The sequence below is a fragment of the Caloenas nicobarica genome, chromosome 3, assembly GCF_036013445.1.
Source record: "Caloenas nicobarica isolate bCalNic1 chromosome 3, bCalNic1.hap1, whole genome shotgun sequence".
Taxonomy (NCBI): domain Eukaryota; kingdom Metazoa; phylum Chordata; class Aves; order Columbiformes; family Columbidae; genus Caloenas; species Caloenas nicobarica.
The window spans coordinates 38,646,915-38,719,003 of NC_088247.1; the positions used below are offsets into that span (position 1 = coordinate 38,646,915).

Consider the following 72,089-nt stretch of genomic DNA (forward strand, 5'->3'; position numbering starts at 1 on the left):
TCTATCGTCTCCATAGTACTGAAAACACAAATATAAAATATATAATCTACCTTCTCCTTCAAACATATCAACGTACAATTAAAACCCACAAAGCCTGACAACCTGTTGTCAAGTTGTTTAAGCAGTTGTTTCAGAATCTGACAGACAAACTTATAAACAAAACGTAGAGCACCAGATTGTGGGATGAGGCAGCATCATCACGTGGCTTCCTCGGTTATCTCAAAATTCAGAAAACAAAAAAAGTAGAGGAATACTTTTTCTCCTTGAATAAATAACAGTTTAATTACATTCTAGAAATAAAATATGATATGGTAGGAATACACTGGAAATCTTACAGAAATACTATTCTGCTACTGGTAGGTAAATGGTCAAAGCTACTTTTCATGACAATCTGAACAGTACTGTGTACAAACTATTATACAGGTTGCTAATGAAAAATATTGCAGCAGTTGCAAGGATGTTACCAGCTCAAACAAACATCTAATGATACAATATTCTTCTAAGAGGAAGTAATAATGTTAGATTTACAGACAATAAAGAGTTATGTTCTTCACTTTGAAACACTGGAAATAAAAAGCTCAGGTAATCCAATTTCTTTACCTTGTATTATCACAAGGAAAGATTTTCCTTTCACTATGAAACAGCATCCCAAGAGACCCTGTAAACAGTTTATTCAAAGGTAGTATTTGAGATGTCACAGCAACTTCAATAATTGTCCTAGTCTACCATTACAGACTTTTTAGGCCACTGCTTGTACAGATGACTTTTTTTATTTTTCACTTATTTACATACATTCAGCCCAATAACAGCAGGTAAAATGCGTTGTCTATCTCACCAATAGACACACTAAAATTCTCATTGAAAGGCCAGTGTAAGATGTGGGTAGTGACTGCACAGCATTGAGGAGATTATATTATACAAATATACAATTAGACTGTTGAGAATCTAACTCTGCACGCATGTGACATAGATGGTCTTCTTGGTAGATACGCGACACTTGGAGTCGGTACATACACGTAACTGCAACTATTGTTGTTTGGTTGAAGATGACGGTGTGGGTGGCCATGGGACACAGTATCGTTTGTCTGTGCTATCCCTAAGTGAAGGCAGGCAACTGCAAATTAGGAATACCTAAAGATGAAGTTAAAGTACAGTTTACCCTGGACGGCAGATTTTTCTAATGAAAGAGTAGTTCTATTTAGTGCACAATGCGTAGGGAAGTTGTTGCCGCCTCTTTAATAAATGGTTCTAAGTGAACCAACACAGTTCCCAGAGCTTTAGAAACTCATTATGCAAATGAAGATACTGATGATAGACGGTAACGTTTCACAGGATGCTATTTCTTATTATATCAGTAAGCACCAAGTTAAGTGCCAAGACAGCCCCATTGTCCCATGATTTATCATGTAAAATTTATACCTTGAATGCACAACAAAAGTCCGTGAAATTTGCATTTAATTCACAACAAGACAGTTTCAAAAATGGCTCTTAAAATACCTTTACATTTCAAATGGGCTTTGCCTCCCCTTCTCCTCCAAGAGGACTGCTCTAGGATGGACTAGACCTAGATATGAGAAAGATCTTTCAGGTGGAGAACTTGCACGTCCTCCAGGGATCCCCTGCAACCCGCCGGTTTCGGCTGACTGCCGAGGCCCCCTCAGGAGCGTGGTGCCCTGTCCTGCCACCAGATAAGCTGCAGGGGATGGGATGGAGGAGGAAAGTCGCCCTGTGCCTTCCAGCTGCCTCTCAGCACCTCCCCTGATGAGATCTTTACAATGTGCTGCCCCTCACCAAGCCTGGACTCGGAGCCACTTGGGCCCCACAGAGACACTGGCTGGTATCGGCTGGGCTGTTAGTGCTGCCGGCTGCTCTGGGCTGCACCGGGCTACCAAAAATACCATGGGGACACCATGACGGCCAGAGACCCAGGGCTGCCACCCTGCTCTTTCCCTATGTAACCCCAAGGATGGATGGTGGGGCAGCACGGACCTGGCTCTGCACACCCAGTGCCATGGAGGGAGTCGCCCCTCTCGCGGCAAAGAGTCGGGCGGCGAGTGGGCTCAGCCGCCTTTGCAGCTGTGTCGGGAGAAATCAGCCAGAAGGGTGAGGGAACAGTCCAAAAAAGCAAGGCAGCAGAGAAGAGGACCCGAGACCTTCTGATTCAGAATGCAATTACAGAATATCCATGGCTCAAAGACTATCCCGTAACATGCTCCTTGTGAAAGTCCCAGGCTGCAGAAAGAATCCCACCATGGAACAGAGTCACCATTTTTCCTTCAATAACTTCTTCCTCAAAGCTGATAGTGTCAAACCTTCTCATCTGTATCCTGGTTTCACAGTGAGACTCACCTCATTTAAAGCAATCAGATTTGAATACTGACAGCCTCCAAACAAATTAACATTTATTTCTGGCTTTCTCAGTTTCCAGGAACACCATCGACAGCCACTGCAGTTGTCAGTGCGGGCTCATGCCATGCTCTGCCTCCTGTTTCCCCTTAATCTCATGTACAACTGAAAGGTTGCTTTCTCTAGCACATGGATACACCTCTCAGAGTTGATTGGGTTGGTCTCGATATGGTACTTTCATCAGTAACCAGTTGGAAGAACTCAATTTTAGAAAACAGAATTTGTGTGCAAAGCGTGCAACAAGAAATACAGTTTACATTTGGTCATAGTGTCCTATCTTAGTTATGCTACCATGACTCACACTGATTAGGATACTTACGCACGCACACACACATACACACACATAGATATTTATTTATATACGCGCTCACACAATAAGAAAATGTCTAAGTCTGACAATATTTCCTCCTCTTTTAGCGAAGACGGGAGTTTGGCATCTCAGGCTCTGAATCTGCTTAAACCTGGGATATAGGAATGCGACACACTTCAAGTATACATCGACTGCACAGTGATAACATCGCACATTGAGTCTGACACGTGCTGTCTTCAGTGGTCCAGCACCAGCACGTGGCTTAAAACCAGTTGCCCATTAAAGGAGCAAATATCCAGGACCTTTGCTTTTCAGTGTTCGTATTCACGCAATGCCCAAGAGCAAGGCGATAGTCTGTACAACCACAAATGTCCTTCTGTATAAACGCAGTGGTATTTAAAAGTCTGAACCAGTGCATCCCTCTCTTACATTCCTCCTCTATTCCTTTGTTGCTGTTACTCTTGTATGCATGTGAAAGTAAAAGGTAGTGGGGAAATAATTTGAGTAGAAGAACACAAAGCCTCTCCTCTAAGTCCACAGAAGACCACTAAAAGTGTAAAATTTCCAAAATAGCTCGTAGGAATTCTTCAAATACAGTAAGTGTTTTCAATGGGGGTTTACATATCACATTTCACATTATTTCCACAGGAGTCTACCTTATCACTTTGTTTAATCAGACAAATATCAATAACACATAATAAAACAGCATACAATTCACGGGACACGACACGTTTTACAAAACCTCTAAAACTGCACTGCCGCTTTTGGAAAAAAGTGAAGACTTCTATTACTTACAGACATGAAATACACTTCACATTGAAATGAACAGCATGATTACAAGGCTTTTTTTCTTACTTGATGGCATGGGTTTAGGATGCATTCGTTTTCAATTAGGTTTCACAATTTTTCTTCACACCCCCAAAAGGCACCATTGCTAACCTGGTATTTTCTCTGTGCTCTTTCAGGAAACTTACTATCATTCAGTAAACACTTTTCGAGAAAAAAACTTTTTAAAATTTAGCTTGACTCCCTAATTGTAAAACCTGAAGAACTGGCTGATGGTAATGGTCTTAACACAATCATTGCTCAGCTTACAATGACAAACCAAAAAACTGTTACAGGAGGGTACAAACACGTTAAGCCACGGGTTTGGTTTTCTCTGTTGTTGATTTTTTTTTAAATTTTTTTCTCATTTTTTTTTAAACCAACTCCTTTTCTCACAACGCTGAGAAGTCTCTGACTTTACAACGCTTCAGCAGTCGTGTCTGTGGAGACAGACATGGTAACTTTGGCAATCTTAACTGTGCTCTTAATGCAGCTCTCGGCAGCCCTGTGCACGTTCCCCGCGTTGTTGGCGTGTTTGTGCTGGCAGTCAGACTCCATGCTGTTATCCAGGGGCTGCGCCGTCCCTTCGCAGGTGGGGAACATGCTGCGGAAGGCGTGTCGCAAGTCCTTGCTCCTCAGAGCGTAGATGATGGGATTCACTGTGGAATTCAGCAAACAGAGCATGCTACAGAAGGCAAAGACAGTCTTGATGAGCTTGTTCATTTTCCCAAAGACATCGTACACCATGATGGCGAGGAGAGGGCCCCAGCATATGATTAAAACGACTAGGATAAGGACTAAGGTTTTGGCTAACCTGATGTCCATACGAGTTTGATCAGGCCTAGTGATCTGTACCTTACCATCCTCCGTCGACTGAATGATGATGCTTTTCTGCGTGCCCCGCTGAATCATGCGAACAGCGTGGCTGTGAGCCTTCCACAGTATGTACATGTAGGCATAGACAATGAACAGCAAGAGGACGCTGGTGACCCCGATCCAGAACATCAGGTACGTCTCGTCGATGAGAGGGAATATGTCCGAACAAACAGAGTTGAGCTTTTTGCAGTTCCAGCCGAGCAGAGGAAGAACGGCTATTACAATGGCAATGGTCCACATCACACAAAACGCTACGACAGCCTTTGGTCGGGTAACAATCCTTTTGTAAGCTAGCGGCCTGTGTATAGATATGTACCGGTCTATTGCCGTGAGGAAAAGGCTACCTACGGAGGCGGTGAAGGAGGCTGTAACTCCACCCAGTTTGAACAAGAAGACGTTGGGGCTGTCCTTCCGGTGGAAAACATGGAAATCCACAAAACTGTAGACAAAAATCACGCTGCCCAAGAGGTCAGCCACAGCCAGGCTGCCGATGAAATGGTAGGAGGGTCTACACCGGAGGCTTCGGGAGTGGAGGATGACACACAGGACGAGGAGGTTCTCTAGGACCGTGAAGGTGCCCAGGGTGAGCGACAGCACGGCGATGGCCAGCTGCTGGCTGGGGTTCAGGATCATAAAGCACTCCATATCCATGAAGTTCTCCCCACACTGTATGTTCTCATCATTATCCTTAAACGTGGACAGGGACTTGTTGTAAAACTCTGTGATGTTGACCTGATCTGAGGGAATAATGCTCAACAGGGGATCATCTCCTGCAGTCATTTTTTCTTGGAAAGGATCACCCCTGAAGGAAGAGAGAGGAAACTTCTGGGGGTAGTACCCCAGCTTGGATGCCAGGTCACCCTTCATGTCTTCGTACTGGATATCGTTGGAGCCCACGTAAAGGAGATCTGTGGTGATTGTTCGAAAAGTTGTATCTGCGAGGCCATCTAGGATTGACTTCATAACCTCAGTCTCGTTGGCTTCAGAGAGATTGGGGGGAAGGAAAAATGCATCGGAGGAAATCCTAGAAGGGGAAAAGACCAAACTTCATTAAGATAAAAAGGGAGACAAACTCCACAAACAACTTAGTCAAACTGTGCCAAACAAAATGGACCTTTCTCTTGTATTCAGTGCAGGTCCAGCCTTTGCCACCTGCAGGAATCAGGTTGAGCTGAGCACTTAGAAAGAAATCACCCGGATTTCACTAAAACTGAATTACACTAAGAAGTGATGTGAAAAACGGAGGAGCAGGGAATTGAGTATTCCACAGGAAAGTAATTTTCATTTCTCATCAACACCTTCTGAGTCACTCCACCAGAAAGGTATTTTTCTCTATATCTGAACTTGGCTTCTGATTGCAAAGTACCTTGCAGACCAATATTCCTTGAACTTGCTTCATTTAGATAATACCAACTGCCACTGCAGGAGCAGCATTAAACTGAATCATCGCCTTCATTGTTTTTCTTTCAAAAGGCACCAAGGGTTTTGAAAACCTGACAACAGAGAAGGAACGGTGAAAGAGCCATGCATTCTAAGTTTCACAGTTCACCCAGTATGTCTGTATATTCACATCACACTTCTACAGCAACCTGAGGTCTACTAACAACCTGAATTTTTTATCGCAAATTTATTAGCAAGGTGTTTCATCTACAAATACAGGGATCTGGATGTATCTGCATTACTCTATTCCTTCCTTCTGCTAAGCATACCAAGGCAACTGGGATGTTTGGACTCTATGGGGGAGGTGGGTTGTTACCCAGCCCTGTCCATACTTTCAGGAAAGGTGACCAGCACTGCTGTCAGTGAACGCGTCAGCGACCCATTCTGTGTGGATCAGAAGCCTCAATCAGAGCAATTCACGCTTGCCTAGAAAAACATTGCACCAGGTTTGGGTCAGAGTGCAGCTCTGGCCCAAACTCCAAGCAAAAAGGGGACCAGGAGCCACTGTTCCTGTGAGAAGCATGGAAATGTAACCCTCCTCATTGGCGACACCCTGAAAAACATTCTGCCCCCTCAGAAACAAGGAGCCCAGCAGAAGGTCCCCAGGTCTCTGAACCCCGTCATGCCCAGCCTTTGCTTGTGGATGGTGATTAACCACAGCGTGTAACTCCTGGTCAGGGGACCCTTGGGAGAGCACCCTCATCGGCATCTGAGCATCCTACCTGCACCAATGTGTAAGACAGGTCTTACAGCTCTTCTTAGGCTGTGCTCCTTTATATAACTTTGCCCATATAACAAGCTTTGAACATGCATCGAACACCTGCTTTAGGGCCCCCTTGCACCACCAGAGTGGCTGAATGGTCTGAATGTAAATAAGAGCCAGAATCATTGATTCGGTGTGCTACAGCTATTCTGTGTCTGCTATGGGACACCTCAATGCTTACATCAGCAACAGGAGCAACATCAAGCTTTTTCATGCTTTTAGAATGGAGGAAATTGTTTGTGACACCCAGGAAATCACAGATGACATATACAGGCTTGTACTGACTTAACCTGTTCACTTTATACAACTGACAATAAACATCCAGAAAGGCCACGAGAGATTGTCTGCCAAAACCCAGAGTACTGATCACCTCAGCTCCTGAAGAGAATTGCACACTAGGTACTACAGCTCATTTTTCCCATGAAGACTAAAAGAAAGAAGAAAACGATGCATCTCTACATCAAAACCAATACTTAAAACCAGAAGAAACCATGAGCATTTCCAAAAGAAGCAGAGATCATTTGGCTGATGGGATATTTACGCTGCACTTACATATGACGTCTGCACACTCGAGACTTTCTCCATAGTTCATTAAAGTTTTCCGTTTGATTCAGCACGCCTAGACATGGGGTGTTGAAGGAAATGTAGGAACCTAGACCCCCAGAACACACTGCAACTCCTGTGCTGCAAACAAGGACGAGCATAACAAGCCCTTACAGGATGGTCTAACACACAACGCAGACTCTTGCCATGTCAGCTTTTGCAGACATCAGTGCTCAGCAAATAACAGCATAATTGTTAGACAGACAAACAATATTACAGAACGTGATTTTGAGGGTTTGAGCAGAGAGGGAGGGAAATGTCACTGAAGCGCACATTAAAAATGAACAGCAATAATCTAATACGTAATGTACTTTTCATCCAGAAGGTGCTTTCCAGCTGCTCCTAGTAGAATTTGCAGATGTTACATGTTGCAAAGATGATCCTGCTGACAACTGACAAATCTGCTTTGGGTGAAGTCTGGCAACTTTAAATTTGGCATTATAACACCAGTTTAAAACCAGAAGTGAAGAATGTGATATTCATTTGAAAACTACCCAAAAATATTAAATAAATGTAGTAGTTCTCTAAACATGTAAAGATGGCTGTGGCATTCTCTGTTATTCCAGCTTATTTCTGACAGAAAAAAGACAACCATCTTAATGATTAAAGCCACAGCCCCATGGCGAGAAGATTATCTTTGAGTAAAGCTTCAAAAATTGTATGCAACTGAGCACTTCTGCTAGACAGACAAACAAATTGTTACGAGGTAGCTGGTCCCTGCTGGAGTCATGTTAAGTACAGACTTGCTCAGAATAAGGTGCAAGCTGCCATGCAACCCCTACCTTTGTTTGAAATAGAAATGAAAGAACACGAATTCCTGTGTGCTCTTTTGAAGGTGGCAGTGAGTTATGTGACAATATCACTATGCATGCATATGCTATGCTAACAACATAGTTAATGGGATCAGGAGAGGCAAGTCTTACTCTGAATTTCAATGATTTTTTTTTCCTTCTGTATTTTTACATTGAGATTATTACAGTAATTTCCACCTTATTGTTTCTGCAAAGAGAGTTTTCTTTGAGAGTACTTGGGAGTTCATTAGTGGTGTAGTTTAGGCTTTGGGGGATGCAGCTGACATTAATTTTGTTTTTGTTTGCTGCTGGGAATATCATAATTGGAAATTTCTAGCAGTATGTGTGCATGCACCTATTCAAGTAGCAGTTGATTTTTATTAAAGTTGCAGTAAAACAGCCATTCGCCTGATCTGGAATTGCACTTTACTGGAATTTCGTTTATTTTAATTTAGATACTAGCTTGCCCCACTATAAGCTACATTGCTGAAATGCGCTGAAGCGATCAGCGAGGTTTTCCATGGCTGCCCCAGGAAAACAAGACTGGTCCTTTGGCTTTGGGGTATCAGGAGAGCCCAGGTCATGGTTTGAGGTGTTGCATGATTTGACATAGGCTGAAAAGCTGATGGTGGGAGCCGTGCTCTGGTTCCTGGTCTTTTTGTTTGGTTAGGTGGGATGTGCCAGTGTCACAGAAATTTTGGCTCTGAGCTCTTCTGACCAAACCTGGAGCAGCAAGGAGGCACTGCTCACAAGAACGGGACACCGCACTCCACGTGGCCACACCGCTCTTTGCAATTGGCCTCAACGCAACCCAAATCTGTATTACCCAGGACCCATCAACATCTCTACATGAAATACTCTGGGAACCTTTTCACGGCCTCCCTCGTGGCCAAGGGTCGCCTGCACAGATCCCTCCTCTCTGGATGGGGCTGGGGTGACGGCTGTGTGCCGCAGCAAGGTCCCCTCGTGGGCAGGGTGGCAGCAAGGGAGAGCCTCCTGCCCAGCTGAGGGAACATGTCTCTGCCCGGCCAAAACCCGCTCTTCCAACACAGCCTTTGAACCTCCAAAGCTCTCAGGCTCCTTCCTTCCTTCCTTAAATGAGCTCTACTAACTCACTCATTTTAAAATGGCTTTAAAAAGCACAGAAGCATTGATTAAAGATGAGGGAGATCCCATGCTGATGGCGGCACTCAAAATTTTTTGTGTATTTCCATGACAGCATGCAGCATTTCACAGTAAGTAATGAATTACGACTACAGATAAGGATTAAAGAATAGATAAAAAATTCAAGCATCTTCTGTCTTGAAGGCCAAAACCAGAAACCCCAAAGCTGAACACCATTTTAGACTTTTCTCCCATCAGCCCACAGCTGTCGATGGGCACTGCCAGACGAGCTGTGCAAAGGCACTGCCACTAGATGGGGTGGCTTTTACAAACACACCGCTTAGCTCATGCAGGGACTTGCATTTAACTTCTTCTAGCCCTTTTCTCCCAGCCTCCTTTTCCGGGGTTTAAACATATGAGGTGTTAAAGACCAGCTGAAGGTTGAAGACACAACTTCGCAAGGCTTTGCGCTCGAAACAAAAGAAATAGTGAAGAGTTGAGAGGGCAAGAAGCTTAAAAGAAGCTTGGATGATATCAGAATATAAAGAACCCTTAGGTAAAATATAAAATATATATATGTAAAAGGCTGGTAACTCATCTTGGACAACAGGAACAATTATACCTCCCCTGGACTTCTTGTTGGTCCACAGGACCAGGTCACTTGGGGAACAAGAACACGACTGTATTAAAATGCTATTACCTTTCTTCTCCTGCTGTTCTGGGACAGAGGGAGAGCTGGAAAGTTTTTATTGTTGACTAAAAAAAAGGGCTGAATTTATTATAATTTTCAAACCAGGATGATTGATAGAGCAATTTTAATAGCCTGAATAGAAACAGTGAATATTTGCGTTCTTCCTCGGAAAGTAATTATGAGCAATACAATGATGCTACTGATAACTGCAAAAATGTTGATGTGGTAAGAAAAGGAATCAAAACAAGAAAGGGAAATCCACAATCAAACCTTTCTAGCTTCTATTTTAGAAAATATTTTCATCTCCGTGTCTATACATTTCTTCTATGATATCCACAGTTAATTAAAAACAGGCTAAAGGACAAGTAGGTATAATTGAAACATAGTTTTTGAATGCACAAAAATATGTAAATGTATTCTCCTTGCTTACATGTCATAAGGCTTCTAAGTCCTTCAAAGGGCTTTATCTTCCAATAAGTTTGCATAGGGCCCAGTACACTGGGACTCCTACCAAACTGGGTGCACAAACCACTACTGCAGAAGAAACAGCACTAATTCATATTCACGTGTAGTCAGCTGAAAAAGCATGAGAGAAATGAGATCTACCATAGTAACTGCTGGCTGCCAGGAATTACAACTGTCCTATAAAATGAAAATTTATATGGCTAATAATTACCTTATCCCATATGGCGATGAACAATACTGCTTCGAGGACAGAACAAGGTTTCTAAGCCTTGGAGAAAGAAATGTGCAGTCTGAGAAATGGCACTCTAAGACTCAGTAACACCAAGCAAGAAAAAAACCCATGCTGACAAGAACGTGAAAGCAATGTTACCTCTATCCTATTTACTGTTTTACTACTCCGTCTCCAACACTGTGCTACTGCTAGGCTATAAATGGCAAATATGCTGTCACTCCTAATACAGGAAAACTTAAATTCACTTCAGTGAATTTTCTTTGTGTGAGGGATTGGGAAGGAGCACAGAGATCAGGTGAAGAGCAAATGAGGGATGCTATCTTCTTAGCTGCAGCAAGGCACTATTGGCTACGGGTTAAACTGGGGTGTGCAAGTACTGAACCAAATTTTGTTCTTACGTAGCACGATGATATCTTTGACAAGTTGAACCTTAATCAGCAAGAAACCACAGCTACATGGTTGTGTTAATTAACATACCGCTTGCACACTAGCAGGATAAGGGCTGGATTGTTCTAATTTGGGGGCAAACTGCCCCTACGTGACACCACTCAGCATCCAGCAGCTGACAATCCGAACAACAAAACCAAAACAATGGGTAAAACAGAGCATTAATCAGTGACCAACAATGCTTCTAAAAGAAATAACATTATTTCTTCCCTCCAAAGTTTTGTTGGTGAGATGTGTGTACCAGTTTTAGCACAGCTGACTTGCAGGCAGAGAAAAAGAGGCTGTGTCTTATCTCTCAGACAACCAGGGTATAGGCGTGGGTCCACGATCAGAGAAGTTCAAAAGCGAGGCTGAAGTCCTGTGCCGTTTGATGCAGGCAAGGGTCCCAAACTTTGCTTTCCTGCAAGCAGTGCTGCCAACCTCCCTGTTCTGCTGCCCGTCACTAAACTGTTCCAGTTGTTCCACGTTGGATCAAGAGTCAAACATCAGGAACTAAAACCACCTGGGTGCACATCTGGCAGGTGAGAGGCTTAGCTTGAAGCCTTTTCTCTGAATTAAGGGAACGAAGGAAGCATCTCCCACATCCCACCCCGCCGCAGGGGGAAGCGCAGGGACAGCTGCCCCCTCTGCCCGTGAAAAACCTCCAAAGCTCCTGAGTTCACTCAAAATCCCTCGGTTTGTGAAATACAACTCCCTACACACACGTTTCCTACCAGGTTTGAGACAAGACAAAGTACTGAAGACACAAACCAGCAAGGGGACCATGAGGGTCACATTAATGGGAAACTACGGCTGCCTGGTCTGCCCAGCTTTTGGGAGAAAGGAGGAAAGGCAGAGGTGGCTTTCTTAAAACAACAAGAAGATGATATGAACGTGGAATTTTAACATCTTTCATAGTTTGCTTTATATATCTTAATTTCATTTAAAGACATAGTTTTGGGAGAGGATGAAGAGGCTTGCTCAAGTATGAAATGTTCAGATGAAAGGGAAACAGTGAAGCAAAAGTAAACTGGTATTTGCTTAAAATCAGCTCCAGTTTAGGGACCCATTCCCCAATAAAGCAGAATGAGCAGATAATACAGCTAGAGTTTGATACAATGCTATGGTACTTACATTTCATTGAGCTGATCAATTTTGAACTCTCAAACTTTTTCTTTTTCACAAAAGGGTTTATCTTGGATTTCAGTATTCCAACAGAAATTGCTTCATTTCCAGCCTCTTTTCTAGCCGTTCTCTAATCCCAAAAGGTGAAGGCACTTATTACTGCTAAGCAGAATTGACATAAATGTTAAATGGAGACAGAGAAGCCCAACCAGGTGCAAAAGAGATGGGGGCTGAACACTCAGTCTCCTGGAAGTATGCAGAAGAGACAGCAACTTAGCACACAACATATAGTTGAGGGAGAAAAGTCATTTGAAAGAGAAGAGAAGAGAAGGACATGAAAGATGTGGGTTCCACTGGATGCTAAATGCAAAAGAAGAATGTAACATCTAGAGGATGAAACTGGGGGAAAACCACATTTATTAGGGGAAAAAAACCCCAAACAACAGAAATAACCACTCCAAGGAAACAGCTTTTGTGAAATGGCCAAAGCAGAACAAAAAAGTCAAGAATTTGTTGCTGTAGAAAATGATAGTGAACTTTATTAAAAGAGTAAGGCTTAGAGACAGGTAGCAAAAACACCAGGCTCCAGGGAGAGCTCTCCTAAACTGCAGAGAGTGCAAGTCTGCTGCCTCTTCCCCTCACAACAAGCCATGGCCATAACAAGTTTTAATCAGAGACTTTGAGAGAGATCAGGGGAGATGCTGAGAGCACAGGTAATGCAGGTTAAGTGATTGGTGTGAAGGGGACTGAGAGAACTACTGTCCTCATACAGGGAATGGGACGTCTCCAGGTGAGACGGGAGCAAACAGGGGAATGGTAAGAGGGGAAGATCGAGGTGGGGGGAGCTCCACGAAGGCAGAGGATGCAGGTTTTAGGGAAAGAGAAGAATTGCCTTTGTGATTGGCTTGGGGAAGGAAAGCAGATCAGGTGAAGGAGAAAACTCACGAGACAAAACCTCCTTCCTCTTCTGAGATTTGTGAACTTCAGAGACATCTCCATAAGCCAAAGGATATGGCTAGTGGGATTTTCAGATCTCACCGTAAAGAAAGAACAGACCCACTGCTCTGCAGGCAATGACTTGCTCTTTTGAAAGTCCATTTCTGATCTGTATTCAAACAGCAAAAGAGGATGCAAAGGGCTCCGAGAAGCCATCCTCAGTAAGGTCACAGAAAAGGACAGTGCTGTCCCCACTGACACAAGGGACCGAGCTGGCAACACCCAGGAGAGATCAGTTGAGCAAATCAGGTCAGGGACATTAATGAAAATCAAAATGCTTAAGGAAACTGAAGTACAGAATACAGGGCTCAGAGGTGGAAAGGAAGACAGAGAGCTCAAATGAAGCCACTGGGTGACCCATCCAGCGGGTAAACACACCAAGAGGGGAAAAGGAAAGAGGGGTTCACAGGCAATGACAGAAGTTTGTGCACAGAAGGTCAGCAACACATTGCAAAGCAACTTTCCTTCCACCTCAGTCCTCAGGAGTCTACTTCTCCCGAAAATTGTTATTGGACCACCAAGTACCAGCAGCACTCAGAAGCCAGGACAGAAAGGCTTTCGGTAAATGCGATGTCCCACGCCATTAGCATTAGCGAACGATGAAGATATGCACTCCAATTAAAAAATGTAAAACATTCTTTCATTTCTGGAGCTGTCTGGCCTTTCATAAAATTTAAATAAGCTCAGATAACTCTCTTCATAGCTACATTCAGAATATAATGATATTCAAATATACTGCCTTCACACACACAAACAACTTGTGAAATTATTTGCCAGCATATTAAGCCACTACACCAGATTGCTTGGCAATGGTGCATGTCTTTGAAATATGCAGATGCTTTTCTTTTTTAAAAAAAGGACAGAGGGAGAGAAGAGGAGAAGTGAGAAAGAATTACAGTAGAATCTGATATCCAAGTAGCCAGAACAACAAATTGCGGAGAGACTCCAACCAACATTACATCAGATTTGGAGAAATAGTTAAAAGATACTGAGAGATGAGTTACGACTTTTTACTTGTGTGTGTGTATACATATATTTCTGTGCATAAACTTACAGACATACACAAACACATACACATGCCTAGAAGAACAACTATGCAAAGTCTCACAAACACTGCAGTAGCATTTGTCATGCGTAAACACAAATTCCCAGAGCCAGAGGACAAGCAGACAAGCTAGAAGTGTAGGCATAAAAAATAAGGCAAGATGAGTGCTGAGTATCTTTTTGAATTCCCACACACGCAGCCTTCTTGGGAAAAGGCAAGAATCTAAAATGGGTACATTATCACAGAGATCATGTAAAAATTATTTTGCATGTATATATACATATGGGTGCCTATATACACACTCCAAACTTCTTCCACCTATTTTTCCAGGCACACACATAGTCTGGACTCCAGTATTATATTGTTTTAAACAGAGGCAGAATTGGCTAAAAACAATTAGAGCACTTTTCACACATTCACGACAACGGGAAAGTGGGAGTCCCCAAGCCCCTAAGCACAAACTTCGACAGGTTTCCTAAAATGCAGAAATTTGAAAATGACTCGGGCGAGGGCTGAAGAGGAATTGACAGTATTCCCTACAGAACTGCTCCTGCTCAGTACCATGTAGTGAATAAACATGCCTTTCTTAAGAAGAATATAAAACTGCCATAAAACAGGTTAACACAGGATGAGGTACAATTTGATACCATCTAGCCTTAATCTACACAAAGAAGACAACGTCCGAAACATATGAAACATCCAGTTTCACCAACAGTCCAGCCAAAGTATAATGAGTGACATTATATTAACACATGCATAATAGTGAAATACCTATTTTATCTGTAATTTGGATATTGGTAGCTTGATCAATAAAGGATGTTCCAGCCGAAGAGAGGCAGAACCAGGCTTGGTGTGTGCATCACCATAATGCCCTTGCATGAGGCACAAATGGCAGAATAAAATGTGCTCCAACCTTATGTTGCAAACCAAATCATTTTTCATGGGCAACAAGGGTACCTTTGGGAAAAAGAAAAAAAAAAAAAAAGTTCTTTCTAATGAGAAATTGATTTATAAGTCATTATAACCATTTCAAAAGGACGGGTCGTGGCTGGTTTCAGCGATCATTAACAAAGCCACACACTTTCAAAGAGCCTGAGTTCTGGGGAGGTGAAATTCTTATCCCACCAACAGCAATCGCATGTGCGCTTCTTGCAGCAGTACAGCGTCAGTCTAGAAATGGAGACGTAAAGAGCAATACTGAGAAGACAGTTTGTCACATTTTTAACTTTGCATTAATAGCAAATGCTGTTGCTGTCTATTCTGACACATTTGCAAGCTCGCTTTTAAGTATGAGGGGCTGGCATGTATTTCCACTATAGATAGGAAAACAAGAGCAGCCTTGTTGTGATTAAAAGGGTCTACTTCCCTCTGCCTTCTGTCTTCTGTGTCCATCTGCACAGCTGCTTTGAACTTGGCCAAATCCCAGCGATAGGGTCGCCCGCAGTACATATTTTAAATCAGCAGCAGACTGTGCAAATTTGCTGCTACAGAAGAGAAAAATCTCCAAAATCTCACTTAAATGGTTGATGAGTGGTTGTGTAGAACATTCATCATTTTACATAGCCTAAACTAGTTGGGAAATTGAAGCAAAACATATCTAAAATCATTTACTGTTTCAGAAGGAGACTCAGATAAAGCCAATATAGACATCTGCAAAGAAATGCAGAGCAATTACCACTGAGAAAAATTAATTCTGTGGATTCCTACATAGCCAACTGCAAGCCTAGAGAGAGGTCACAAAGTTTGCATTGAAGAAGTTACAGTAATTTCTCTTAAAAAGTGCAGAAGTAGAGAAACTAGGTGAGCGGAAAATAGTGCACAAGACCTGCAGAACCACGAATGGCAATGTATTTGTAAAAATCTTGGGCAGTACTAAATGAATACAGGGGTTTGGGTTCTCCCTTACCTCTTAATCTCCTCACCTACCTCTACTTAATAGAAAGCCATCCCAGCTCCCCTTCCCCAGCACAGAACACTTTCAGCACCAAAATTCCCAGTGGGGTGACAGTCTGCAATCATTTTGGGACAGCCACATTAAAGGCTAAAAGTCAGAAATGACTAAAAAAACAAAGTGATTTCATTTCTAAACTTCTGTTGTCCAGTCGGAAACCTGTGAACAGAGAAAAGGAAAGGCTTGCATTGGCCAAGACCTGCCATTCCTTCAGCAGGGCATGAAAGCCCTTAACGGGCTCCTTTATGCAACTGAGCAAACATAATTCACCAAAGAACAACAGCCAGGATCAAAAGGCGCCCACCGGCTCATTCTCACGATACTATAACCTGCTTCCACCTTCACCTTGAGTTTTGTAGGTATTTTGGTTTGCTTACTGTGGATTTAGGTGTTATCAAATGGTTGATAAGGTGAATTCACAGCAAATAGTCAATTTCCTTACCTAGCGGACTTTTCCCCCCCATCCCCGCCCCGCCCCGGCAATAGATGCCTGCTGGCTCAGTCAAACAATTATTGCTTTTATCAATTCTGCTTTAAAATGTTTTTATTCAAATGGTTCTGCCTCTCATTCCAAACACCAATGGATAATAAAGCAAAGCTGTTCCTGGTTGCTACAAAACTAATTTTAACCTCAAGCAAATCAGGAATAACACATTCATCTTCTAAACTGTTTAAAGATGTTACGTTCATTTCTTTTACAGCTGATTTAATAAACACTGCCTGCATAATAAATATTCCTACCATGGTCACAGGGGTTTTTTGCTTTCTTGAAAAGGGAAAACCCATGCTGGCAGTCCACACGAGGTGTAATCAAAAAAGAATTAAGCACGACCAAGTAATTTTTACGATGTTGCACATTTTGTTATTAAATATCGTATTAAGTATCACTTTGATCCTTCACATGCTCTTGGTACATGTGAACAGCAATGCCACCCCCAGCAGAGAATGTTATACTCCTTTAAGAAAAGGTGAACAATAACAATGAAAACAAGATGATACATCTAGGGGGGGGAAGAAACATAGCTACACCTTTAACAGGTTAAAAAAGCCACACTATGTTGTTTTGTTTCCTTTTTTTTTTAAACTTGTAGATACTCAAGGAGTATTTTGCTATCTGGCTCTATGTTATATATGTCCCTTTACCTTCTGACAGAAGAAAACGTACACCAAAACTGTTAATATGATCATTTGCTGCTATACAGAAAATAACACTGATGATAATCTTAAAAAAGAAGGAAAACTATGGACTTCATCTTCTGACACCATTTTACTTAATCAAGCTGAAATCACAGTAACGAGCTCGCTCCTGCCAAAGGCTTGGTACATACCTCATCCAGGGGTGCTCTCAGTGGAGATTTGCAGACGTCTTTGAGACAAAAAGATGCCCATTTAAAATAAGCCCATCTGGTTACTCGGAATTATTTCTCAACAGCTGAAGATTTCACATGACAAACACTGCGTGAAGTTTAAAAAGCTCACTCTTTTTCTGCTGTTTTCCCCCCAGACCTCCGAATTTCAGACAAAAACAAGCTAACCAACCAAAAACCCTACTGGGATATTCTGAAGATGCTGGATGCCTATGTAACATCTCCTAACGGAACATCATTGCGCACGAAATCACGAACCGCCTTTTATTTCGGTTACAGCTTCAATGGCAGAGTTTGGGGTGAGAAAGTGCCCAGGGAAACCGGACTGAACGCCACCCGCTCTAAATCACCGGTGGGTTTGGACGAGAGGACAAACCCCCTATGTCGGAAAAGGTCCTGTGGGGACCCGGGAGGCTGCCGGCTCCGCGCACAGAAGAATAGACGCGTGTCAAGCACAACGCCACCCGCCCCCGGCACCTACGCCCGCTGCCGCGATCCGGCCGGGAGCACGACAGCGAACCGCGGCACCTCGGGACGCCGGCTTTTCCCGGGGCAGCCGCCAACTCTCCCCAGCCGCCCGCGGCAGCGGAGCGGGGCCGTGCCCGGGGCGAGACCCGCGCTCCCCACGGCCCCCTCCGCGGGTCGGGTCGCGGCGCTGCGGGACGCGGCGGCGAGTGCCGGGGAGGGACGCTCCCGCAGGCAGCCGCCTCCCCTCCCGTCGCTCCGCCGTCGGGGTAGCGGTGTCACCTCCCGGACCCCCGTCACCCACGCCGCCAACAAACTTTAAGGGGGACGACCGCCGCCCGGCCCCCGGCAGGGGACGCGACCCCACGCACCCTCCCGCCTCGCCGCCCCGCACCGTCCTTACCCTCCGCACGGCACCGGCCGCGTCCCCCGCCTGCTCCGGCCGCGCCGACCCCCGGCAGGGAGCGGGAGCGCCGCCCCGCCAGGGCACCCCGGCACTGGGGAGCGCCGAGGAGGCGGTGCCGGCGAGGCGAAGGAGGAGGTGGGAGACTTCTGCCTCCCCTTCTTCCCTGCCCTCCTCCCTCTCCGACCACCGCCGCCCTCGCTCGCCCGGCTCAGGCGGCGTGTCGGGCTCCGCCGCCCCGCCGCCGCCGCTCCATGTGCCGCCCGCCCCCCCCAGGCCACCGCCCCCGGCCCTCCTCCGCCGCCTCCGCCCGCCGCCGCCTCGGCGCGGGGAGGCAGCGCGGGAGCCGCCGGGCGCCCGGCGCGGCTCCGGCACACGCCGCCACCGCGTGTCCCCCCCCGCCTTCCGCCCCGCTCCGGTCCCATTTATGAAGCCCGGCTCCCATCACGTGTCAGTGTGCCTTTTGTCCCGGCCCTGGCAGCGGCCGCGGCGCCCCGCACGCGCGGGCAGCGCCGGGGGACACGGGCGGCGGCGGCCAAACTTCGCCCCGGGGGAGGGACGCGGGGACACCGGGGGACACCGGCGGCGGGGGGGAAGCGGGGGGCGGCGGGGAGCTGGCCCCGGCCGCCCCGTCCGGCTCGGGCCCTGCCCCGCGCCCCCCGCTGGCCGCCTGCCGCTCTCCCCGCCGCGGGTCCGGGGATGATTGATCGCGATGAGCCCCGTCGTGCCGGCGCCCCGCCGGGCGCGGGGGAGCCGGGCCGGGGGAGGCGACGCGCGGGGCCCGCAGCCAATGTTGGAAGGCAGCGCCTCCTCCGGCCCGCGGGGGCGGACGGCGCGTCCCCGCCGAGGGGGGCAGCGCTGCCCCGCCGCGGGGCCCGGCCCGGCCTCCCGCCCTCTCCTTCGCGCCGGGGGCAGAGCCGGGCGGCCCCGGCCTCCCGCCGGTGTGGGGCGCGGACCGCGGGGACGGGCCCCGCGCTCGCCCCGGGGCCTCGGGGCTGGTGCGCCCAGCGGGCTGGGTGCGTTGGCGGCCGCTGGGCCATCGGCCGTGGCAGCGCTCGTAGGGCGTCCCTGAAGGCCGAGCCCCTTCCTTGTGCCAGTATGTCCTGTGAAACGCCAGTGTTACCATCGTTTGTTTCCCTTTTCCTTGCTATCCTTGAGCCCTGCTTTGGGTATTTTGGGGCTTACGCGACAGCGGTCACAGCAGCCCTCAGACGTGCTGGGGAATCTCTCATCTCTGGGACACAAAATGGCTCCAAAGGCGCACGGGCAATGGGTAAAACCAGGAAGCTGGGCTTTATTCAACAGCCAGTTCCTAAAGACACTCATATCCAGCTGGCTTTGCTCCGCATGCTTCTGCCTCTGCAGTGTCATAAATATGTATTTGCCTTCACACATATTAATACAGAAAAATGATAAATATTTATCGTTTGACATAGTGTCTGTAGACATTAACTGGTCCATCTACTAATCCACATGTGGAGGAGGAGTATGCCATACTCCTCATTTCTCAGGAAAAAAGGCACTCAGCTCTTCACAAGTGAGGGTTAAAGATTTTGGATGGCATTATTTTTCAGGGGTGCCCAACCCGAGGTGTTCCTGCCACCTGACAGGAAGTTTTGCTCTTGAAGGTCTCTCGAGCTGGTCCGCCAAGGCACCCAAAATCTCAAGGCTCCATCCGGGGCAGCACATCTGCTGAGGAGTGCAGACCCAGTCTCACAGTCCAGCGTTTTCCTTGCATCTGGTCCCACAGTGAGTCCGCAAGATCGTAATTACTGCCTATATTTTTTCCACCGCTGGCTCTTTCCGATGGTAATTGTTAAATTAACAAGAAAGGAGATAATTTCAAGTGGCATTCCTATGAGAAAAGTGGAAAAGAAAAAAAAGGCTAACTCATTGGTGCCCAGATCGAGTTTCTGATATTAGTCAGTCTGTCTGTTTGGTCATGCAGAAGTGGTAATGTGTAAAAAGAACTTTATTTAACACTGCAGTAAATCAGAACAGATTTCTTTTTGGCTGTGCATTTCAGAAAGCATGGACTTCTCCTCCGAGGGCTAAGACTTGTTTTTTAATTTATTGAAAGAGTTTGGTACTTTTCCTTTTAATGTGAACCTACCAGGTTAAGCTTCTTTTCCTCATTCTTGGAGGGACACATCCCCTCGGCAAAGGCAAATCACATCCAGTGGACATCGCTGGACTGATATCAGCCCACAGAAAGAATTTAAGGGCGAGTGTTACTGCTCATCTCATCTCCGCATTCAGGGCTTGCTAAAGATCCCCATCCTGAACTGGGAGTCACTCCAATCTCAGGGTAATCCTTCTTTCTGTCACTTCTAAACTAGGATGGTAGAGAGGGAAATTGCAGTGTTGAACATGTAGCCATGCCTACACACTGAGGGTTTTTTTTTCCCCCTAAAATCCTCCACAGTTGCTACTGCCAGTCCAGCCCACAGACATGGCAGTTCCACAGGAGACAAGACGTATGGGTAGCCAGAGGTAGTTCAAGCACCAGGTTCTCAACCATCTCATGGTGGGACCCCGTATGCCTTGTACACCCCAGCTGCTTTTCCAGGATCTTGCATTCAATTTAGCAATTTGGCAAAGGGAAGATTGTTGCCATCCTGTGACACCTGTTCCCAGCAGAGCTGGTTGGAAAACCTCTGAAAGAACAGCTTTCCACTGGAAAATGCAACCCTGTCAAAATCGAAACGCTTTGCAAACTTGTGTCGGTTGCACTGAAAATGTCATTTAAAAAAAAGTAAGTGGTGGAGGGATGTTCCAACAGTGTGGGAACATCTCATTTTGACATTTCCAAGCTAAATGCTTCAATTTCTTCCTTCAAAATGAGTTCTGGTTTAAAAATATTTCATTTTATATTATATATATCAAAATAACACAAAATTTGAAAAGCTGAATCACATATTTCCATTGACCTGAAATTAATGTTCTCCACAACTTTCTCAAGGTAAAGAATTCAGCTATTCTGATTTGGAGTGAAATTTTAAATCCCAAACACTCAGGGAAACTAAAATATTTGAATTTTATTAGGCTCTCAACCACATGGTGGAATTCCAGAACACATCGACAGTCGCCTTTTTAAAGTGTATGGTTACCAAATACTTTAAATAGTGAAGGGCTAGTTGCAGTCTTGTCTTTACTCCTACTTTAAGCCTGGCTGCCACTGAAGAAAAAAACATTCAGTAACAAAGATGAGGTCTGAGGGAAAAGATGGGGGTGGACATAGGCCCTGAGAGTTGAAGTTCTCACTTTTCTTTTGGTTGCTCCCAGTTATCATATTTCAAAGCAGCATATTTCAGGCAGGTATCTGCTGGCCATCTCCAGTACAACTGCAAATGGAATTTCCTTCAGTTCTCATTTCACGAAGAAGAGGGAAGCGGGTAACAGATGAGAGAATCCAGCTGATGCCATGCTTTTTCAAAATCATTAATTCCACCAATTCTTTGCCCTCTCAGAATTTTTTTCCAAATAGTTGTATTTCATATTTTTATGAGAAGTTAACTTTTTTCGTCACTTCATGAATGTTTTATTCCATCCGTGAAGCATTTTATTTATGTGTTTAGGTTGATTAGAGGTGCCTAATGAGTGAGCCTGATGATTTACTTAGCAAGAATCCATACAATGATCAGGTTAGATGCTTCAGTCGTCTCAGAACTTCAATTGCTTGCTTTCTGGAGTTCTGTGACTGCTTTCAAGATTTCCCCATCTCTTCTTTTGAAGAGTATTTCCTGCTGCCATCTCATATTACAGGCTTGGAGCTTTTGCTCACTTTTATCCTTTCATCCATAGGTAGATACAACTATCAAGCAAGATATAAATGATCTTCCAAGAGGCACTTGGGAGGACACTGGCTTCTAACACTCTGATCCTGTGTCCTGTCCACAGGCAACTGGGTTTTCGCAAGGTTTGTGTGGCAGTTTATTAAGTCATTGTCGAATGAGAGACAAGATTTGGTCTTATGTCCATTCCTAATTTAGAAGACTGTCTGTTTGTCCCAAAGGCTCACCTTTATCTGTCCAGTTTAGGAGACTTTGCTGCTAGGATAGCACTGAACACCATGGGTGCACACAAGCCCTTCCACCATTTCAGAGTCATAAAAATCTCTGGAAAAAGTTGAGGTGCGTCCTCACCATAAATACAGTTCTGCTCCTGCACATCTCGAGGCCCATGGTAGAAATTCCTTTGGAGAAGGAAAAGGAAAGGCTGAAAAACAAGACCTTAAATCTTGACTATTTCCTGCAGTAGCTTTCTCTTCCTACACCACAGAGCCTGAGAACCTGACACATCCAGGTGCTGCTGCAGCAGACGTAAGGGCAAGTGCTCCTAAGGCAACATGATTTTTCAGCTTTTCTACATTTTCTCTGCGAGCTATCAAACTAGCAAAGTCAGTTTGGGACCCACCAACTCCTGATTCCGCCCATCACTTGTTTTGTGATGTTGGCCTCTTTTTTTTCAGTTGTGTTGAACACCCGCAACTTTCACTGAGTTCAGCAAGAGCTCTGGGAGCTCAGCACCTCTGGACATTCTGCTGTTCATCTTTCTGTGCTGGTGCTCCCCAACTGTAAAATGAAGATAATAGTATGTCCTTTCTTTCGCCACTCTCAGGTTTTTCTATTTAAACCATAAGGTCATCAAAACCAGAGCTGTCTCTTACTAGTAGTTTGTGAGCAGCTATTACAACAAAGTCATAATCCTGGCTGTGACCTGCAGGCACTAACACATTGCAAATAATAACAATAAAAACCCAATCAGAAATGTTATTGTCCAGGAGTAGCTTTACTGCCATCCAGCAAATAAAAAAAACCCAAAATGGTCCAGGGAATGAAAGAACCCATGAAAATGTGCGGGTTACCCAGGGGCTTTGCTAATTATCCAGTTCCGTATTTAGTCAAATGTTGTTCTCTCGTGAAAGGGTTGAGCTGCCAGCAGGCAGTCACCGTTTGTGTCACTGATGAGACACGGCAGTGTCCTTGTTTTGGGCTGTCCCTGCAGCTCGCTTTGGCCTGTTGCTGGGGTGGTGTGGTAGCCCTGCCCCTTCCCCAAGCCTGACCTTGGCTGTTCCACCACACCAGCCCCTGAGAGCGGAAGATGTGCTGCTGGATTTGTAACGCAGATGGACACCAGCTAGGAGCAGACCGAGACCACCAGCTCATCTCACACAGGAAAACGAAGAGCTCTCATATGGTAATGACTTTGTGTCACTGCTGCCCCTGAACCAAATTAGAACCAGTGATGCAGGCATTCAAGTCTCTCTATCCCATCATTAACTATCCCCTAAAGCTATCCAGATCCCTAAATATTATCCTCTTCAGCTTCTTGCTTTGTCCTTTTAAATTGGAGTTGAGCAATGATGAACCAATTTAACCAGTGTTCTATGTAATTTAGGTTATGACGTGAATGAATTAAGAACAGGAGAGAGACATGTAACACAGTTGAGAATGCATACGTATCTAAAAAAATTATGTTTACTACTGAGGGTGATAGTAGCCATACCAGGCAGAATGCATTTGAGCTTAATCTTCTGCTGTATTGATTTTTTGTAATGTTTTGCCTATCCTGTTGTGGGTGGCACTGCAGGGTACTAACAAGGTTTTTTCTTTTGCTCTGATGGCAACGATACTGTGCTGTATCACGTTCCTTCCACCAACTCCTGACAAAGACGGCAGAAAAGAAGAGCCAGAAGACTGGCGAGCACTCGTTATGGAGAAATCTCTCTTTTAATATAAAGACTTCCCCAGATTCAGAGATGGGGAATTGCTTATCTGACATCTGTTGCCTGCCGCACATTTGCTGATGCCTGGGGAAGGACTCTTAGAAAATGGTCCTTTGGGCTGAAGGCCACCATCCACTCCTCCTTCCTTTCTCATTCTCTCTCTGATGCCCAAGTCTCAGCTCCGGCACACTGGGAAGAAGCTGCTGTGTTCATTGTGAAGCCATGACATGGTGCTCCCATTCAGAGCGGCCCTTCTGGCTTCAGCAGCTCTAATTGGCTCCATGCTTTGAACCATTCGGCACTGTGTGCTCTGCTCAGTGTGGCTTTGTATTGACTCACTCTTCATCACAAGTCTCCAGAGCAAATGGCAGTAATCTCATGAGTGTAAAGATCATGATTCTCATATATCTTTTTTTCTGTGGAGTTTGAATCTGTGGCTGTAGCTCTAGGTAAGGGGGTCATGAGCTGCTCTGTTAATGGTGCATGCGGCTTCGGGTGCCTGCTGCTGCATTTTTGCGTGTTCGTTCAGATCTAAAAGCTGGCCGAGGCACATGACTTTCTTTTCTCTCCACCATCTGAAAATTACAAAATGCTGGTCCAGGTGGAAAAGGGAGGTTGCCGGGGACGAGAGTGAGTATACTGTGTTAGAGAGGAGGGGCCTCTTTGACCTTGAGGATGCTGCTTTTGAACCTTATATTTTATATTTTTCTAGCACAAAGGAAATCACTGCTGCTCCTAAGTGATCTTTCAATGCAGGGAAACACCCTCATTAGTGGTTTTTTTTCACCTTCTCACCTTCTTTCATTAAACCATACTCTTTACAATCCCAGTTGAACAGCAGGGAACATTATGAGCTGACTGAAAAGCATTTTCCTTTGTTAACATGTTTTTTCATCACTGAGCAATAGAACAGTAATGAGGACACAGATCTTCTTTTCATTATAAATATGCATAGAAAAGTGTATAAAAAAAAGTAGGTTCCTAAAATAAATAAATAAATAAAACAGCTGTGTAGTGAAGAGAAGGAATTAAGGAAAACAAGATGACAAAGCTTTTTCCTGATGCTCTACCTTTGCTAGTGTATGGAGGCATCAAAGTCAGGAAAGTCTCCAAGCAATGTTGGGTGCTGTCAATGTTGCATTTAATGGAAATAGGCTTAGGATTGTATCTGCAACTTCTGTGCAATGCAAATAGATACCATTCATCAGTATGGCAAACGAAACCAACAAATAAACAAACAAAACCCAACTGAAAACACAGCCTAAGATGACTCTAAAATAGATTGGTTCTTTCGTGGAAATACACAGATTTGTTTTCTCTCTTGACTTTTGTTCACATTTTCCTTGTTCCTGCTAGATACAAAAACAACCCGTCACGTCAGGTTTTAAATAGGGACAGTATGTATCAGTAGATGTGACATACATGTGCAGCTCCAGAAAAGAGAAACAATTACAAGTTTGGATGGGAGCTACACATTTGCTAGCTCAAGTTCCTTCAGAGATGTAGCTGTGCGGAGGAGGCACTGTTTCTGTGTACATGTTTGAACAGCACTTAATAAAATGAGGCTGTTATTGGAGGCTGAGGGAAAGAGCTCAACTGCTATTGTAATCACTATAAATCCCAGCTATGACAAAACGCACTGGAAGTAGCAGTGTGTAAGCACTATCCCAGGGAAAGGCACACTGCTGCAGAAGGAAAAGGGACCTGGTAGTTCATAATCCACTCTCCTCATCATCCCTATGGGATGCAGAGGGCTGCAGTGGGTCTTTTCCCTGTCATAACACACTCTGCTGGGTGCACTGGTACCGCTATGCTCCTGGGTAGCCCAGGGAGTTCCTGCCCTCAGCCTCTGCTCCCTCCCCAGGCTGGGTGATCCCATCAGTTTGCCTGGCACAGGGAAGCGTGGTCAGCCCGGAGAACCTGCTTCTCCCTGCATTTCAGTAGAAACGTGCAGCGACTCCAAAGGAGAAGGAAACACAAACTTCACTCTCTTCTTTTGTACCAGCCCTCAGGCTGGATCACAGTCTGGTCCTCAAGAGACAGCTTGGCTATTTCTTTTGCTTCTACCAGCTTTTCTATGCCTTTTCCACAATTATTATGATTACTGTGGCTACATTTGCTCATATGGTCAAAGATTGCTAATGCTATCTCTTCCTGACCCACAGATTATTCATTGTATAGAGTGTACACTTGTGTCTTTGTTTTTGTTTAATAAAGCACTTCGGTCGTGCAAGCACTGTCAGCTCAGGTTTTGTTATTTCAGGATATTCTCCTTAAATCTTGTGGCCCCCGTGTTCCTGAGAGGTAGCATTTTCAGCTCTGTGAAGCAAGTTGTGTGTGTGTGTGCTTTACAACCACAGGTTTAAACAACACCACCCAAATCACAAAGCTCAAGCTCACTCAACGTTTTCTCTACCAGGACAAGGGGGAACTGGATGCTGACAGCTGGTCACTTCACAGCCCCACACTGTCCCTGGATCCACTGGAAACTACATCCACCTTAATGGCAGTGAGGTTCTGGACACAGATCAGCCTGGGACCAACCCATGCAGCTCACCTTGTGGCATTAACTTACAGAAGAGAGCAGGATAAACAGCGGGTGGAACAAGGGTTCTTCAGAGGAAGCCTTCCTGTGACTGTGTTTTGGCATGACCCCATCTTGGAGCCCTGCTGAGAAGAGTTAGATTTTCTTGCATCATTTTGTGGTTGGGAAGGGCTTTTTGGCTTCCAGAATGAATTCACTTTAAGAAAACACTAAACAAATTAAGGGTCAGAAGATGTGTATTATCTCTAGGAAAATTAACAACATGATGTCTCCCTGAGAAAACACTGTCTTGGAATCATCCTTTATGGTTGGCTGGGGAAAGCGAACTTCTGAACTCCAGCCTGGGGAGGAGATTCAGAAATAAAATGTGCTCTTTTCATAGCTACTTCTCTACAATATATAGATCCACAACTCATATTGCAGAATATTAAGAAAACCAACAGGATCGTTTAAGGACTAGAAGATGGACTAGATTATTTTATTATCTACGTTCCAATGCCCTTTTCCTGTTTCTGAGGCCTGAGCTTATCTTCTGCTCATCTATATTGGCTCTGGCTCAAAGGGTCATATAACCAGCCAAGTCAATAGCAGAGCTTTTAGCACCAGCACCAGGAGCCATCTTGGACAAATAGAATTGCGGATAAATTCTTCAGTTTCCCCCCTTCCTCAGCCATTTATAAAAGCTATTTTTATTAAAACCTTCTTGGGTACTTCTCCTGCTGCAGCTGGGAGACCATGTGATGAGTGTTTTCTATAAAACCACAGAAGAAAGGGGCAGAAGTCTTTTATTTACTTCAGCATTGGCTTTCCTTTGTTTCTGCAATGCTTGTTTTCTTCAGGGTGACCAGGAATACTAGAACATGGCAGAAAAGCCCTGACAGATGCTGCAGCAGCAGGATCTCTCTGTTCAGAAAGTATTTTTCGATGAAAAGGTGTAAGACATGTTTAGCTTGTTTGTCAGGAAATTGTTATTCGGTTAACTCTTTTTAAGAGCAACACAGAGAGACCGTCTATTTTAGACCATTAGGCTATTTAGGAGGCTAGCCTGCTGGAACGCATTTGTCTATTGTATCAAGTAAGAAATGAAATAGTGTGGCAAGGTGTACTATCCTGTCACCACAAACTAGGGATGTCTTCTCTCATTAATAGTGGTGCAGTTGTGGTTAAGACACAAGAGTGACAAAAGACATGAAGCTCTCCCACGTATTTACGTTGTGTAAAATGTGAAAGAGTCCTAGTCTGCACACTTGCCCAAGTTGGTTTTCTGCTGGATTCAGTCCAATAGGATGACCTTAAAAGAGGAATTTCTATAGCAAGAATCGCAGAATCAAATTCTGTTGTGCCTGATTTTTGTCCTTTATGCAAGTCTGTGTAACCTGTGCCTCCCACTTGCTTTGTACTCCCCCCCCACAACACACACACCTTCACCCCTTTGGAATGGGTATTACTATGGAAACAATTGTGTCCTTGCTATTGTTAAGGGCAGCTGAGTGACATCCAGAAATCCCATATACCCGCAGAAAATTGTAATAGTAAATCATCTGACCAGCTATTCTTAGCCATTCTCTTTCTCATGTAAGAGAAGGATGATATATAAAGGGAGATTATGTGAAGGAGCTTTTTTGCTCGTAGAAATTTATGACCGCTCAGCTGAAGCATAAGAGTAAAGGTAAAAAAACCAAAGCATTTCATGAGCAGCAGAACTAATGAAGCCTAGTTCCCTATGGATTTGTATCCCGTGGTTGGATTCTCTGATGACTAATACAGCGCTAGTGGCCTAATCACTTTTTTTTTTTTTTTTTTTTTAGCTGGCTGCCTTTGTGCCATGTGGATCCTCAGGTATCTAATAACAATCGAGTTCAAGTTGCAGCTTTTTGTCAATGAGCGTACTGACAATAGTCTATCTCATCTACCACTGGTTTTCATTAAACTTGTAGAAATCTAACATCTGAGATTGCTATACTTCCATCATACTTGGTTGAAACAAACTATCAGGTTCAGAAAGTATTAATGGGGAACAGACAGATACAAACACATTGATCCTATGAACCTCCTTTTGTTGTGAAATCAGCCCCAAATTTTGCTTGAATGCTTGCTCCTTGTAAAAATGTCTCTGTGCCCATGTTCTTCAGGCAACCATGTAGCTGATCTTTCTCTACTTCATAGAAGATGATGTAAAGACTTTTTAGTCTTTTGTAACCAATGGTTAAAAAAGGCAAAGTTGCAGCAAGGGAAATTCACATTAACTATTAGGATTTTTATTTTGTTGTTGTTTTTTGTTTGGTTTTTTGTTTGTTTGGGTTTTTTTTCACGATGAAGGTGATGAAGCTGTGGGGCAGGCTTTCCTGACAGTATGTAGAGTCTCTTGCCTTTGGAGATACTTGGAAGTTGGCTTGGGAAAGCCCTGGGCTTCCTTCTGTGACTTCTGAATTGAATGGGGCCTGGACCATATGACCTCCAGATATCCCTTCTGATCTAGGGTTTCTGTGCTTCTGTATTACTTATTACTTTAGATTTCATTTCTGTACATCTCTGTTACCCAGGAAGAACCATAGTCAAGGTCAAAATTCTTCAGGAAGATGATGTTCTGATAAACAATGTGGGCACGCTGGCATGAACAAACCGTCCATGGAAAAGTTCAGACTCATACTGTCTGAGACAAACTAGAGCTTTTATATTGGGTCTTCCGTATTTTCTGAATATTAGTTTCCTCATCAGTTCATTTTAGCTGTGTGCAAAGTCACTGTGACGCTTCCTATTATATAACAAGCTCCAGCTTTTGCTACCTCCCTCTCTGATAAACTGGAGAACGCAATGCAGGCAGCAAGACTACTGAGTCAGTGTCTCTTGCAGATAACAGATACTTTGTAAGGTCACTATTTGTATAATTTTGGCTATCATGCTCTGGAAAACTTGACTGAAGTGGGAGAAAAAAAAGGAAAGTCTTATTTTTATGGAGCACACCACTTCTTGTAACGTGATTGCCTGTCCCAAGTGCAATCAATCTATCCATTGAGCTGGCAGTGTTTACAAGCAGATGAAAGTCTCTACAGATCTCATGACTCCAAATGTTCCAGAGCGTCATATTGGGAATATATGGACATAGAAACATAAAAAAATTACATACAAATACATATAGAACTATCATAAATGTGGGGGTTTTTCCTTACTGTTTTTTCTTTCCATTGGTATTAGTGCAGTGAGAGATGGTGAAATAGTACGTTAGTAATGAGCCAAATGGCCGTAATAAAATATGTCCAGTGACAACACTACGTTTAATTCTTCCTTCATTTCCTACCCCTGCAAATTTATCCATGCCTTCTCTTATGGCATCCCACACACTTGGAGCAAATTGCCAAATCTTTCCACCAGAAATCCAACTCCCACGGCACTGTTACTTAAATAATTGGGGGCTGGTGGCAGGGTTAGAGAGAGCACGCTGGAAAGCAACAGCCCTTGTAACATAGGGTTTAGGAGCTTAGACCAAAGACAACAGGTGGACAAGGACACAACAAACAGCCAGAGGCAGCTCAAGGTATCAATGGGGCGATTATGAACAGCGTGACAAGCAGCTGTCACAGCACACCAGCTGCCCAGCCACCAAAGCCTCACATTGAAAAGAGGAAAGAAAGAAACCAAGCCACCAATAACTGGCCCTCCTCCCTGAGCCTCACAGACAAAGACAAGTCTAATCAGAGCTGTTACATCATTGTTTTTTGGTTACTCACGTCCTTTCTCACCTCCACCCACTTCCCAGTGGATGTTATACCCTCATTTGTCTGTCCTCTCTTGTCTTTAAGGCCAGGCTGTTCCACATGAAAGGCATGAAGCAAAACTTTCCTGACCTCATCAGGAAGGAAGGGGAGATTTTAGATATTGGGAGGTGGAGGATGGGACGTGACATGTTAAGGGCAGGAATAGGGGAGTAATTTTTTTCTGGAGTACATCGTGGAACTATGTGAGAATTTGCAGAGGTGAGGTTGATAAGGATCTTGGGGACCTGAGCGGGAAGGAAGGGAGGAGAGTGGAGTGCCCGTATTTGTGTACTGAGACAGTGGTGCACATCAGAATGGGAAGTGACCGTGCTCTGGTCCCTCGGTACAGGCTGAAGCCTACATCCATCCTTCAAGGTCATCACAGCAGCAAACTTGCTTATCAGTATGCTGTACTCCATAATCGCTCCCTGGGAGTGGCGGCCATTTGTATATTAAGACACTTAAAAGTGAGTATTTGTCTGCACATGAGGTGTCTGAGCTTCATGGTAGTCTGTGAAGTCCCAGTCAATGCAGTTAAGAGAACATGGCAAATGACTCAACTGACCCACTACTGAACATACTTAACTACACACCTCAGCTGCAATCCGGTCCTCTTTAGAGCATCCTATTTTGCCTACATTGCCCTTCCAGAAGTGTATGGATTTCCTGTAGGTCCTGATCATATCTGCTGCTCCAGTGTAGACATCTCAGATAGCCAGTCAGTTTAGATGCACGTAGTTTTGGAAACCCAGTCAAGTTCTATGTTTATAAGTTGGAGCTGATTGAATAACTCTGCAAATTCCATTGACTGCACTGACGAGCTCTCTACTGACTTACCTTAGGGACTTGGACAGCTATAGTTAACACCTAAACGCCTGCACATACATACCAAAATGTTCAGTGTCTTAATCTAGGGTTGATTCAACTTTGGCCTCTCTTGTAGTGAGACTCTAGAAAACAACAGATGAAAGTCATAGCAATTACTACAAGGACACAGCTGTTAATTGAGAAACAACTTAAATTAGCACATGTAGAGCTCTGTGCCACTACAGTAAATCAGCTTCCAGCACCTGAGCTAATGTGTTTAAACTTGTCTGATATCCTTGTGTTGCGTTGCTGCCTGGAATGGAAGTGCGCTTGAAGATTGCTTAGGCTAATGTTGTTATTGAACCACCATCTCCAGGATCATGAGGTTAGTGCCCTTTGCAGGAGAAGTAAAAGTTAACTTGGTGATGTAATCTTGCGTTCTTTAAATGGTACTGAAACAATCAAACATATAAGTTAGGATTCAAAACAAAATGTATTTCTCCTGCAGTTTCTCTTGGGGAGAAGGAAAGAAGGAAGGGAAAAAAAAAAAAAAAAAAAAGGAACAGTGCCAAATGACTAATGTTAGCAATCACTTGACCAGCACTGCTACTAGCATGGAAGATGTCCCCAGCCAAATGCTGAAACCAGCTTTAAGATTAGCTTCAAGCTTAAAGTAGCTTTCAAATATATGGAAAAGAAGAGAAGATGAGCATGTGATGATTCTGTGCTGGGGGAGAAATTAGTTCTAAACTAGAGTTGGTGGAAGGTAGAAACCTAGGTCTTTAATGTTGTGCTTTTTAATAGGACTCATGGTTCTCCTGCTTTTTCTTACAGGACAAATAAGGTAGCAAATCCTTCAACGCTGCCTGTAGATTAGTGAAGGACAAGCTGACCCCTGCAAAGGAGCGTGGTATGAGGCTGCCCATACTAATACTTGCGCCGGATCCAGAAGCAATACAGTGTAGCAATAAAGCATGGCTCCAGAACTCAGCACACATGGGCTTTGTTAGGCGCAATGGTGCACAGCACAGCTGCTTTGTAGGTTTGATCCCAGGTAGTATCTTTGCTGTGTAGGAAGAACTTCTTCAGGTATCTTCATCATGAATTTTGAAGGAGTGTCTGCTGTGGGCTCCAATGTAGACATAGCCGAAATCTTAGATGTGAATAATAATTAATATGTGGCACACACACATATATACCCAACACACAGTCACAAAGAGACATGAGTAAATGTGGCTTTGGAAGAGGAAAGAGTAGCGATCGCAGGCTATAAGGGCATTTGCAAATGACTCACGAATGTCAGCCAGGCTTTATTTGCATTAACTAATTTTCAAATCAGAAATAAATGGATTTTTGATTGGTTAAATTACACAAGACTTGGTAAAGGAGTAAGAGAAAGGAGAAGCATTTGAAAAATGTAAATGCACACTACAAAATCCGTGAACATTATGTAAGGATTTACAAATCAGCCTCACATTACTGGGTAGTAGAAACAACCATCTTTTACCGTTTTGCTGAAACCCTCATAAAGCTTTAAAATAATTTAAGAAGGATAAAGGTGGTCTCAAAAATGATGTTAGAAATGCACCCTCATATTTCAGTTTATAAGGAGCCTCTTAAAAATAATTCCACATCCTTATTATTATTTGAAGTAGAGGAAACAGAAGGAAATCTCTCTTAGGATTCAGGCAGGTGAAATTACAAGCAGAACTTTACAGTTTGAAGATCAGACCCTCAAAATGTCCATCCTAGCAACTGAACTCTCATCAAAACTCCTGCTACCTGCTGAAGGAGGTTCGGCTGATGGAAAAAAACCACCCAATTTCTGCTTTGTAGTTAAAGGTCTAGATTACTTTCTGATTGTCTGAAATAGATGCAGTCTCTTGTTAAGTGGTGGGTCTTTTACTTTGAAACACAGGCTTTCTGTATTCAGTTCATCTCTTTAATTTGGCTGCTTCCTCCATTCTCCTTTTGTACATATTGCATTGAAATCTCCCTTCTTGTGACTGGATGTAATCCCAGTCCCAGTTCATAATAACAGTGGTCGCTGGTGGTGAGCAGTTTTCCAGGGGGAATCCATTATCCAAGGCATTTATAACTGGGCTGGACAAAACACTCAAAAATGTGTAAGAGGGAGAGAGAACAATTCTGCAGTGCTGACGGTTGGGCTGGATGACTGAAGGGGTCTTTTCTATCTTGGATTTCAATGCCAATTATGGAAGCACACAGTCTAATGAGCCAGATATTCAAACATCTTCAGGCAAAGCTTGTTGGCCAGGAGGAGTGTACGTTGGATGCTCAACTTGATGCATCTGAGAGAAAATCACTAGTTTTCCAAAGGCCGTAATAGGACAGAAATAGTACTGGCAGTTCTGGATATTTCTCTGTGAAAATTTGTACCATCAGTTATATAAGTAACCAAGTATTTTTTGCATCAAAGGCTGTAGTGAGCAATTTTAGTTACTTTTCCCTTCAGATCTTAGTCTTGCTGTCTTTATATGGATGTCATTAGCATATCTCAACACTCCAAAGTCTTTTTTTTTAATAAAATCACATGGTTTCTGACCCAGTGTATTGCACTATGAATTCTCTGTATTGCAGAATGTCAGGCAAAGGACCCCCAGTACTGGAAATAATGGAAAATGAAGAACAATCTGTTTGATGGGCTGATCCAGCTTCTTTTACCATATCTGGACTTCATCCAGCATTAAAAATACCTGTTGAAGAGCTATATTGGGGAAAATTCTGCCCTATCCACAGGGAGAGGTGATGTTCAGATGACAGTTCAGGAGGGGATGTTGCAAGGCAGGATAATGAGGAAATGCTCCACAGGGGACCCTGCCCAGGAGGTGTGCAAGTGGGTGCTGTCAGGGTTGGGTTTCAGCAGGACCAGCTCAGCCGTGGGGCTGATTTTCTGCCATGTGATCCCACGCATTGTCTTTAAAGGGGGAGAGGGGTCCCCTCACCCACTGCCCCAGTAAACTCACCTTTGGTTCAGTAGCATTTAGGACTTTCTTCAGAGGCAGGGAAGAAGTCCAGCGATACTGATGCCATGGGGATGTGAGTGATGTAAGTGGCTACACAACTGTGTACCTGCAGAGACGCTTAATCCTCCTTTTATCCCACAGGGGTAGCAGGCAGGTGACAGACCAGCTCTGTACCAGATTTGGGTGTTGATCCCACAGAGTGGTACAGTTAAGCCAGTCAAAAATTCTCCGGGAGAGTACTTATTTAATGGCAAAAAACTGTTTGCTGAAATTGAAAGGATCTTGCTGATGTCTACAAACTTCCATTGTTAAAAAGTCCTTAGAATTAGGCATTTTTCTTAGAATTAGAGATTTCAGTAAGATTTTTCTTTTGTTTAGAAACATTTGATTTTCCGTTTCATAAACTGACTTTATTTTCAAAATGTTAAATATTTTATATTATTAATAAATTAATGTGTTTTGATAACTTATTTTATACTCTCTACAATGCCAATTGCTAAATCAATTACCAAACCAATTATCTATTACAAATGACCACTTTGCATTGTTACCAATGAGAAAACCAAATATGAATTACCAAACCAATTAGAATACCAATTAAGAATTTCCATTGTAATTACCAGTCACTAGTAAGAATTACCCCAATGGCCATTTGGAATAGCAATTGCCAATTAAAATGCCAATTACCAAAACAAATACCAGTTACAGTAACACTTACCAATTAGAATACTAATGAATTATTGCATTACCGTATCTGATATTGTTTATAATTAAAATAATTATTATGCTCTATTAATATATAAAAATTAAATTACAAAATTGAAAAACTCTCCAAATCAAAACAGAAGCAAAACCTTTCAGCTGATGGCAATTATATTTCCTCACAGGAATCTGCAGTATGGGAAGTTTAATCCTGGGGGCTTTTTATGCCAAAGATGAACGAAAAATGTTGGAATTCCCCATAGAATGGAAATTTGAGGTTACCATTTGTAGCAGCAAACTCCAGATCCATCAGAAAGTCCACCTGTTCCTAGGTGTTATGGCATCTGACCTTGGCCTTCCTGGTCCTGAATCCTTGGGGTAGGAACCAGGGCTGCTTATGCTCCATGGGAGATCCAGATGTTTGGGGCACAAATATCACAGCTGTCACTCTGTTCCATGCATGATACAGAGGTGGATGTCTTCTCCTTCAGCATGAGCAACCCACAGAGGAACGCTCCTTCTTCAGAAAAACAACTGAGAAAGACACTGCTGCTCACTGCCCCTGCTTTTTTCTACCAAGACGGGCCTGCAGACCCAGGGTTAGGCCAGATTTAGCTGGTTATGGTGAGTTGACCCTGGCTGGACACCAGGTGCCCACCAAAGCTGCTCCATCACTCCCCTCCTGAACTGGACAGGGGAGAGAAATTATAGCAAAAGGCTCACGTGTCAAGATAAGGACAGGGAGATCAGTCAGCAATTACTGTCACAGGTAAACCGGACTTGACTCGAGGAAATTAATTTAATTTATTGCCAATCAAATCAGAGTAGGGTAATGAGAAATAAAAAACAAATCTTAAAACACCTTCCCCCGACCCCTCCCTTCTTCCTGGACTCCATTTCACTCCTCATTTCTCTACTTCCTTCCCCCAACTGGCACCGAAGGATGGGGAACGGGGGTTGTGGTCAGTTCATCATACATCTCTGCCGCTCCTTCCTCATCATGAGGAGGACTCCTCACATTCTTCCCCTGCTCCAGCATGGGGTCTCACCCACAGTAGACAGTCCTCTATGAACTTGTCGAATGTCCTTCCCATGGGCTGCAGTTCTTCACGAACTGCTCCAGCGTGGGTCCCTTCCATGGGGTGCAGTCCTTCAGGCACAGACTGCTCCAGCCTGGGTCCCCCATGGGGTCACCAGTCCTGCCAGAAAACCTGCTCCAGAGTGGGCTCCTCTCTCCATGGGGTCACAGGTCCTGCCAGAAGCCTGCTCCACTGCGGGCTTCCCATGAGATCACGGTCTCCTTCAGCATCCACTTGCCCTAGTGTGGGTTGCTCCCTGGGCTGCAGGTGGGTATCTGCTCCACCGTGGACCTCCATGGTCTGCCACAGGTCAGCTAGCTTCACCATGGTCTGCACTGTGGGCTGCAGGGAGCACCTCCTCCCCTTCCTTCTTCCCTGACCTTGGTGTCTGCAGAGTTGCTTGTCTCACATATTCTCACTCCTCTCTCTTGCTTCAGTTGTGCAGGTTGTTTTTCCCCTTCTTAACTATATGATCTCAGAGGTGCTACCATGATTGCTGCTGGGCTCAGCCTTGGCCAGCAGTGGGTCTGTCTTGGAGCTGGCTGACACTGGCGCTATCGAACATGGGGAAAGCTTCTAGCATCTTCTCACAGAAGCCACTCCTGTGCCCCCCTTTCTACTAAAACCTTGTCACACAAACCCAATAAACTGGTGTTAGTAGGAAACCTCTGTTCCAGGAGATTTTGTAGCCACTCGGTTGTTATGGATGGGAGGCAATGCTCTCAGTAGTGCTGGTGGAGCGGCCTGGCCTGGAGCCATGAAGCTCAGCAGGGAGGCTAGGGTAGGGATGGAGGAGCTCCAGGGCTGACCTGAGCTCACGCTCCCAGCCTTGGACCTACGTGTGCTGAATGCCAGGTGCATAAACCGGAGTAACGAAATCCTTTCCTCTCACGATGCCCAGCCATGAGAGCACTCTGGCCTGCAGCAATCCCTGACCCTGGCCGCTGTCTGGAAGAGCACTGTTTGATCCACACCAAAACCTTTCCAGGGCCCAGACTAACTATTTGACAGTGCAGGGAACAGCGTGAAACTCCTTGTGCTTGTGTCCTGGGCATGTTTCACTAGAGGAAATATAAAATGTTCCAGTTTTTGGTTTAGGCACCCAGTGCAGCCGGGGCTTAGCACTGCCATTTTTAGAATGGGCTTGGGGACTTGATGCACATAAACAATGAAACTAGTGGTTTACTTAGAAATCAACTAGAATCAATGTTAGGGATTGGAAGGGACCTTGACAGATCATCTAGTCCAATCCCCTCACCGGAGCAGGAACACCCAGATGAGGTTACACACGAAGGCGTCCAGGCGGGTTTTGAATGTCTCCAGAGAAGGAGACTCCACAACCTCCCTGGGCAGCCTGTTCCAGTGCTCTGTCACCCTCACTGAGAAGAAGGTTCTCCTCAAATTTAAGTGGAACCTCTTGTGTTCCAGTTTGTACTCATTGCCCCTTGTCTTATCTTTGGTTGTCAGCAAGAAGAGCCTGGCTCCATCCTCAAGACACTCACCCTTTACATATTTATAAACATTAATGAGGTCATCCCTCAGTCTCCTCCAAGATAAATAGACCCAGCTCCCTCAGCCTTTCCTCATAAGGGAGATGCTCCACTCCCTTCATCATCTTCGTTGCTCTGCACTGGACTCTCTCCAGCAGTTCCCTGTCCTTCTTGAACTGAGGGGCCCAGAACTGGACACGATATTCCAGATGCGGCCTCACCAGGGCAGAGTAGAGGGGGAGGAGAACCTCTCTTGACCTACTAACCACCCCCCTTCTAATCCACCCCAGGATGCCATTGGCCTTCTTGGCCACAAGGGCACAGTGCTGGCTCATGGTCATCCTGCTATCCACCAGGACCCCCAGGTCCCTTTCCCCTACACTGCTCTCTAATAGGTCATTCCCCAACTTATACTGGAACCTGGGGTTGTTCCTGCCCAGATGTAAGACTCTACACTTGCCCTTGTTATATTTCATTAAATTTTTCCCCACCCAACTCTTCAGCCTGTCCAGGTCACGCCTTCTGGCGTGTCAGCCACTCCTCCCAGTTTTGTGTCATCAGCAAACTTGCTGACGGTGCACTCTCTTCCCTCATCCAAGTCATTGATGAATGTTACCTAACTCTAGCACTAAACCATGTCCCTAAGAACCTCATCTAAATGCCTTTTAAACACCTCCAGGGATGGTGACTCCACCACTTCCCTGGGCAGCCTGTTCCAATGCCTGAAAACCCTTTCTGTGAAGAATTTCTTCCTAATATCCAATCTAAACCTCCCCTGGTGCAACTTGAGGCCATTTACTCTTGTCCTATCACTTGCTACTTGGGAGAAGAGACCAACACCCTCCATGCTACAACCTCCTTTCAGGTAGTTTAGACAGCGATGGGGTCTCCCCTCAGCCTCCTTTTCTCCAGGCTAAACAGACCCAGTGCCCTCAACTGTTCCTCATAGGACTTGTGCTCCAGACCCCTCACCAGCTTCATTGCCATTCTCTGAACTCTCTCCAGCACCTCAATGCCCTTCTTATGATGAGGGGCCCAAAACTGAACACAGTATTCAACGTGCAGCCTCACCAGTACCCAGTACAGTGACACAATCCCTTCCCTAGTCCTGCTGGCCACACTATTCCTGATACAAGCCAGGATGCTGTTGGCCTTTTTGGCCACCTGGGCACACTGCTGGCTCATGTTCAGCCACTGTTGCCCAACATCCCCCCATCCTTTTCCTCCAGGCAGCTTTGCAGCCACTCTTCCCCGAGCCTGTAGCGCTGCCTGGGGTTGTTGTGACCCAAGTGCAGGACTCAGCACTTGGCCTTTTTAAACCTCATACAATTGGCCTCAGCCCAACGATCCAGCTGGACCAGATCGCTCTGTATGGCTTTCCTATCTTCCAGCAGATCAACACTCCCACTCAATTTGATGTCATCTGCAAACTTACTAAGGGTGCACTCAATCCCCTTGTCCAGATCATTGATAAAGAGATTAAACAGAACTGGCCCCAATACTGAGCCCTGGGGAACATCACTCGTGACCAGCCGCTGACTGGATTTGGCTCCATTCACCACAACTCTTTGGGCCCAGCCACCCAGCCAGGTCTTTACCCATTGAACAGTATACCCATCCAAGCCATGATCTGCCAGCTTCTCTGTGGGATATGGTGTCAAAGGCTTTACTAAAGTCCAGGTAGACAACATACACAGCCTTTCCTTCATCCACTAAGTGGGTCACCTTGTCATAGAAGGAGATCAGGTTGGTCAAACAGGACCTGCCTTTCACAAACCCATGTTGACTGGGCCTGATCACTTGGTTATCTTGTATGTCTATTTCTGACCAGTCTCACATCCAGCAGCATCACTGAAGGGCTGCAGCACTGAAGGGCTGCAGCAGCTCCTCTGTTTTTGTGGGGACATATCAGCTGAAGGACTGCCACATCACACTATATGAATATATAATCTACTCCCCAAGCTGTATGAGATCCCAGCAATACACAGACTATTGCTCATTAGATAGAATCTGGAAGTCCATATGCTCAAATGATGATGTGTGATACATTATTCACTCTTGCAGTTTCTTTATAATTACCTGTATTTGACTTGATGGGGCACGTAACAGCTCCTAGGCACCAGTCAATGTATTGGAAGCTTCTCTGAGAAATCCAAAATATTGCAGACTAGTGGTTTTTTACGTAGCCGAGCTGTTCCTTTGGGATATTCAGTATAGAACACAAGACCTGTCAGAAGTCTATTGGTGATCCAGTCTCAGCGGGCCTCTTGGCAGATGCCAGAACTGACAATTATAACCATCCGTGGCAGAGTTTAGGAAATTACAGACAAGTCTGTCTGTCTGACTTGGGGATTCAGGTGTTTCAAAAGTGCCTGAGCATAATGTCACTTTGCGTGAACACGAATCACAGTGGGGTGTGTGTGGGAGGCGAAGGGGCAGTGTGGGAGGGAAGGGACCAATATGTTTATGGATTATACTTGTGCCGTCCAGATTCTCAGCTCCTCTGGGGAGTGTTGAGATCCTTGGCAGTGTTTTAGTACTCCTGGGAGGGGGCAATGTGGCATCTCCTCCAGGTCCTGCTGTGGTCTCAGCCCTGCCCTGCATGCTCAGAGCATCTCAGCAGAGGTCTGCAGTGCTTGGCGCAGCCACCTTCTGGTGGTCTTTGCCGTGCTTGAACCTGGGGACTGCTCCAAGAGGAGAGTAAGTGAATTCTGGAGCCCTGTAGCACCTCTGTAAAAAAGGTGGGAAAGAGCAGGAGCAGAGCAGACATATTCCCCCCAAAATGTCACAACATGCAGTAACTCCTGAGAGAAAAGCATCTGAGAAGGGAAATATTTATTTGGATTAGCAGAGAAAGTGTGGCACAAAAAAAAAAAAAAAAAAAAAAAAAAAAAGTCAGTGTTCTACTGCAGTTCTGGCTTCCCAACAAGTAGTAACAAGTACTTAATTTCTTTCCTGGACAGGGTTTAAATGATATTTGTCTCTTTCCAAAAATGCAAGTGTAATTCTCTTTTCTCACATTTCCTCCTGCAAGATCTGAATTTAAATACTAATCCTGGGTGCTGGGACTCCAGAAGTTCAGCAGAACTTTGATTTTCCCTGTGCAAGTTCTATTTGTGGCCAGCAAGCCAGCAAAGGATTTTCCTGTAAGCATTTGACTGCAGAGAAACATACCATCACTTTTTGCTTCCATAGTAACTTTCATCCAACATGAACAACTTACAGTAGTAAGCTGGTAATATTATCCACGTCTTCATAATTAGAGACAGAGATTAATCGTCTGGTCCAAACTCTTATTAAAGATTAAAATGTATCCCTATGCAATGTCTCTTCAATAGAGCTAAACCAGAATGGACTTTCCCTGGACTCCTTAAATTGAGGGATAAATGATCATATTTTACCTTTGCATGGTCAAATAATAGAGGTGTTTGCAGTGCTCTGTTATTTTCTCTCCAGTTTATGACAAAGTAGATTTGGGAACTGCAAAGCAGTTGGCCAGCTCAACAACGTCATTCCATAGGATCTTTTGGTACCTGTTGGTCTGCTTCTCCTCTCAGCTTTTTTTAGAAATATTTAGGTAAGTGTAATGGGTTCGTGCTGCCAGTGGGTCTATTCTGGTCTACTTATTGTTAGCTCATGTCTGTTCTTTGTCATACTACAGTGCTGCCTCTGTTCTTTTTGAGGTCTTAAGGTCTTTCTGAGATAATTAAGCATCTTTATTCATCAGAGAATCAAAAAAACACCCTTGCCCATCTCTTGTTTGGGGAAATATGGGATTGCCCTCTCTATTTATAGACTTCTAGATGAGTTATCAGACTGAAAAGAAAATATTTTACTCTTGGAAGTACCATACACTGTGGGTTTGCCAGTTTACAAGGTAAGCATTCATTAGACAATTAGACTTTGGAGGCAAAAATTAATTCAGCAGCTTCATGAGACTTAATAAAACTGATCGGTGGTGGAGCCCTATTGCTGTGCTATGAATAGGACAAGGTTCAAGTCTGGAAAAGGATATGGGCAAAATCTCGTAACTCAGTACAGGAGTAAGGACCTATAAACCTGTGCTTGCTCCTGCAGATGGCTTGGATCTTTAACCACCTGACAGCTATATTCTCTAGGATCTTTAAGTACCTGAGTACTTCATCACAGCTTAGGAACTCAGCCCTTATCACATGCTTAAGCCCAGTGACGACCACAAACTGTGTATTTTACAGGTGGTCCAGACTGGGAAGTGGATTCTTAGCATAAAGTGGGGGTAGAGAAAACAGGGACATTTTATTTACCTGCCAGCAGTGTGCTGAAGGCACTTACCTTGGCTGTAGCAAAAACAGGTTCCATTTCCTCTCCTGCCAGCAGAAGTTCATATCCACATTTTCCCACCTTTCTGGGGACTATCCCGCTCTTGAATCTTGCCTAAAAAAAGAACCTCTTGGAGCAAGGACTAGCACCCACACGTCCCCATGCTAGGAAAAAGTAAAATTTAACAGATTTCATACCTAGTTCTGAAGAATGACCAGTTTTAAGAGGAGAGAGTGGAGACTTAGAGAAAAGGGACTTTCGCTTAGGATCTCCATCATCCCAAGTCCTAGTCATGAGGAAAGGGGAGGAAGTGGGAAGAAGGGAACCCCAAGTGCACTGAGCTTCTTGAGCTTCAATTGCAAGTCAGCTATTTCTTGCAGCATGCATGCGTCCAGGTCCTATGAGGATTACACAGCCAGTGTCAGCGTTTCATAGGGTGTAACCTACACTAAGCTGTATGCTCAGGCCTCTGGCTCTTCTGGCTTTTATTCAGAGGTGCAGAGAACTCAGCACCTCATCCCTGGCTCTGGACTCCACCTCAAAGTCCAGAGTCAGGATTCATAAATCATCTCCAGCCTTAAATCCTTGCCCTACCTCTAGCAGACCATGCAGCCTTTAAATTAGTGCCCAGGTTCCTGCCTTTGAAGGTCTTTAGCTTGCACGAGTCACAGCAGGAGAGAAACCAAACATGGGGCTCAGACCTAGAGCCTCCAGGAGCTTGGTTGTGCTTTATGTTTCCCTCCCCTGCTCTAGTGCTCGGTTCTCCTCCTGGATAACTAATTCTGCTTCCCCAGCTACCTAGGGAGGATTTAACAAGCTGAACCTGGAGCAGCTGCCGGCAGAGTTTGAACCTGTGCTAAGAATACGGGTCAGCAGAAAAGCATGATTACACAAATGCTATTTAAAGCATTTCGCTAGAATATAAAGGCCGTAGAAGAAAGGAGAGGAATCTGCTGGGTCAATCCAGGAGCTGTGTGTCCATCCATGGAATAAAAAAAAATCTTTTAGAGTTTGCAGCCGGTGTCAGTAGCCAACAGGCGAGAGGCCAGGTGGGAATGGTGTGTGTGGCCCAGCCCTGTGTGGGTCTGAGCATTTCCCGGGAGGTGACAAGAGCTGTCATCACCCCGGAGCTCCCGCAGTGCTTCGCAGGTTTGGGTGTGGGGTGCCTGGTGCCATAAACTCCCACTGATGGCAGCTTCGATTGAGGAACTGTGAAGCATAGGACTGAATGTGCCACACATCCACCCCCTCTTTTCGCCACAGCCCACCAGGCACCCTGCACCCAAACCTGCAGAGCACTGTGGGATCGCAGGCAGGATCCCCAGGATCGAGCCCTGCATCAGCAGGATGCTTCTCCCTCTGCCAGGCTTTGCCTTCATGGCTGACGGCCTTTCAGAACAACAAACGCCACTAATTTTGTACTAATTTCTTACAGGGGCCCTGCCAAGGTCAACAGGCCTAAAATTTCACACACGTGTGCTACCCTAAAAACATTTAATTTGGTCTTGGTTTTGTTTTTCACATCTCTATTATTGAGGGGGAAAAATACCACTTTCCAAAAGGAGGGATGTAGCCGTATTAAAATCCCAGCTGGCTGAACTGCTCACAACAGATCCAGCAGATGCGGGCATGCTGATGGCAGGGTTTTGCGTGCCAGCTGTGCCCTCTCTTGCCTCCCCGTGTCAGCTCTGTCACTGATAGCTGGCAAGGGACGCGGGGCATAAGGATCCTGCGTGCAGAGTTCAAGAGACTCATCTCCAGGCAAGTTTCTGCTGGCTCGCGTTGGGTACCAGGGAGGAGACGATATCCGTATTATCGAGGCTTGCAAGCAGCATAACCGTGCTAGCAGAAAACCCTGTGTGCTGAGTTAACTCTTTGGCACCAAGCTGATGAGCTGGGGGTTTTTATCCTCCTGCAGCCTTGGTCTCGCTGCATCCTTCAGCCCCAAAGGGGATTCTTTCTCCTGCTGCCTGAGCACATACTTAGAAAAACCCAGCAAGTTGAAGCAGGATCAAATTTTGGTCTTGTCAACCTTGAAAATGTTCCTTTAGCTCCTCACCACCCACACGTGCTGCATGTATTCATACACATATGCAAATAAGTATAGTCATATGTGAGTGCATACACACAGAAAGACATACACTTGCACGTACATGGGTTTTGCATAGTAAGCATAACATTAAAGTATAAAGGACCAGAAGGATGTATAAAACAAGAAAGGCTGTTGGATCAGTGCAGGAGGTTTAAGCTCATCAGCCTGCTTTTTGTCATCTTAATTCTCCAGATCTTGTCAGAAACTGTGTTGCCATTGTCATTATTATTTTTTCCTTCTTTCCAAAAAGTCCTGTGGTTACCTGTGGGATGAACACATAATTACAAATATTGACTGACTTTAAGGCAGAGAGCAATAAAACATTGACTAGGGGATAAAAAAACCTGCTCCTCAAGTTGTCATACGTTGCCTGAAGGCAAAGTGCCAGCAGAAAATACACAATCAAAAGGAACTATTTTTATCCAAAGACAATTTCATTTCCCACTCTTATTCTCAGAGATAGTCACTGTTTGTTGTTATTACCTGTAGGTCTGGTGTGCCCAAAGGCCCAGTCAGATCAGGGATACACTGTGCAAGGCACTGTTCAAAATCTAGTAATGCTGTTGATTTTCTTTTCTCCGAAGATTACCTCCTACAGCAGACTCCAGGGAGGAGGGCAAGCCACAAGGTCTTATCTGCTGCCAGGAACATCCCGAGAGGAGGAGAGGAGTAGCTGCATTTATCTAACGCTGTCCTCTCACTCCTCTCCCATGTGGATGAAGATTCTCTGAGGCTGCAAGTTTCTCTGAGGAAGAGGGGGGTCCGAGTTTTTGGATCAGTCTCAGAAGGGGCGGCTCCGTCACTCCCACTGCCACAGCTCTGTGCTCTGACTCCAGGGTGAAGACCGCACGGGCAGCTGATGAGGTGGCAAATAAAACATGTCTTCAGTCATCAGCAGCTCTTTCTGTTCGCAGTTCTGGTCTCCCCAGACAGCTGATACTTTGCATACCCAGAGAGCTGGTATTTCTTAGCAGCATCTTCTTGCTGCTGGCACCTGCACTTTATGTTCTGAGTCAGACATCCATGCTATATTGGCACACACAGTACCATTCTCTATGGCCAATAAAAATGTGTTTGTGCCTGTGTTCATGGAAATGAGTCCCCATCTCTCCTCGACAGCATTTAGCTTCTGAGTTAGTTTTCAGATGGGAGGTAATTAGGTCCTACCAGGGGTCTGGATTTACCGCTAGCGCTGAAACCAAACAAATGCATGACACGTAACTCAATGTTCTCCGTTCCTGAAAGCTATCTCCAGCATTTGCCTCTTTGGTCCCAGCTCTTTTCCCGTTGGAGCAGGTACCACCAGCCTTTGTGTCTCAGCTGTAGATAAGGCACCTGGGAGAGCGAGTGAGGAGGATGTTGGCACAGATTTAACATATGTTGTTAGCACAACACACAAGCATATCCCTCAGGCTACTTCACTGCCATCTCTAACACAAGCAGTGAAGTCTTTTATAACAAAAACATCATGCTCATTCCTTTAGCCAGGCAGAGAGAGTGCAGGTGTGTCAGCAAGGTTTGCTTTTGCATCTCCCTGTGCAGATTAAAGAGAGATCCCACAATATGTCTGCCATCCCAGAACATGGTTTTGGGGATCAGAAAAGTAAAAATATTATAGTAAACATTCAGGGGCTGTAAACCACACTGCTGAGATACCAGTGGATGCCCGGCATGAGTTCCCAGATACCTCAGTGGTGAGTTCAAATAGCGTAACTGCTTGATGGATAGAGATCACCATCCAGCCAGCTAAGCAATCAAAATCAAATGCAGAGTTATTACTGTAAGCATGTGGGAATGTTATCAGGAATACTAGATACAAAAGAGCACTCTGGTGCACTTTAATTCCTCTTACATTCATGATACGTGCCTGTCTTAGCTCCTGCAATAAATTCTCATCAGTTGGTGCTCAATAGGTTGTGCTGCCCCAGTGATGCACATTAACATTTTTTTATCTTTCTGATTCTGCTTTTGTAATTAACCCAACATTTTGAAGCCTCATTTACTGATTCTGTGTGATATATTAACTAAATCTAAAGTCTTCCAATGTGAATCCTCAGAATGTGACAACCAGAACAAACATCATATCAGCTCCATGTACAAAGATATTATCTTTAATCGTCATAATATATAATTACAAATATTCACATGTATGTTTTTACACATTTATGGACATACACAAATTTACACATACATGGGTACCTTCCTTACATTGAATGCTGGGGGATAGATACTTGGCACATACTGTCCTAACGGATATTAATTTTCTTGCTGGGGAGACATCTTATTAAAACCTATATTTTTTTAAGTACAGAAACTCCTGGCCTATAATCTCCCCTTTTCCCCACTGAAAGAGCAATGCTGGAGCTCCGACATAAATACATAAAAGCAGAAAAATTTGAAGTTAAAGCTTCTGTTCTCTGAATGTGTGTGATATATCATACTTTGACCTAAAGATTGCTACAGCATCTAGACATGACTAACAGAATTAAGGTCAGAACAGAAGATGAATCTCAGAGGATTTTTGTACTGGGCTTAAGACAAAGAATGTTACTGACTTTTCAGAAGCAGAACTGGTGGGGAAAGATATTTCTGTGTAGATTTAAAGAGAAAGGAAGGCTCTTGTTTCATAGCTCCGTGCATATGCGCATGGACATGCACTCACGCATACAGACACAGATGTGCTTACACACTGCTAACAGAGAACATACGTCTGTATTTTTTAGCCTATGGTATTCATATTTGTATTTTTTAGTACTATTGTGCATGTATTGAAAATTTGTTAGCCTACTTTTTAGCCTATTGTATTTCTATCTGTAGTTTCTAGTGCTATTGTGCAGGCATTGAAAATGTGTTCTTAATGGTCATTTACAGACTTTTTTCCCCAATCCTACCATTCAAACAATTTCACCTACTTCTGAAATTTTTCCTATGAGGATATGAGTTTCTATCACTAAATTATTACTGAAATGGGGTATTCCAGTGTTATACTTTAGTGTTCAGCTTCATGTCAGAATATTTAAGAACAAGGCAGGCATGATGATAAAGGACTGACTCTCTATACCCTAAATCTGTCAAAGAGTTCTCATGGGAGCAATACTGCCCCATACATTTTGAAATGTAGCATTTCTTATTCATTTCAATCATTTCACCTTTTACCACTTAATAATGATGGTTAATAGCACATTCAAACGATTAACCAGCTAACCAAGAATGAAAATAAACACTTTGGGCCACTTTATTTAAATTTGGGAAACTGACCACATTTCAAGAATTAAGAGAGAGTCTCACTTGACTGACTGTTCAGCTAGCACAGTGTTGGCAAATTGCACGACTAGTTCTGAAAAAAAATCCTCTAGAATCTCCCTCTTGCTAAAAATGCAAATATCTCGATGGTTTTTTTAATGTTGCAATGAAACAGAAAGTTTCTCCTGGAATGTGTTGATAGAGAAATATTAAAGGTTAACCTTCCCCATGTTGCAGAAGGTCAAATGTATCCCCTTCCTGGGGATTAGCTCTCTGGCAATTCACGCTACAACAAAACATATGCCTTTGCCTCTCTTCTCCCCCAACCCTGGCTCTTCTTAGGGTTTCCTGCAGGACTCCCATCTGTTAGACCAGTTATTTTCCTGGTGTGTGTACAGCAAGAGCTATAATTATCTAGGTATAGATATGTAAAAGATAGATGATACACATAAATGATACAGATACGTATATTCATACACACGTACCTACACTTCTGTAATTCTGGACTCTTTGAAGCCTCTGACAGAATTACCACTGATTTCAGCAGAGCCCAGATGCGTGAGTTTATTTGCAGGTGTGACTGAATATTGCGTTAACAGTAGTATCGATCTGAAATTTTCTGACAGAATATTTTCCTGTTAGAAAATGCCAGTTTGTCCAAAGGGAAATATTTCATGAAAATGTACTAATTATGATGACACTTCTCTTCCAGACAGAAATTTTAAAAAGCGTATTGATTGGGTCAAGATGTCACCCATTTTGGACATTTTTGGAATGGAACATGCTGATACCTTTTTCCAAACTATTTTGCCTGTAGAAGAGTTTTTGTACTATTTGATATATTTTTCTCTCAATTAAAACAGTAGAACAAAACATCGTGGGTTTATAAAAATAAAACTCCTTAGTCAAAGTATAGATTTTTTTTTTTGGTGGAGAAATGTTTCGGTGAGAAATTTGAGAGAGGTTTTCTTAGATTTTACCACATCTTAGGAAATTTTCTCTTTTTTAGTCGTGCAATTGTTAGTGAAACTCAGTCCTAAAGAAACTAATTCAATCACAACCGCATCTGACATGGATTTTCCACAGAGGCAGGCTTGAACCATCTGATCTGAAATGGAAAGCTGAAGAGAGAGCCATGGTCATGGTTTCACTAGCCCTACCCAGGGCACTGCCGAGGCATCGTGGCTTTGGGCTCTGCACAGGCTCTGGATGCTCTGGGAGGTCTCTCCAAGGGATCACTGACACCAAAGGGAGCTGGCTGAGGGTCTCACACCCAAACATACTGCCTCAGAGTTCCCCTCCACCTGCAACTTATAAAACCTTCAGCATATTTGCACTGCTTAGCCAATACCAACATCATATCAACAAGGGAGAAAGAAACTGCTTGCAGTGCTTTTTTAAAAAAATGGCATAATAAAGCAATGGTCTTTTCTGCGACACTTGCCAGTAAGAGGCTATTAGATTTTTTTTTCTTTATCCTTTAGAAACCTTGTGAATAGATTTATTAAATCTCATTTGCTGTTAAATGTGCTACATGGCACTTCATAAGTGGGTTGCGTTTGGTGCTGAATAAAAGAACATTGTGTCATGAACCTCTCATTATTTTAATTTTGATATCTATAGTTGGCATTTCAAGTCGATGAAAGACGTGTACTCTTCACAACAAAATCATATTGTTTTACTTCATTGTGAAACATTTTCACAGTGAAAAAAGGACCACATTAGAGTTCTCAATTTTCCATTACAGATAGACAATTTTATTGTCAGGCTGATAGTTACAGGATTATGTCTTTTCTGGAAATGTTGAAAAGCCTGTCACATTGTAGATAAATTTCAATCTCACTAGCAGCAGAAATTCCAAAATACACTTCAGGTGATGCTGTCATGAACAGCAGAATCAATCCAGTAGTTCAGAATGAGGCAGGATTAGGGAAAAAGTTGTTTTGTTTTGTGGTTTTTTTTTTTAAAAAGACCACTGCTCACATATGGAAATTAAAACAGCCACTGATGACTCCACAAAGAGACAGCTCAAATTATCCTCCCAATTATCAGGTAGAAGACTGCAAATTATACTCCCAGTTCACAAAGAAAAGGCAATCTAGAGGAGAAGTGCCGATTTACATAATCAATATAATACAAATTCAGGGAGGCCACTTTCCAGCACACACAAAAAAAGAAAGCGGAGCAGGAGACAGGATTTGCACTAGGCAGATAATGGAAGAAGAACCCTGCCGAGAGAAAACTGAGATAAAAGAAAAAGGACTTTAGAGAGAGAAGGCAGGACAGCACCACCTTGCCAGCGTGCCAGCCGAAGTGTCGGCTCTAAGAAAGCTGCAGTGGGGGAGATGATTTGAGGCATCTTTTAAGTTTCATGATGTCATCCGAAATGCAGAGTAAGCCCTCAGACTGGCTTCTTGCAGTCTAAAATATTCTTTGCTGGAAGTCACAAGCAATTGATGGTTTCCAGGAGTTATAGGCAGATCCTGAACACATCTTTTAATTGCAATATTCAAATTATAAGTTATAATGGTCAATTACAATTATAATATTCAATTGCAATATTCCAATTGCCTTTGAACTGTGATGATCCAATGAATCAAACTACTTTCTTCCCAACCCCACCTCTTTTTATGGTGTACAGGCTCTAGGAGACAGGGTGACAGTTCAAGCAATTGAGAAGTATGCCCCAAACTAAGTCACACTGAAAGAGTCCTTCCCCTGAGCATCAGACAGACCTTAAAGAGCAAATACCTCACAGTTATTCTCATATGGATCATAGACTCATAAAATCATAGAATAGTTTGGGTTGGAAAGGACCTTCAAAGCTCATCTAGTCCAACCCCCCTGCAATGAGCAGGGACATCTTCAACTGGATCAGGTTGCTCAGAGCCCCATCCAGCCTGGCCTTGAATGTCTCCAGGGATGGGGCATCTACCACCTCTCTGGGCAACCTGGGCCAGTGTTTCACCACCCTCATTGTAAAAAATTTCTTCCTCATGTCTAGCCTGAATCTCTCCTCCTTTAGTTTAAAACCATTACCCCTTGTCCTGTTATAACATGCCCTTCTAAAAAGTCTGTCCCCATCCTTCTTATAGGTCCCTTTTAAGTACTGAAAGGCCACAATAAGGTCTCCCCAAAGCCTTCTCTTCTCCAGGCTGAACAATCCCAACTTTCTCAGCCTGTTCTCACAGGAGAGGTGTGGTGGCCTCTTGGTGCCCTCTTGCCCCTCTGCAACATGTTCATGTCTTTCCTGGATATTTCTACCTGCTGGGGAGAAGCTGAGCATTGCCAGACATCACTGAAGCCAACACCCATTTTGCAGATGTGACCTAAAAAGTTGATGAAAGTGTTTGTTTGGGCTTGTAGCTGAAACTGCAAAACCTGTAAATGAGAACGAACTGAATTGTATGGGTCACCATTACACTTGGCAGAAGGTGATTCCCATGGGACTGTGAGCATGGATTATCAGGGAGCTGGCCCTGCAAGATAGGCTTTGGAAACTGTCCACAGTCTCAAAAGGGCTTGGGCACATTTGTAGCTGTAAGCATATTTCCGTGGCTCAGTGGAGTCACTGGGACTCAGTGAACTCAAAGCTGGGACCAGACCAAATGAACGCTGGGAAAGCAGTAGTGATGAGAAAGGGTGAAAGCAGCTGAAATGCAGTGCTGGAGCAAATAGACTGAGCTGGGAAAACATATTTCGGTGCTGTGGCAGAAACTCCCTCCTGCTTCCATTGGCAAAACTCCTTCTGACTCCCATCAGAGGGGTCCCAGCCCAAGTGTGGAGCACTGCATCCTCCAAATTGCCAGAAAGGGACTGAAGCAAGCCAAAATGAGCCACCAGAGAGCTGACCGTAGCTCTGCACTGCTCCAGAGCACAACAAATAATGCAATACTCACAACCTTGGAAGGAAACTAAAAATAATTTTTCAGGGAAATAATACGTTCTTTCTAATCTGAGTCAAACCTAAAAATTAAACAGCTATAATTATCAAACCTAATTTAATTAAAACTAGCTACTCACCATCTGGTGTTATTTGTATAAATTTGGAAATCTACTATTTCATATTAAATTCCTCCATTTAACAAATTATGTTGGAGAATCTATTTCTCCACTATAATCATTATGTAATTGATCATTTTACAAATTATATTTCCTTCCACTTCATAGAAATATATTTTGTGTAATAACAGGGCAGATGATCATCCACTTTTTTCAACAAAACTGGATTTAAAATTGAGACTTGCAACATCAATAAAAAAATAATTCACTGAAGTAGAAAGAAATATGATGAGGCAAGATTTTTTTATTTCTCAGTGTGGTCATTGAGAGTATAAATGAGAACTCCATGAGACTTTTTCTGCATGTGTAAGTGTATATGCAGATATATGATACTATATATGTATATTTCTATTATGTGTATACACGGATTCTATAATAGCTACAGTTTGATTTGAAAATGCTCTGTGCTTTTCTGATTGAGTGTGGAAATGTACAATTGTAGACTTTGAAAAAATTATTGTAAAAAATATATTTTTCTTTCTCTCCAAAGACATGTGATGATCATTTATACAGTGATATGTAGAACTGATGCTAAAATAATGAAGAGAACATAATGAGAAGACTGCAAATTGATTAACACCAAAATATGAATATTTGACCCAGCTAGTATGGATTTCTCAGTGCCTTCTTTAAAAATGTCCATAATTTTTGACTTTAGGTATTTCTGTAAGAAAGCAGAGCAAAGTATAAGTGTCATAAAAGAAAAATCCTTTGTAATAGGCTCAAGTGGGTGTGTTTGCAGGAGAATATGCACAATGGGCATCTATAGGAGGCTGCAGGATGGAGAGGAATCGCAGCAAAGTGTTGAGGCAGCAGAATGGGTGCAGTTTAGGGCATACGCTACCTAAATTTGGAGACATGGAGTTTATCCCACTTGCTTGTTGATCTATTATACTCTAAGAATTCGAGTTTGTCTCTTCATGTATTCCTGATCAATGCAGTTTGGAAGCACTTCTGGGCAGCAGATTGTTCTGCAGTTGCGCTTGCTCAGCACTGGGGTCAAGAGACAGGAGCTCTCAGTGGCAGCCTCAAGGCAGCACTATGAAAATAAATAACAGCAAAACACAGAAGACCAAACGCATCATTCAGACTGGATGGAGGGAGAAGGGAAAGGAAGCAATGGAAAGAAAGCTGAAGAAAAAATTTCTCCCTAAATCTTAAAAAGACACATTTTTGAAAAATATGCTTCCACCCACAGTTTTGGCATGCAAAATCACAAGTTAGCCCTTAAGATACCTGTTTGTGATTCCCTAAAAATAAATGCCGGGAATTCCCTAAAAATGAACGCAGGGGCACTCCTAAGCCACCCAGAGTGACCAGAGATCTTCCTCAGAGTGAAACATTCATTAGCAACAACAGCATTTAGAAATGATAAGGGAAAGAGTGCTCATGTTTAGCTTGTTCAATATACATTTATATTCTTCGTAGGAATCTGGGCTGGCCTGAGTTTCCTGGGCCACCCTAGCAAGCAAGATGCTTCCACCTCTCTTTCTCTTCTGCAGCACCCAGGCTTTTCCCCCGCCAGCCCGGGCTCTGCCCCGCAGTTCACTGGTTGCGATGGGCAGCTCCGTTATACAAGAGCTCTGTTCCACTGACAAATGACTTGCACAGATTCACCCCCTTTTTACTCATCGGTATTTATAGATTAGCACACAGCAGCATCCAGCCCATCACGTTTGGTACTTTGCTATTTAACAAGCAAACGAATCCGGCACAGACAAGTTTTGTTGTTCGGCTGCTGTTGGACACTGCCCCGACAGGAGCCTAAAACCACTGATGCTCTTTGGGCATGAACCTCTTCAAAGCAGAAGGGACCAAGCAGGGGAGCACGAAGGAGCCCAAACACAAGATGCTCAGATGTAAGCAGAGAATGCAACATGACAAACTGCTAGGTTTGGTTAAATCGGGACTGTTAATTATAGCAGTTTAAATTGGGTTCTGACTCAGATTTTGAAATCATAGTGGCAAGATGACAGCCTGGAGAAGGTGTTTGCAAATGGCTGACTCAGAGGATGATGATCAGCACGACGGTGCCTTCTGCCTGTGCTAGTACTATGTGTTTATAGGAGCGATGTTATAAGGTGACAGTTGCCAGTTCAGCTCCACCCCTTGGTCTGTTCACCAGACATTACGAAGCCTGGAAAGACAAAGTGAGCAAATGGAGGAAGGAGCATATTAATTGGGTGAGTACAAAATGGCAATCCGCCATCTCTCTTAGTGCTCTGTCCTCTCTTTTCCACATGTAATGCTGGTTTTCCAGATTTTTCTGTGGGCATCCAGCTGCTTCTGGCTTGACTTGATGAAATGGCTTCTGAGGGAAGAACAACTGTTTCCTAAATCCTCTCTGTGAGACAGAGATGCAGGATTGCCACCCGGTTCTCCAAAATATGAGGCCGTGGATAGGAGAGGCCAGAGCCCCTGGTCCCTGCTGGGAGCCCCTGGGAGCCCAGTGCCCGTGGTGGGGCTGCAGGAGCTTGGGGCTCCCAGGACCCCTCTGGCTGGAGCTTGGGAACCCAGCGCCTCCACGCAGGAGCTGCCAAAGGGATGGACACTCTGGGGAAAAGCTGCCTGATACGAAGGTGGCCAAACCTGCCACAATTTCTGACCAGATTCCACAAAAATTGGACATATGTCCCGGGAATACCAGATGCTGATGGATCCCCAGTGTGGTCTCTCCTCTCCCCAAAGTGCTTTTGCTTTTTTCTACCTGTTCTCCTGGAAGCCCTTTCATTCATGCCTTCATGCAAAATGAAAATGTCCAAGATTTCCTCTCTGTGTACTTACAGTGCAGATTAACTCAACTGTTCAAACGGTTGCTGAAATTCATTTGCAAATGTTGTAGGTGACTAAGTTTTGTGACTGTAATTTGTGAGTTACAAGCAGGGGTCAAAAATCTAATACCACATGAATAATGTAGCTAACTCTTGCTTTGATCTCAGAAATCCTTGTACATGTGCTTGGCTGAGTGCGCTGTCAGCCAGCCACTGAACGGCGAGCGGGGAGGATTTGCTACGAACTACTTGTGGCTGAGCCAGAAGCCAAGAAGTACATACACTAACATCACTTATCACTTGCTCGTAGAAATAATGTATACCTCCTGAAATTACTGTTTTCAAATCTCTAACTCTGCTCTAATAATTACTAGAATTGAGAGACTAATATATTCAAAGAATTACTGTTTTTCATCCATTGAATAGCTGAGAACAGATTGTGATTCCCTGGTCTATTTGTTATTCAAATGAATTCAACTGATACCTTTTCTAATCTTTAACTCTGTGGATTGAAAGCGAACATCCACAGTACCTAGTTGCTGCTGCTCTGATAAATCATATGCATCGTTTCTGTTTCCTGACAGGAACACTCTGCAAATACCTAGCCTGAATCCTTGTTAATGCAAACATACAACCGGGTTTTCACAAGAACTTATGTATGTGGCTTTAAAACCTGTTTTTTCATGCTATTTTTTTTTCTTTCCCCATTTGTTGCTGAAGGTCTATTCCCCAAACTGTCACAGAAAATGAACACAAAAGGAATTTAAGTGGGGCCAAAGCAAACTTATTTACTTTTTTTTTTTTTTTCCCTTCCCCATGGAATATCTACGAACAGACTGTGATTAAGGCCCTGATATAGAAAGGTGATTTATGGTAGGCTTAACTTTAGATGTACTGCCCTGCTCCCATTGAATTCAGTGTGGCTGTGCCAGCAAAAAATGAAATACGAGCATTGTCTTGGGAAGATAAGGGCCTAAGCTAAGACTATCTGAAAACTTTCTGAATTATTCAGCTCTAATAATCACTGTTTGGACACTACTCCTGAAAGAACTAAGTCTGCCATCACTGCTTCCCTGTCCTCTAGACAACATGAACCACGGAATATTGACATTGTTTCCCTGTGCAAATAAAAAACCAAAGATAACAGTGAGCATCCACAAACATATGCCCTCTGTGAGGGAACATGCCAAAGAGACACAAACCCTGGGCAGAGAACAGTCATTGTGGATTTCCTGGAGGCAGCCAATGGTATTTTTCACAACGTAATGTATTTCACCGACAATTTTTTTTTGATTTATAATAGATTTTATATTTGGAAGTAAGCAGGAGCATTTCTCAAAAGGCTCCCAGCAGGATTTCACAGAGTTTTGACTGCGTGTAGCTGAGAGGAAAAGGATGGACAGAGACACACCTGTCAGATTGTGTCGTCCTATTTATTAATCCACAGCAGAATTCCTGCAGATGACAACAGGGAGTCTGGCCACTGGCAAAGAGAAGAAACCGATCTTCATATGTTAACTGAACTGTCATTATAATTCCCACAGCAACAACCCACAATTTCCTGGAAACTGTTCCTGTGTTGGGAGGACTCTTCTTGGTGGCTTTTGTGCCACTGCTTTCCAGTGTGGGAGGCCATCCTTACAACCACACAAACAATGCACTGCTTTCAGAGTTATTTCTATAGAAAAGTCATATAGACGCATCATGCGAACTCACTCCGGTTCTCAGTCCCTGGTGCAAAATGTTCTGAAGGTGAGGCTACGCCCTCTAGCAAAAGCATAAAATCAGAGTGGAGTGTCTTTCCCCAGCTACAGACCTATGCTTAGACATGTGAGAAATGTTCTAACATACATTTGTACCTGAGACAACTCAGTCAACGGAAGAAACAAGGCATAATTATGGAGATTTACAGGGTTTTTTTATGTTCTCCAGTGTAGAGATGTAGTGATGGATTTACCAGTCAGAGAGAAGGCTGGGAGAGAAGACAAAGCAGAGTGTTAGCATCTCAAGATCAAATTGCAGTCTGGATGACCAGCTCTTTTACTATCTATGGCCATCTTTTTTTTTCTCCCACCCATATTAGCCATCTGACTGTGATATATCCCAATGGTGTGTTATGGTATATCAACTTTGCATTTCCCCTCGCTCCTCTGAGCTCTGGAGTCGTGGCTAAGTTTGCACCACAGAAGACACTCAAAGTGTATTTAAATCTCAGGTAAGCTACAGTCAGCATTGCCAAACTCCAAAACAAAATGCTGCCACCACACGTGGCAATTTGAACAGGTCTGGGAATGTTCCCCGTGCCTGCTGCAGACATGGCTGCTCCTGCTTGAACCCTTACTGCGGTGGAGAGGTTCAACATGGAATAAGCCAGTTTTTGGCCTCTCACTGTGGTGAGGTGGTGCGGTGGATGGAGGAGGCTGGGTGGCTCTGAGAGCTGAACGCTGGTCCAGAGACTATAAAAAAGCAGATGGGCAGGAGGCAAATTAAAAAAAAAAAAAAAAAAGGTAGGAGACAAACGAGGAGCGGGTGGTGAGAAGGTCTGGCAGGTGCTGGGGATGGTGTGAGGATGCTGGAGGGCACATGCTCAGCTCTTTGTGCTTGTTGCACCTTCCCAGGGTGGATGGCCTGCAGCAAAGCAGCCGTAAAAGCAGGCATTGTTTCAAAGCACTTACCCAGTCATGCTTAAATGGTTTGTACATGTTTGTTAGAGGTTGGAAGCAAAAACGTGAGTAAAAACACCAGGCAAGCCCTCAGGGTAGATGCACTCTGTGAGACAGTGTAATATGGTCCCACTGCTTACCAGCTTTGCACCTGGTTAACTCTAGGTCAGAATGAAGCTATATACTCAGAAATGATTATCTGTGACCCCAGACAGAGCATAACCTTTCTATCTTTAGACTCCATTGAAACGGCCATACCCTGATTATGGAATATTTTTCCGCTAGTTAGGAATGCAGGCTCTACAGGTCACTGGAAGTTCATACTATTCCCTTGGCATAAGCAGATGTCTTCAAGATAAACCTGTACTAAACACGTCAACAGCTCCTCACTATCTTGTATGGTCTGGGAGGAAAAAAAAAAAAAAAGGAAGGAGAGACAGCAGCTTGCCAAAGACTGAAGAGCCAGATGACTCCAGGACCTGTATAATTATTTATGAACATTAAGTAAATAATTGCCTTTCAGGCTCCTGGGCTCTACAGCATGTCTACCAATCTGCGAGCAGGTCTTATTGGTGAGGTACCAACGTGAGGCGAGGAAGGGGTGTTGCACAGCCTGTCAGTCCTGTGGGGCTGTCCTGGCTTCATGCAGGGCCAACATGGGCACCTGTACCGTGTCCCCAGCCTGCAGGAGATGGTGAGCACAGCACATAGACTCCCAGGTAACCATCATCTCGAGAGCCTGTGCAAACCTGCTGCAGCAATATCTTCAATCCTGTTTCTTCCTGCCCTCTATTTTGCTCCTTTTTCTTAACTTTATTTCCCACTACCCCCACCACAGCCTTCCTGCTTGCCTTCAGCTGCTACCCAGATTCTCCAGTCCCCTTTATATCTCCTTCATCTTTCCTCACTCACCTTAAGCAAACGCTCACATCTTCTCTAAACTTTATTCCTGCCTGCTCTGCTCTTTTCCTGATCTATTTTCCCCTTTCTCATTCAGAGGTATGCCTTATTCCATTTGCAGTTTATCTAGGATCCTCTTCTCATTGTTCTTGCTGTGATTTTCTCTTCTATAGCAAAGGTCTCCCTCCCAAAGGCAACCGGTCATGTTTCCTCGTGAAGTTACCTCCCTCTGCCCTCCCATCCATCTTCTTTGTACCAGCTGCTGGGATTCAGCTGGCAACCACTGTGCATTCCTTGCTGCCCATCACCCTCCCCAAATACTTGCTCAAGGGAAGAGAGAGTTGCTGGCATTAAGGTGCCAGCAGAGAAGCGAGGTGACAGGCTCTGAGCAGCTGTGATGACTGTACCAGTCCAGAACCATGCCCTTACTTTCCCAACAAACAGCAAGTATTTTATTTTGTTGGCCAAGCAGGATAGCTGAATTGTTCACATCCTCATGGCTTATAAATCTTCATGTGACAGGTCATGATAGTGAAGGCATCTGCCATGCTTTGCTCTTCGGGAAGCAACTGGCTGAGTTTCAACTGCTATAATACATAGTGCTGTTTAACATGAAGATAGCCTATCTCAGAGCTGGCCGTTTTCTGGAAGGATGATATACTGCCTAGCTACATTGAGCCTGCACCATGAACACTGTAACCATAGCCCTTATATGTTTTTATCCCACAGGATGCTAAGGCATTTGCAGTCGATACAGATGCAGGACAGTGTCAGCTATCCTTCAAGTGCTGAGCTGGAATTTTGTCTGCACTGCCGCACAGCCATTTTCACATGAAAATAAGTGATAAATAACACCCCTTTATGTGTCTCTGTCTGGAGATTAATGGGTGAATCCTTCCCAGACTTCTGTGGCATGAGCAAGTCTTAGATACACAGGAGGGTACATGAGAAGCCCCCAAAGGGTAAGGGATCTACCCAAAGTCAGCATTAGTTGTGTACGGTGGGCACTGTGCCTGTGAAGTAGAAAAGGAATTGCCAAAATTCTGGAATTAACATTCTGCTTGAGCCATGAAGAAGCCAGGGCCATACCTTTGTGTACAAATGCTGCTGGTGGGGCCAGGTGAGACAGCAGCAGTGGGGAGGGGGCTGTGGGGAGCCACACGCTGCCATCGGAGTCAAGCTCAAGCAGGTCTGTACAAGCTGGTCACCACAGAATGGACACATCTGCCCTTTCCCATGCAGGAAAGCTCTGTCACCGGCCCTCTTCCTCAGACCAGCAGACACATCTGCACACAGCTGGCGAGGAGACAGGAGGAGCAGCCAGGGATTTGCTGTGGTACCTGTATTTTCCTTTTTGTTAGCGGAAGCATCATCTCCGGTTCCTCCTTTATCGCCTTGATTTCTTAGTACCGTTGCTGCATGAATGGTAACATGGTAATACCAGCAGTATTGAGGCACTGCTGTAAATAGGGGCATTTTTAACTCTGAACCCTTTTTTTGTCTTTGGTAGGACAGTTTATGTATTGTTCAAAACAGTAAAGGAAAAAGAAAGGCAGGAAACCTATTTCTCAGTGACACCTGTGATGTCTGTTAAAATGTGTGTGTTGCTGAAGGGGAAACATCTTCTCATCTGCCACATAAAAGAAATCAAGAGATAACATCTGCTGAGAAGTATGACCCAGGCACTGAATGGGTCTTGTTCCATATCCTCAGATATTTGCACGATACAGTATACAGATGTTATATCTATATACACTATCTTTTTAAACAAGAAAAATACCTTATTTGCTGAAGATGACTATGCTTCTCCTTTATTGTTAACAGAGATATTTTGACTGGCAGAGTCACTCAGGTGGGAAGGGACCCCAGGATGCATCATGATGACCTCCTTGCAGGCGGCAGGCGGTTGTTAGGTGCCCCCAAAGTTGCCTCTTCTGCAGGCTGAACAAGCCCAGCTGCCTCAGCACCTCCTCATTGGGCAAGTGCTCCTGCTCCTGACCATCTTGCTAGCCCTCTGCTGAATCGGTTCCCATTTACTGGTGCCTTTCTTGTGTATCAGGGAGCTCACAACTGGATGCAGTATCCTATGCTGTCTAATGAGTAAAGAGGGATAATCCCTACCCTTGGTCAACTGTCTCCCCTGAAGCAGGGGGGTCACCCAGAAATGTCACAAGCACCGCATGGAAGTATATTTCCATGATATGTGTAAGCACCAGGCAATTAAATAGTGCTGTCCCAGTGATTTGTTTGTTCCAGTTGGGCTCTCAATAGATTCCTACTTCTCAAGGTCTCTGCATGTTTTGGGAGAAAGCGCAAATTTTTTTGTCCAGTGTCATGCTGGTCTTTTAAAGGCTGACATCACTGTCTGCTGTTCTTTTGCCACAAAGGGAAACTGCGTATTAAGTTTCCCTCCTTTTCTCTTTGGTACTTAAATAGCCTCTGGTATCACAGTACTGGAGTAGGTTACAATACTTAATATAATTTACCTTTCATAGTAGTCCCGTGAGACAGGAAACCAGTTCCATTTTGAATTTATGAATATGTAAATGAGGCACGAAGAAACTAATAGCCTTGCCCACAGAAAGGTTGTCACAGAATAGGATCTTGAACCCGTACCTGCTCAGCTAAGAGGCTCTATGTTCACGCTATTTATTCTTTCCTGCTTCTATTTTGGTGTCCTGTTACATTCAGGGATGAGCTGACCTGTATCACCACACTCAGTGGAGATGTGCTGCAAGCTGCAATCTGATCCCGCACACCTATGGAAGACGAAAAGGGCTTAGGCTAATCCATCAGCCCATCAAAACTGGGAGCCCCAGGGGACACTGAACTTTGGCATCTCTTTTTTTTTTCTTACGCTGCCTCAAAATTATCCAGTTTCTCGTTCTATGACATGACAACACAAAGCATTGCAGAAAGTTAATTCTTTGAGTGCTGAACAAGGAACACCAGTGAACAAACATGATCTTCCTTACAGCTACTGTGCTTTTCTGCTCGTTGTTGGCATAGAACATTCTCTGTCCCTCTTCAGCTTGTTTCAGTGCACAAATCACAAATTAATCTCTCCAGTCTCTGCTCCCCATTTCATAAAAAAAAAAAAAAAAAAAAAAAAGAGTATGGAAGTTCCACAGAAGCCCTGGAGGGAAGTGACACAATCCCAGATGCTGTAGGATCTATGTCCCAGCTGCAGCAAACCTGCGTGTGGCAGCTGCTTTTCCACAGCCATCAGCAAGAGCAGCTGGAGGGGCTTTGCTGTTTAATGGCTCATCCCCCGGGAAGGAACTAGTGTGAGGAAAAGCAGCAGGCATTACGTACAAGGTATCACATTGCCACACTTTACTGTTTTTTTTCTTATAAAATGAGCAAGAATGCAGTGAGAAAGAAAGCAAAATTCGACAAGTTCTCTTGCATCCTCCTCTGCCCTGGATATACCATGAGATATTGCCACCCCCTAATTATGCTTTTCCTTTTCTGCTTGAGTCCATAGGAGATCAAGTTATTTGCTATTGTTTGACCTGTTCTAAATACCCTTCTCAAAGTGGTGAATAATAAAGGTGGCCTATAAGCAAAATAAAAATGAAAAATAATCCTGAGCTCTGAAGCCTGCTCAGTGAATGCATATTCCTAGTGTTGTTTGGTTTTGTTTTTGTTTTTTCTCATCATCTGAGAAAGAGATATACATCAGGAGAAATAAAACAAAATAGAGGTTTATATCCTCACCAAAGAAAAAGCAGTTTCTATGTTCTTTGTCGCTGTGTTTTGATATACGTTTAGTTGTATTATGTCCTAGGATCATCTAATTTCCATATAAAGTGTAGCTACTTTCAGGTTTACTATATAGTTTTCAGGGGAGACTTTGATTTGTGTGCCCCAGGGTAGATCTGAGAAATGCATAATTTTCTTTAAGTCCCTTTGTCATGCACCTTCAATAAATTCCTGTACAGATTACAACATGGATGTTTAGTCAGAGGTCTGCACTCCCACGGAGGAGACTGGGAGGGAATAATCAATGTGTGGACCAAAGTGCAGAAAAAAAAATGGTAAAAGAAAAGAGAGGAAGAGAGAGAGAAATTCCATTAAGAAAAGTTACTGAATCAAAAATAATTTATCAAAAGTAGACTGGTGAGAGTGGCTCTTGAATTTTTATGAATTCGTGGGGCACACAAGTCAGTCTGCTTTGGACTGTAATTTCAGGTAATAGCAGAAGTGGGACCACTGGGGCATACTCTGTCACTGTTTCTAATCTTCAGTGCTCTGGAACACCAGTTACACATCAATTCAATTAATCACCAGTGATAACAAAAGTTGGTTTTTTCCCACTTTAGAAAAGTTGAAATTTTTTGTGATGAACTTTATCAGACGCAATTTCTTTTTCCCTTGCGAATACAATCTTATGAAGTTCATTTATACAGAGAGCATAAATCCTGTCTCCTACTGTTTTCCCATGTAACCTAACGTGAAATATGGCTTATAGCTCTGCTAATTCTCAACATTTAGTGCGGATTGATGAAAGTAGTTCATCACTCACAGGGATACACCATGCTCAGAGCAGCACATATGGATCAGGGGGCATGCACGTGTCAGACCGGGGAAGGTACATGCAGCAGCGTGGTGGAATGACACACACAGTCTCAGATATACCACAGCAGCCAGGTGTCTTAATATCCCTCATTGGTGATACTTAGCATTAAAAAATGAGTACTTCCCATTGTACAGCAAAAGCCGCTCTTTTTCTTGTCACTCTTCCCCCTCCACAGATTTATCTCCTTCTTTTAATGACTCCCTTTTTTCAATTTGTGTCGCTCTCTGACAGATAATACTTTGTCTCCCTGTTCTCCTGGCTTGGTGTGCCTCTCGCCTTGTTTGCTGCTCATTATTTGCACTCCGGCAGGATGTAGATACAAGAACTTGCCCATAATCAGTTCAATAATTCCACTTCAAGTCCAGCCATTCTGCTGCCACATATAATCCTGACAACTCATTATCCACCAGCCCAAGTAGGTCTGGCTCTTGCATATCAGCTGTGCTGTGACCTCAGCCTCCTTCACTTGCTTTCTACACTTTAATTCACTATTAAACTCCTCTTGCCAAGTTTTACCTTCAGCTGCATCAGTGCAACGGGGAGGGAAGGAGTGCAGCAGGGCGGCAAAGATGCCCAGCTCTTCCCAGCTCCCCGAATGCCTCCTTTCCTGGTGGGAACACACAAAACTGTATTTCCAGCTTGGGACATATAAAAGATTAGAGCTGACATTTACATCTATCTGAAGCCTTGAAGATAACATTTACCAGCCTGTAAGGAAGGCAAGTGTGATCACCCCCATGTAATGGATGGGTAAACTGAGGCATGGGGTGAAGACATGAGCTTGCCAAGGGAAGTCAGCCCTGGGCCTTAGACCAGCATTTGCAGCTCCAAGGCCAGTTGTCCCGGGAGTGAGACGCACCCTTTTACACCCTGCAGCACTGGCCAGGAGCAGAGCAGAGCCATGGCCCCAGGGACCCCCAGGCACCACCTGGGCTGGGGAAGTTTCCTTGCTGCAGCATGCAGGAGGATCTCATCTTGAGAGATGAGACTGGGGATGGTCTCCATGGCAAACGGGAGTCTCTTGACACATCCCTCGGCAAGAGGTTGGAAAGTCAGACATGTGATAAGCCAGGCAAGGACCTAGCTACAGCCTTCACAATGAGGCAGGAGCATACTCCTATAGTTATTGTGCCAGTGTGAAAAGGAAAGGTTGAATATGAAGTTTCCCAGGCAGCAAACAGGTCTGTCTTGTATCTTCCTCTCCCCTTCAGTCAGGAAAGAACAAGTCTGTATCGAATCATGGAGACCCTATATATAACTAAACACAATGTTTCTTCTTGTGCAGTAGAGGACAAGCAAAATTTCACAGCCTGATTGCTCTCAGATGGTTTGTGTAAGACTCAAGCGTGCGCTTGAAGCTGAACATTCATGTATAGCTCAGAGGATGAATCAGGGTTTTGGCTCTGGTTCCTGTTTAGAGACAGCAGCCCTAGTGATGACCAAAGTGGTGGCTCTTACATCAGCTCCTTGAAGTGAGAAATGTCTCTGACTCAGTGTTTGTGCCAGGCCATAGAGCACCACCTGGCTCAGGCATTCAGGTACTGTCATGACACGAATAACGTAAAGAGGTGGTGTGATCTGAGATATCTTTGGACACTCAGTAGAATAGTTAGAAATATTCACCAGCCTGAGCTGGCTGTGAAGGTCACAACCAAGTGTTGTGCACTCCAGCACCGTAAACCTTCAGTGCACAGCAAACCATTCCTTTTTGCAGCACCAATCTACTTGTAACCTCCACAACAAACTTTTGCTGTCCCACCCTGTATAAAGGACATGCTGTTTGGCCAGCACCATTCTTCTCCATCCCCAAAAGTGCAGCCCATGGAAACAGAGGCAGGGTTTAGACCACAATTTCCAGTGCGTGACTGGTAAGTGATCCCTGCAACAGTACCCAGGACCACACAAAACCTAAATGCGTCTGTACGCATCAGTTCTGTACAATCCCAGGCAAGGCAGGGCAAGAGCCAGACATGCTCCATCCCGTCCTTCAGCACAGGCAGGCTGCAGCTTACATCTGGAAAGGTGGGAAATGGCTACTATGCCAGTAGAACTCTGGCCTCTGGTGAGGCACAAGTCCCATCATGAGCTGAACATATATAATTACCATGATCTTTCCTAAAAGGGCCCTGCAGCAATTAGTCCATTTAAGCAGAAGCTGCAGTTACTTGACACCGGCGATGTCACTACATCAACATTTACCATTCTGCATGTAGCTCTTTGTGGCTCCCAGAGCTCTTGCAGCACTGACAGCCCGTACGACGTAGGGCGCAGCTCATACTCTGCAGAAGCTGCAAGTTCCTGCTCCAGAGAGTGTACCAGGCAGATGGGCCTCAGCGGAAGAAGAGAGGTGATACTTGCTATACAGCCCTTATTTTTAAGTCCTGAAACTGACAATTGCCTTTAAAAGTCAACTGACTCACTGGTGAGTGAAGCCATTGAGGCATACGAGCCAAGGCAGCAATGTCTCTTTTTGGCCGTCTCTGCTGTGGTCAGTACTGCCCATTTGGGGATAACACTGTTCACTTTGGGAGGGTGGAGGCAACTGGCTCCAGGGGGCTTGAGGGCGGGGAGGGGCTGTTCACACTTTTTTTTATATACTCTGAAGATTTGCTTGTTGAGTGCTTTTGGCTGGATTTGGTGCAAATGCTTAGGTCACAGAACACCTGTTGTCATGTAGACCCATTCTTGTGCTCCCTCCTCGTGTGGTGCAACATTCTCAGTTCTTTTGCAGTGATTCTGTTTCCACTCTGATGCCCCTAATTTGGAAGGGTCCAGAGGGCACAACAAAACTGATGGTTTGAACAACGGGGCAAGGGTTGTGTGTGTTCTTGGAGGACAGTAATGTGTCTCCATGGTTTGCTGCTTCTTCTCTGTCTTGACTTTTTTGCACCCTGACTCTTTTATTGTTTTCTCCAACTGCCTTTCTAAGCACATGTGCCAAGCTGACTGCAGTTTTTTTCATGTCTTCCATCAAATTCATAAGTTGTGTTTTTTTCTGGGTCTCCTTTGTGGATGCTCTTGCATGACCCTTACAGAAAATTTATGTGACAAGAAAGGAAAAGACTTTACAGAGTAAAAGAGCAGAGCCTCTCACAGCAAAGGGTGATGATTCAGAAGGCCTTGGGTGGCCAATGGCTGGCTTCCCATGGAAGCCAAAGTGGGATGTTAAGCAGAGGAGAAAGCAGCGGCGATGGCTGCCTGCAGTGACTGCAGCCGGGCTGACCATGGAGCAGGGCTGAGGCAGTGGCCAAGCATCAGGCAGGATGAGGACTTCTCACTGTGAGAGACCATCTCACTATGAGTGACCATCACCACTCCCTGGCCCAGCCTCTCCTCCTCTCCTGTGGCACCACTGCTTTGTCCCACCTTCCTCTTCTTCTGGGGGGTTAGCCTGGCCGTGTCCCCACACTGGGGTGTCCCCACCACTCTGTGGTTAGGGACCTGCTGCTGGCACCATGCAGCCCCAAGGCTGACCAGACCTGCCTTTCACAACCATAAGCTCTTTCAACATTATTTCTCTTGTCAAGCCTGGGAAGTATATTTTTATGGAAGGGTCAGGATAATGTTGATGGACTCTCCCATCCCTTTCCATATGCAATCTGCTGTATCTCTTGGTGGTGTCCCCATTTGTCTCCTCTTTCCTACCTCTGTGAAAGGGACTTTCACTAACCCATAAGTCTGGCTGCTTTATGCACTTCACATCTCTCACCACTTAACATCACTTACCTGCCTCTGCCTTCCCCACACTCTATGTCTACCTAAGGCCTAGGCTCCCAGGGCACCTTTCAGAGTCCCTATGTTTCTTAACATATTTAAAATAAATCTACAGGAAGAAATGGGAGAAATATTAGTGCAGAGATGACCCAGCACTCGGGGACAGTAATTAATAATCTAGGAGCTGCTGCAATGACCTGGATGAATTAGAGGAGCTGTCAGGAAGGAATGGAATGCAACAAGTATAGGCACAACACAGTTAGGAGAATTACAAGTGCAAATACAAAACAGGATATCCATGACTGGACAAAAGCAATGCAGGGAAAGAAGCTGGGGTAATCACTCATGAAGAAATAAGAATGCGTAGTTAATGAAAAGCCATAGTTAAGAAAAGGCAAATACAGTCTTGGGATGCACAAGAAGGAAAATGACGTGAAAACTATTACCCAGTGTGTTTTGCCACAGCAGCTACCGTCAGCTAAGATGCAGCTACCAGCAATGCTGGGTTTGTACCTCTGGAAAGTGAGGACAGGAATCCATGGTTGGAAACCCTACTCAAGATCTCCCTTCCCTCCCTACACCAGCAAAGCCTCTGTTTTTTAACTTACACACATACTACAAGGTCAGTCAATTTTCAGGCTGTTTCAGGGGCTGAAAGAGCAGGGAGAGATTAAACCTTATTTTCTGGATCAGATGTGAGTTTTCACATCTTTATAATTCACGTCCATGTTTTAAATCTCTTGCTAATACACAGAAGGCTGAGTCCTAAAGCTGTAGCAAACATGTGCAGGGACAAAGTTTATCTCCTGCTCACAGTGTGCTCTTGTATACACTGTAGAAATTATACCTGATGGTGGGCAATGCAAAAGGAGATGTGACATTGCTGAAATGCGGGTGGGAGTCAGCTGAGCTGCACCCGGGCAGCACCTAATGTCTGACTAAACCCACATGGTGACTCCTCTGATTTTCATGAAGTTTCTGCCTCCGACAGCTCCCATACTGTATGACCAGCAGGTTGAGGAGGTATGGGAGGAGAGCCCGCAGTAGGCAGGTTGTTGAGCCTCTGAAGGTAGCAGGTGGAAGGAGGAACTGCAAGACTCAAAGGTGAGATGTCCAAAGCCCATAGTGAGCTCTTTGCAATTGCTTGCCTGCCTCAGCTCTTTTGGAAATCCTCTCTACTCATAAGAAGAGTTACCCACTTAGGCTACTCAAGCCATTGCTCTCAGGACAGTGGGAGAGTTGCCCATAGTGTGCACCAAAAGGTGCTTCAAAGAGAAGACAGCTGGTGAACAAAAAAAGTAGTGATTTTATGATGAAACAAGGCTAACTTAAACTAAAGTAAAAGCAGTATGTGTAATGGAGAATGGCAACAGAGGCACTGGCTGGGTCCCAAACATGGACAGACAAGATAGTCTAAGAATGCAACAGAAATGGAAATGCCAGCAAGTGCAGTGAATGGAGAAGGAATATTCTGTTGTTCTTAATAACGTCAATGGAAAATGCTTGTTGCCATCAGACTCAGAGAGGAAGCTGTACATTTCCCAGATGTAACCATGCATCCCACTCTTTTCCATCGTGGTGACAAGGTGAATCCTCTCAGCCCCGTATCATGGGGACACTACCCTGGTCTGACTGCAGCTTGACCATCCATCCACCACTCTCACCGAAGCTAGGGGTGTGCTGGGGCACAACAATGGAAAGGAAGGGCAAGGGTACCTCCAGCTGTATTGCAGGGAGGCCCGTGGGCCTGATTTTGCTTGCTCTCTTCCTTTTTCCTGTGTTGCCCATGTCAGCAGACCATCCTCTGAGGAGGCTGATGGATGGGGCGTTGGGATAAGAACTGAAATGAGGAGAAAAATAATCAGTGCTCAGGAGAAGATGAAAATGATGAGGGAGACAAAGTGACTGTCTACCCACCCAACTTCCTTGAGGCAAGAAGCTACTTTAAAAGTCAATATCCCCTCTGTTTCCTCACCCACCTGTTTTGGCAGTGAGATCCTGCCTGAGTTCTTTAAAGTCTCTAAGTGGAGGGAAGGGAACAGGGGTTGTGTTACCTCAGGAAAAACATCCACGCTGATAACTGCCTGGTCTATGCTTTGATGTAGTGAAACTTGAGTATGTAAGTACTACCACAGTAAAACTGGACATGTTGGGCCCTGTGACCATTTTGATGGCTTGGTAATTCACTTTGCCTGCAGCTCTGGAGAGGCTGCTACAACAAAATCTTACTGCTGATGCACGGGAGGTCAGGCCTGTCCTTCCTGTCACAACTGGGCTATAGCAGCTGACATTGTCATCGTAGGAGTGGCTTTTTGCCCTTTGGATGTAGCGAGTGCGTGTTTTCCATCTGCAAAGCAAATGTGTTTCATTATTAATACAGTGCTGTTAAGAGTGCGTTGCACTTTAGAGACATTAACTGATTGACAGGTCCCTGACCTAAGGAGATTTCTTTCTGTGTTTAAGCATTGCAGGACAGGTAAGCATGGCAAACAAAGGAAGGGTTGGATGCAAGAGGTGGAAGGGCTAGAAAAATATTACATGCTAGTGTAGTTTCTTACACACAAATCTCACATGTGCTGCAACATCACTGACACCAAGAACTCTGTAAGGTTCAAGAAAGGTTTTGGGATTTTACTGTTATGAGGAAGTTTGAGTGGTTTCTGGTGAGTACGTCTGATCCAAAAACCTTACTGAAACCACTGGAGAAAGCAACAGCTTTCCATGAGGGCTAAAGAGCTGGTGATTAAATACCCCTTTACTCAACCATAGCTGGCCAAAGAGAAACCCAAATTATGCAATAATATGATGGTCATGTCACATAGTGGGGGGAGTCTTAATGTAAATGTTTGAAGGCATATGCTGGGGCTGCAAGTCAGAGGTAAAAAGACAAGAAGAAATCCTTTAAGAGGCTAGAGTCTGGAAACAGTAAGTGGAGCAAACCATAGCACGGCCTCAGGAGAAGGCAATGAGGCAGACAGCTCTTTGGGCAGCATTCCAGCTAAAAAAAAAGTTTTGAATTTTTGTTAAGGAAAGTGCTTCCTTTGTCATGCCACCTAAACAAACAGGGTTGCTTCAGAGAAATGTCTGATCACATACTTACAAAAGTCAGGGTGAGGCAGATCATCTGCAGCAAATACAAGGGCAGAAGCTGCAGGAATTAATCAAGGGGATATCCAACTAGCAAGGTAATAAAGTCTGTCTGAAGTTATCGCCACACTGCAGCCTCACCTAGAGCTCTTAATCATGCTTTAGCCCCAAATTGCCTATTATTCATGTACGAAATCCTTAGACTTGAGCTCTTAGTTTCTCCATGACTAAGGATACATTTTTAAGCTATTGGGCTGCTTCAACCAACAGACTTCGAAGTGGTGAAACTTCTCCTGTCCGTATCACAGACTTTGTGCAATGATCGGTGGGCAACAGCAGGTAACATTAACGTCTTGTCTCTCTTAAACTCCTACCTGGGGATACATGAATCAGCCTCTGGAAGGGCTTGTTCCTTTCTGCTCTTTGTACCGAGACCCTTGGTGTTCAGCCTCAGGACACAACTAACCTTTGCTAACATGCAGTCCTCTCAGTCGAGTGAGGCAAATCACCCTGGAGCTTGGCTGGCAGCAGCCAGGAGGCCTTTGTGAATCTGCTGGAGATGATGCAACACACAGAGGTGCTCTTTCCTTCTCATGGGCAGCTTTCACCCCGTCCTGCACATTTTCTGCCCCCTGCCTATTTAGTTGTCTGAGACATCCACAGGCATGTTTTGTTTTCATAAGCATAAACCACTTGTATTCCGAAAACAATTTGCCTTTTATTTGTGGGAATCTGGATGGAATTGCACTAGATAAATGTGGTCTTAATTGCCCTCGCAGGCAGTTAAAATGTTTATTCTTTTCTTGCTTTATTTTGTTTTGGTGGTGGTTTTTTATTTCCCATATAGCTATATTAAAGAGAAATATTAAGCCTACACAATGTATGCAAACACATTTCGTTGCTTGAGCAAGAGGAATCCGAGTTGGGTGACATACTGTAATTCATCAAAAGGTCTGACACTGCATTATGAAAGGATACTTCTCTGTATTTTGAAAAACCTTTTTCTCAACAAACATTCAAGTGCATTGTTTGATCAAGCAATAACAACACTTTAATCTACCTTGTGTACTTTCTTCAAAATAAGAGGTCAGAGAATAATGGTTCTCTCTGTTTTTAAAATGAATCCTTTTAGAAATGCTTTTAGAGGCAAAGATCTGGTGCCAGGATTTTTCTTACTTGGAGAATTTAGCATTTTGCTGGAATAGAAACCATCTCCTTGAGGTCCAAGATGACAGATAATGGGACTTATTCTTTTGGTGTCACCAATATGCATCCCACAAAAATGTACTCTTCCCCTGTCCTTCAGCAGAATCAGACAATCATGTTCTTGAATCAAGGTCTGCTAGAGTTACTCTGAACCTCTCTGCTGATATCAATCAGCTCTGGATTAGGCCTCCAGAGGATAAACGAAGAAGTATCTGGCCCTGACTATTTGCATCCTCATCCCACATTGACTCAATGTGAAGCAAAGGACACTTAACACATGGTGCCAAGAACTCAGCACTCCATAAAAACTGAATTAAACAAGCTGGGAGATGGGTAAGACACAGATGTAGAGCAGCCCAAGCAATGTGAAGATCACCAAATTCTCATCAGCCTCACTCACCGCTCAAGGACCACAGGTGGGTGGGGGACGAGACTTTGACCAAACAGGTACAGGATTCTCTTGTTCCTCACCTACATGTTCTGCTCCTGAAGATGATTGCCACAAAATATTACTGATCTCAAGCACTGATTTAGGAGCACCTCAAAATCTTGGACGCTTCTACCAATAGCAAACAACTATGACCCTACTTTTTTTTTTTAAATAAAAAATTCGTTTAACACTGGGATTCATTTCTCCCAGATTTAGCTACTTGAAGAAAAGTGTGTGTTCTAACCTAGTTATCTGGGCTCCTTCTATGGCTACCAGGCAGCAACGGGTATCTCCAGCAGCCAGGCCATCCCACCCATCTTCCATGCCTCCCTCCCAGGAATGTAAAGTACTAGTTAAGGCTTTTAGATAGGCAACACTGGGTAATATAAATGCCTTCTACAATGAGGCACAGGTATTGAACTGTGCTTGATGAGAATTTCATTTACTGTGGGCTGTTAGCCTCAAAACTGTGCAGCATAATTCTTTTCTCTCTTGGCCGTTCCTTTGAAAAAGATTAGGTGCCTGGCAAGTTTTCATATTCATTTAAGAATCTAGAATGCAGCCAGATAGCACAACAGTCAATCATGACTGTTTTTATCAAGACCTCATCTGTTTCAGGATGTCAGTGGAAGTCTTGCTTAACCAAGAAGGGCAGAAGTTGCCCTGCACATTTTCCCCCTCCCTCTGGCTATTATGTTTCTTTGTCAAAAGTTCCTGTATTTCATCTGTAGTTTTAGGAACAACATTTGCTGGAAGTTGGAAAAGTGGAAGCTAAAATTGGAAAGTCAAATACAAGAACGAGTTATTAAGGATTATTAGGCAATAGTGTAGCCAGGCCACCGTTTGCATCAATCAAAAGCTCTGGATATGTATGGCCATGTTAGGCAAGGTAACGGTGGGAATGATATAATAAAAGGAATTCTGTAAAGGTAAGGGGTCAAAGTGGAGAGCCGAGATAGTCTTTTCTTACCTGTGATTTTTAAGTATGCCTAATGACACAGGGTTTTGAAAGCAGATGAGGGAAAAAGGATCTTTCAAGTTTGCCCATTTGGCAGACATTAATTCAGCTGAGCTAAGCAACCTGTAAATGGAACTGACAAATGCTATTATCCCAGGTGCTAAGTTTTTTTCTCTTTTATTTTTAATGAACACAAGAACGATCCGAAATTTTTCCCACATAAGACCACATCTGGGGATTTGCCAGAAAATTCAGGGTCACTGATTTGTTTAAACCAGAGCAAAATACAGCTTCCTTCATTTTTAATAGGCAAGTAAGACCTGCATAGAGCACAGCCCCAGCATGCCATGCTGAGCTGCTGCATGCAGCAACCAGAGACACGGTTGGCCACCTCCAGGGGCTGCAGCCAGCTGTTAAACATCTGTAAGGCTGAAGGACTCAGTGGTACAGGCACACTGGGTCCATTGCACATCAGCCTTGGCTGATCCAAAAACTGTTCTCACCCAAAAAGTTGTTCTTTAAAATGAAACTGACTCTGCAAAATGATTTTTCACTTTGTATCTTTTAACAGAGAGGAGCGCCATCCTTTTTTTTTTTCTTTTTTTCTTTTTTATTTTTCAAATGGAAGACCATAATTCTAGATTCTATGCAGCATTTTAGGTAAATTTCCATCCCTTTTTTTTTTTTTTTTTTTTTTTTTGGTCG

The 72,089-nt window shown here is 44.3% G+C and overlaps 1 protein-coding gene across 1 annotated transcript; it reads right to left on the minus strand.

Moving 5' to 3' along the window:
• Positions 1-267: 267 nt before the first annotated feature.
• On the minus strand, positions 268-18,390 carry CNR1 (cannabinoid receptor 1). The gene is made up of 2 exons (XM_065631357.1): positions 18,285-18,390; positions 268-5,441 (listed from the first exon to the last, which is right to left on the minus strand). The coding sequence occupies exon 2, from the start codon at positions 5,378-5,380 to the stop codon at positions 3,959-3,961; it is 1,422 nt and encodes a 473-aa protein (XP_065487429.1). The 5' UTR covers positions 5,381-5,441; positions 18,285-18,390; the 3' UTR covers positions 268-3,958.
• Positions 18,391-72,089: the final 53,699 nt, after the last annotated feature.

What these genes read in the sequence shown, in the direction of transcription:
- CNR1 (XM_065631357.1), bottom strand. Translation starts at nt 5,380, where the DNA reads ATGAAGTCAATCCTAGATGGCCTCGCAGATACAACTTTTCGAACAATC.